General features: G+C 43.7%; 3 protein-coding genes and 1 pseudogene across 5 annotated transcripts; 3 read left to right on the forward strand and 1 right to left on the reverse strand.

The window, feature by feature from the left end:
* Positions 1-11637: 11637 nt before the first annotated feature.
* On the forward strand, positions 11638-22927 carry LOC123419895 (annotated as a pseudogene).
* Positions 22928-23877: 950 nt separating this feature from the next.
* On the forward strand, positions 23878-32265 carry LOC123450562. 3 transcript variants are annotated; one of them, XM_045127745.1, is made up of 16 exons: positions 23878-24072; positions 24164-24393; positions 24668-24794; positions 24900-24940; positions 25625-25718; positions 26192-27561; positions 27656-27787; positions 27911-27980; positions 28187-28226; positions 28416-28488; positions 28563-28625; positions 29400-29477; positions 30481-30653; positions 31137-31183; positions 31267-31492; positions 31572-32265. In XM_045127745.1, exons 2-16 carry the CDS (start codon positions 24203-24205, stop codon positions 31829-31831), a joined length of 2985 nt encoding a protein of 994 aa, XP_044983680.1. In that variant the 5' UTR covers positions 23878-24072; positions 24164-24202; the 3' UTR covers positions 31832-32265. The 3 variants fall into 3 exon arrangements, with proteins under 3 accessions (XP_044983680.1, XP_044983675.1, XP_044983685.1); XM_045127740.1 differs by having other exon boundaries at positions 23980-24072; positions 24160-24393; XM_045127750.1 differs by lacking the exons at positions 23878-24072; positions 24164-24393; positions 25625-25718 and having other exon boundaries at positions 24779-24794.
* Positions 32266-33232: 967 nt separating this feature from the next.
* LOC123450581 lies at positions 33233-37704 on the reverse strand. Its single transcript, XM_045127756.1, has 9 exons — positions 37330-37704; positions 37077-37211; positions 36759-36869; positions 36396-36671; positions 35898-36097; positions 35424-35667; positions 34748-34861; positions 34040-34228; positions 33233-33675 (listed from the first exon to the last, which is right to left on the reverse strand). Exons 1-9 carry the CDS (start codon positions 37669-37671, stop codon positions 33328-33330), a joined length of 1959 nt encoding a protein of 652 aa, XP_044983691.1. The 5' UTR covers positions 37672-37704; the 3' UTR covers positions 33233-33327.
* Positions 37705-43420: 5716 nt separating this feature from the next.
* Positions 43421-46711, forward strand: LOC123450591 (cysteine-rich receptor-like protein kinase 10). The gene is made up of 7 exons (XM_045127764.1): positions 43421-44551; positions 44812-44958; positions 45069-45202; positions 45302-45512; positions 45605-45842; positions 45960-46113; positions 46208-46711. Exons 1-7 carry the CDS (start codon positions 43654-43656, stop codon positions 46529-46531), a joined length of 2106 nt encoding a protein of 701 aa, XP_044983699.1. The 5' UTR covers positions 43421-43653; the 3' UTR covers positions 46532-46711.
* Positions 46712-71919: the final 25208 nt, after the last annotated feature.

Here is a 71919-nt window from a genome sequence, read left to right on the forward strand (position 1 = left end):
AGGTGGTGATACAAGTGCAATATGGATGGTAGATATAGGTTTTTGTAATCTGAAATTACAAAAAAAGCAAGGTAACAAGTAACAAAAGTGAGCACGAACGGTATTGCAATGCGTGGAAACAAGGCCTAGGGTTCATACTTTCACTAGTGAAGTTCTCTCAACAATGATAACATAATTGGATCATATAACTAGCCCTCAACATGCAACAAAGAGTCACTCCAAAGTCACTAATAGCGGGGAACAAACGAAGAGATTATTGTCAGGTACGAAACCACCACAAAGTTATTCTTTCTGATCGATCTATTCAAGAGTCCATAGTAAAATAACACGAAGCTATTCTTTTCGTTCGATCCATCATAGAGTTCGTACTAGAATAACACCTTAAGATACATATCAACCAAGACCCTAATGTCACCTAGATACTTCATTGTCACCTCAAGTATCCGTGGGCATGATTATACGATATGCATCACATAATCTCAGAATCAGCTATTCAACCAACACATAGAACTTCAAAGAGTGCCCCAAAGTTTCTACCGGAGAGTCAAAACGTGTGCCAACCCCTATGCATAGGTTCCCAATGTCACGAACCCGCAAGTTGATCACCAAAACATACATCGAGTACTCACATGAATCAAACGTGTGCCAAACCATATGCATAGGTTCCCAATGTCACAAACCCGCAAGTTGATCACAACAGATAGACACGTGCAAGACATACATCAAGTGTTCTCAAAAACTCAATCCGATAAGATAACTCTGAAGGGAAAACTCAATTCATTACAAGAGGGAGAGGGGGAAGAACATCATAAGATCCAACTATAGTAGCAAAACCAATGGTACATCGAGATCAAGACATCTCAAGAACACGAGAGAGAGAGATCAAACACATAACTACTGGTACATACCCTCAGCCCCGAGGGAGAACTACTCCCTCCTCGTCATGGAGATCGCCGGGATGATGAAGATGGCCATCGGAGATGGATTCCCCCTCCGGCAGGGTGTTGGAACAGGCTCCAGATTGGTTTTTGGTGGCTACAGAGGCTTGCGGCGGTGGAACTCCCGATCTAGGTTTCTTTTTGGAGGTTTCTAAATTTATAGGAATTTATGGCGGTGGAATTACGTCGGTTGGGCCCACAAGGAGGTCACAAGCCTGCTCTGCGCCACCTAGGGGGGTGGTGGCGGCGTCAGGGCTTGTGACTCCCTCGTGGCTCTTCTGGCCTTCTTCCAAAGCTTCGGGGGTCTCTTTTGGTCCAAAAAAATCATCTTGAAGTTTCATTCCATTTGGACCCCGTCTGAAAATGGGCCAAAAACACGGAAAAAACAAAAACTGGCACTTGACACTGAGTTAATAGGTTAGTCCCAAAAAAGATATAAAATAGCATATTCATGCATATAAAACATCCAAAGTTGACAAGATAATAACATCGAACCATAAAAAATTATAGATACTTTGGAGACGTATCAAGCATCCCCAAGCTTAACTCATGCTCGTCCTCGAGTAGGGAAGTGATAAAGAATGAATTTTTGATGCTTTCATGCTACCTAGCATAGATGTCCTTTGTAACTCCTCTTATGTGACATGAATGTTCAGATCCGTTAGATTCAAAACAATAGTTTGCTATTGATGTGGAGACGATAATACTTCAAGCAAACTAGCAAGGTAATCATGAACTTTCAAAATAACAAGGCCAAAAGAAAGTTATCCCTACAAAATCATATAGTCTGGCTATGCTCCATCATCCTTGCACAACAAATTTAAATGATGCACAACCCCGGTATTGGCCAAGTAATTGTTTTCACACTTTTACTTTCTCAAACTTTTTCAACTCTCACGCAATACATGAGCGTGAGCCATGGTTTTAGCATTATAAGTGGAATGGAGTGTGGTGGAGGTTGCAAGACAAACAAGGAGAAGATGATCACATTAACTAGGCATATCAATGAGCTATGGAGATGCTCATCAATAGATATCAATGTGAATGAGTAGGGATTGCCCTATAAATGATGCACTAGAGCTAAGAGTATGTGAAAGCTCTTAAAGAAAACTAGTGGGTGTGCATCCAACTTGCTTGCTCACGAAGACCCAAGGCAATTTTGAGGAAGCCTATCATTGGAATATACAAGCCAAGTTATATAATGGAAATTTCCCACTAGCTATATGGTGGTGACAAAACGAGAGACTCTCAATCATGAACATCATGGTGCTTAATATGCACAAGTGTGTAAAGGTGGTAGCATTGTCCCTTCTCTCTTTTTCTCTCATATTTTTTTGGTGGGCTCTTTGGCCTCTTATTTTATTTTATTTTTATTTTGGTGGGCATCTTTGGCCTCTTTTATTTCCTCACATGGGACAATGCTCCATTAATGATGATCATCACACTTTCAACTCAAAACTTAGAGCAACGATGACTCTATATGGAATGCCTTCGGTAGTGTACCGTGACAATGATCTAGCATGGCATAGACATTAATGGAAACATCATGCTAGCTATCTTACGATCATGCAATGACAATGTAGACGTGGTGGCACATTGTTAGAGCATATATCTCCATATGTGGTTTTGGTAATTTATGACAATTCCTATGGACTAATGGTTGCCTTAAGTTATATTTATAGGATTTGTCCATAGGCACTTCTTGAAGTCCATCTGTTGGGTTCAAGGAGTTTATATGATGACTAAGATGGTATTCAAGGTATTATCCAAAGAATGGTCATAGAGACACAAGGTTGATCAAGATCTCAGACAAAGAGTAAATCAAGATGATCAACACACAAAGCGTACAAGATGTACCGAGAGGGATCAAGTGATCCCATGGTATGGTAAGCATTGTCCATTACGTGTTTGTGTACTAACCCATGGTCTTTGTGAGAGTTCTATGTGGGGGTTAGGTGTGCTTCTATGGGCTTGCATCAAAAGGAACATCTCATACAACCCATGAAGGATGACGTCAAGTGGTGATCGTCATCAAGATTGCGGTGTGCAAGTTCAAGTGGATCAGCACGAATATATCATGCTTGATGCTTGCCATCCATTGTGGTGGCAATGGATTTGTGAAGATATGCTGAAGAGCGGCTCGCCCATAGTGTGTATGGGGGAGCAATCAACTAGTCTTCATCAAGCCAACGCAATCAAGAAAGGTGGTCCATCTTGAGGAAGCCAAGATCATCGTCATCTAGCTCAAGAGGACGAGGTGCAAGGTATAGGCTTGCCCTTGATAGGTTTTCTGTTTTAGGATAGATTGTCGTACTGTCAAGGGGGATCTCAAGTGAGTAGCTTGATCATATCGTTCGTTGAGAGCTAAAACCATTTGCATCCATGCATCATAATTCTTGGCTCTTGTTTGGTGTTTATCTTTGTGAGTTTTAGATCATATGTTCATCTTCATGACAAGCTCGAGTTCATCGAAAACGGAGTCCATATGCATCTTCTATGATGTTTTCGATGTTGGGAGTTTTTACCGGTCTTACTCAAAGAAGGGTTCTCACCATTTTCTTATGGGACTTTTCTCACTTGCTTATTATTGATATTTCTGTCAAGATTGTGTTAGCCCATGTCGTTAGCTTTCCAATAAACTTGGTTTCGTTGAATTTGGAGTCCGTATGCGAAAGTTACAACACTTTCAGTATCGAGCGGTAGTACCGCTCCTGTAGCGGTAGTACCGCCTCCGGAGAGGTAGTACCGCCCCCGGAGCGGTAGTAATTTTTTACTACCACTCCCTAGCGGTAGTACCGCTCCGTCGGACTGTTTTTTGCATACTTTTTGGCCTCGGCATGGTTGGTGAACCTACCGAGCGGTAGTACCGCTGTGTGCGGGCTGTGAGGCTTAACGGTTGGATTTTTCCCCACTTATAAAAGGGGGTCTTCTTCCCCATTGAACCTTATCTCTTGAGCTCGTGTTCTTCCCCCATTGTTGACCTTCTTCGAGCTTGCTAACTCCTAATCCCTCCAATGATTCTTTCTAGTTCTTGAGGGAAAAGAGAGAGGAGATCTAGATCCACATTTCCACCAATCACTTTCTCCTCTAAGTGAGGGGAACCCCTTGGATCTAGGTCTTGGAGTTCTTCGTGTTCTTCCTCTCATTTTCCTCCCTAGCATTAGTTGCTTTGGTGGGATTTGGGAGAGAAGGACTTGGGCACTCCGTGTGCCCTTGCCATTGCATCAATTGCATCGTTTGAGTTCTCCACGGTGATACGTGGAAGTGAAGTTTGAGAAGCTTATTACCTTTGGTACTTAGTACCCTAGATATTGTTTTTCGTGGATGCTTTGGCGTCCTAGAAGCTTGGTGGTGTCTCAGAGCTCAATCATTGTGGTGTAAAGCTCCGGGCAAGCGCCGGGGTCTCCAATTAGGTTGTGGAGATTGCCCCGAGCAATTTGTACGGGTATCGGTGACCGCCCCAAGGTTTGCCATTTGTACGGGTTCGGTGACCGCCCTCAAGGGTCCCTTAGTGGAATCACGGCATCTTGCATTGTGCGAGAGCGTGAGGAGATTACGGTGGCCTTAGTGGCATCTTGGGGAGCATTGTGCCTCCACACCGCTCCAACGGAGATTAGCATCCGCAAGGGTGTGAACTTCGGGATACATCATCGTCTCCGCGTGCCTCGGTTATCTCTTACCCGAACCCTTTACTTATGCACTTTACTTTGTGATAGCCATATTGTTTATTGTCATATATCTTGCTATCACTTAGTTGTTTATCTTGCTTAGCATAAGTTGTTGGTGCACATAGGTGAGCCTAGTTGTTGTAGGTTTTGTGCTTGACAAATTAAACGTTAGTTTTATTCCGCATTTGTTAAAGCCTAAACCGTAATTATTTTAAAGCGCCTATTCACCCCCCCTCTAGGCGACATCCATGTCCTTTCACACATGTCATGGTGGTAGTTGCATGGCAATATATCTCGGAATGACTTTGAAAAAGCCATAATAGGTAGGTATGGTGGCTGTTTTGAGGGAGGCTAATGGTGGGTTTATGCACCGGCGAAAGTTGCACGATACTAAAGAAGATAGTGATGGTGGAAGGTGAAAGTGCATCTAAACCATAGACTCAACATTAGTCATGAAGAACTCATATACTTGTTGCAAAAGTTTTAGTAGTAATCAAAACAAAGCATTCAACTCATACTCCTAGGGGAAGGGTTGGTAGGTATAAACCATCGCGCGATCCCGACCGCCACACAAAGGATGACAATCAATAGACTAATGATGCTCAGACTTCATCACATAGCGGTTCACCATACGTGCATGCTACGGGAATCACTAACTTCAATACAAGTATTTCTAGATCCACAACACCTTACTAGCATGACTTCAATATTACCAAAACCACAACTCAAAACTAATTGAGATGAATCAAACTTCTCTAACTATTCAATGCACATGAAGGTGGAAGTTTTCGTATCCCTTTGGATAACTACCCCTTTTGAGACTACTTTCAAAGCATAGATCAACTACCAAGCCACACACCGATGTGCTCTAAAAGATATAAGTGAAGCACATAGAGCAAAAGTATCTAGCTCAAAAGATATAAGTGAAGCTCGACAAAATCACGGTGAATGCATGTCTCTCTCTCTAGGTGTGCAGCAAGGATGATTGTGACACAGCAAAAATAAAATACTCCTACGATACAAGACACTCCAAGCAAAAACACATAACATGTGGTGAATAAAAATATAGCCCCAAGTAACGTTACCGATGGATTGAAGACGAAAGAGGGGATGCCTTCCCAGGGCATCCCCAAGCTTAGGCTTTTACGGCATCCTTGAATCTCTTGGGGTGCCTTGGGCATCCCCAAGCTTGAGCTCTTGCCACTCTTTATCTCTTTGTCCATAAGAACTTCACCCAAAACTTGAAAACTTCACAACACGAAACTTAAACAGAAACTCGTGATATCATTAGTATAAGAAAGCAAATCACCACTTCCTTAGGTACTGTAGCAAACTTAAATTATACTTATGTTGGTGTTGGGTTGCTGTATTTTCACTTTTCCATGGCTAGTACCCTCCTATACTATCCATAATTTCATCAAAATAAGCAACCAACTCAACAAAAAACAGAATCTGTTAACAACAGACCAGTCTGTAGAAATCTGTATAATTATGGTACTTCAAAAAATCTGAAAATTTACGACAGTCTTAAGAAATTGCATAGAAATCAGCAGCAAAAAGAATCAACTCAAAATCTCTTACAGAATAAAAATGAAAATTCTTTTCGTGAGCAGAAAGTTTCTATCTTTTTCCAGCATGATCAAACAATCATCACCAAGACTAATCATAACGATTTTGCTTGGCACAAACACAAAAAGAAACACAAAAGACACAATCATAACAGAATTATGATGGTGTGGAGAAAACAAAACAGGAAGCAAAAAAGCAAAGAAAATTTTATTCATTGGGTTGCCTCCCAACAAGCGCTATCGTTTAACACCCTTAGCTAGGCATTGATTTCAATGATGCTCACATAAAAGGTAAGGATTGAAACACAACGAGAACATCATGGAGCAAATGGCTAGCACATTTAAGTCTAACCCACTTCCTATGCATAGGGATTTTGTGATCAAACAATTTATTGGAGCAAGAATCAACTAGCATAGGAAGGCAAAACAAGCATATCTTCAAAAATTTCAACAAATGGAGAAAAGCTTGATACTATTGCAATAAGTAGAAGCATATGATCCTCTCTCGTAGTAATTTTCAGTAGCATCATGAATGAATTCAACAATATAACCAGCATCTAAGGCTTTCTTTTCATGATCTACAAGCATAGGAATTTTACTACTCTCCACATAAGGAAATCTATTCTCAAAAATAGTAGTGGGAGTATCGTAAAAGACATGAGCACTACAAATTGTGTCCACAATGAAAAAGCAAGGTTTAGCAAAGGGGTTCTCGAGAGTATGACAAGTTTTATCACCCCTCTTCTTTAAAGCATAAGTATCCTCACAATAATCATCATAGATAGGGGGCATGCTTTCATCAAAATGATTTTGATCATTCAAAGTGGAAGAACTAAAAAGATCATCTTCATCAAATATAGCATCCCCAAGCTTGTGGCTTTGCATATCATTAGCATCATGGGTATTCAAAGAATTCATGCTAAGAACATTGCAATCATGCTCATCATTCACATATTCTATGCCAAGCATTCTATGTAATTCTTCTTTCAGCACTTGAGCACAATTTTCCTTCCCATCATGCTCACGAAAGACATTGAAAAGATGGAGCATATGAGGCATCCTCAATTCCATTTTTTGTAGTTTTCTAGCGAAAGAACAAGAAACAAAAAGATTCGATTCCAAGATCTAAAGATATACCTTCAAGCGCTAACCTCCTCGGCAACGGCGCCAGAAAAGAGCTTGATGTCTACTACGCAACCTTCTCCTTGTAGACGTTGTTGGGCCTCCAAGTGCAGAGGTTTGTAGGACAGTAGAAATTTTCCCTCAAGTGGGTGACCTATGGTTTATCAATCCGTGGGAGGCGTAGGATGAAGATGGTCTCTCTCAAGCAACCCTGCAACCAAATAACAAAGAGTCTCTTGTGTCCCCAACACACCCAATACAATGGTAAGTTATATAGGTGCACTAGTTCGGCGAAGATATGGTGATACAAGTGCAATATGGATGGTAGATATAGGTTTTTGTAACCTGAAATTACAAAAACAGCAAGGTAACAAGTAACAAAAGTGAGCACGAACGGTATTGCAATGCGTGGAAACAAGGACTAGGGTTCATACTTTCACTAGTGAAGTTCTCTCAACAATGATAACATAATTGGATCATATAACTAGCCCTCAACATGCAACAAAGAGTCACTCCAAAGTCACTAATAGCGGGGAACAAATGAAGAGATTATTGTCGGGTATGAAACCACCACAAAGTTATTCTTTCTGATAGATCTATTCAAGAGTCCGTAGTAAAATAACATGAAGCTATTCTTTCCGTTCGATCCATCATAGAGTTCGTACTAGAATAACACCTTAAGATACATATCAACCAAGACCCTAATGTCACCTAGATACTCCATTGTCACCTCAAGTATCTGTGGGCATGATTATACGATATGCATCACATAATCTCAGAATCATCTATTCAACCAACACATAGAACTTCAAAGAGTGCCCCAAAGTTCCTACCGGACAGTCAAAACGTGTGCCAAACCATATGCATAGGTTCCCAATGTCACGAACCCGCAAGTTGATCACCAAAACATACATCGAGTACTTACATGAATCAAACGTGTGCCAACCCATATGCATAGGTTCCCAATGTCACAAACCCGCAAGTTGATCACAGCAGATAGACACGTGCAAGACATACATCAAGTGTTCTAAAAAACTCAATCCGATAAGATAACTCCGAAGGGGAAACTCAATTCATTACAAGAGGGAGAGGCGGAAGAACATCATAAGATCCAACTATAGTAGCAAAGCCCATGGTACATCAAGATCAAGACATCTCAAGAACACGAGAGAGAGAGAGAGAGATCAAACACATAGCTACTGGTACATACCCTCAGCCCCGAGGGAGAACTACTCCCTCCTCGTCATGGAGATCGCCGGGATGATGAAGATGGCCACCGAAGATGGATTCCCCCTCCGGCAAGGTGCTGGAACGGGCTCCAGATTGGTTTTTGGTGGCTACAAAGGCTTGCAGCGGCAGAACTCCCAATCTAGGTTTCTTTTTGGAGGTTTCTGAATTTATAGGAATTTATGGCGGTGGAATTACGTCGGTTGGGCCCACGAGGAGGTCACAAGCCTGCTCTGCGCCACCTAGGGGGTGGTGGCGTTAGGGCTTGTGACTCCCTCGTGGCTCTTCTAGCCTTCTTCCAAAGCTTCGGGGGTCTCTTTTGGTCCCAAAAAATCATCGTAAAGTTTCATTCCATTTGGACTCCGTCTGAAAATGGGCCAAAAACACGGAAAAAACAGAAACTGGCACTTGGCACTGAGTTAATAGGTTAGTCCCAAAAAAGATATTAAATAGCATATTCATGCATATAAAACATCCAAAGTTGACAAGATAATAGCATGGAACCATAAAAAATTATAGATATGTTGGAGGCGTATCAATATACTGAAAATTTACTCAAATATGACTGGATAAAAATTAACTCAAATTTCAGAAGCAACAACAACATAACCCATTAATTCAGCAGCTGGTTCCAACATAACAAATAACTGGTTCCAACATAACAAATAACTGGTTCAAACATAACAAATAACTGGTTCCAACATAAGTCAAACATAAGTCATAAAGCAACAACAACATAAATCAAACAATAACATGACTCATTCATTCATCTTATCACTTCATCTTTTCATTGAGCAGCTGGTTCCAACTTGAACTGCTAGCAACTTCTTCAATGAGCTTTTCATTTGAAAGTGTCATACAAGTAAGTTCATTCTTCAACTTGGTCACTTCATCACTGATTTTTGCTTCTGAATTGGCTAGGACCTCCTGTAGTTGACTGATCTGCAACTGCATTTTCCTCCTCTCTTCAATAAGCCTCTCCTTTTCTTTCAAATGGTTGCACTTCAGATTTTTGATCATTTTCCCTTGAGCTCTTGAAAGGTTCTGAAGAATGACATACCTCTCATTCAACTTCTGGTTCTCTCCCTCTTTCCTTGCTATCTCTGCCTTCTGTTCTTCAAATTCTTTTTTGTACTCACTGACCACATACAAATGCTCTTTTGTCCTAGTTTCTTGGGCCTGAAAAAGGGTGTCCACATGTTTAGCTAGTTCCTGAAATTTATCTTCAAGACTCTTCTTCTCACATGTCAAAGTCTGAATTGTCAGTGCACTATTCAGATTGTCACTCCTCCTGTAAGCTTTGTCATCTTCATACATTTGCCAAAGCTTCAACAGGGCATTCTGCATTGGTATAGGCCAATATGGATCAACCCATTCAACAAATCCACAGTTATCAGCTCCCTGTAAATTAAACAATACACAAAGCATAGTAAGCATAGCATATTTAACTTTCATCAAGGTGATAAATAGAACTGTGGAATAGTTACCTGCTCAGCACATGCCAAGAACCTCCTGCCAGTGTTGGTTCCTTCAAAAGCTACAAATCTTTCTGTTGCTTTGCCATGCTTCTGGCAGAAAACCATAAGATCCAACTCAAGCCCTCTGTAATCCTCATCTTCAATGCTATCAGGAATCTAAAGCAAGAAAAAATCATGACTAAGAAACCATACTAAAACCCTAACCCCTACCAAATTACAACAATAATCAAATCACCAAATCCTAACCAGGCTACCAAACTACAACATAATTCACCAAATCACCAAACCTAACTAAAATCCTAAGCAGCCTAAAACCCTAAACCCTAAACCAGACTAGAACCCTAACCCCTACCAAATTACAACACTAATCACCAAATCCCCAAACCTAAGTAAAACCTTAGCCCCAACACTAAATCCCCAAATGCAGTAGCCTACCCTAATCCTGACCAGACTAGAACCCTAACGCCTACCAGACTAAAACCCTAATCCACAAATCCCTAAACCAGACTACAACCCTAACCCCAAAACAAAAAATCCCCAAATGCACCCGGATAGAACCCTAACCCTAGTTGGGAGCACTCACCTCGTACTTCTCGTCATCCTCACTGTTTTCGCAGAGCATCTGAGAGTAATCCTGGTTGTTGTCGTCGGTGCTTTCATCCTCATACTCCATGGCGGGGCGGAGCTCGGCTGCCGGCAGCGAAGAAGAGCCGGAGAGGGAGTCGGGCTGGGAACAGAGTGCAAGCGGGTTGCCCCCAACCGAAGAAGAACAGAGTGCGAGCGGCATAGAGCCGGTTTTCCCCCAGCCGCAGTGGTCCGGGGTGGTTTTTTCTTTAAGAGGTTGACCGGTGGGACATGTATGTCAGAAAAGGAATCCATCTCTCCCTAATAATAAAGAAAATAGGGTTTCTGGTCGTCCGTCATGGCATTTTTGCAAAAATACCCTTCCTTTTTCTGTTAATAAACATGCAGTCCTTTCTTTAGAGAGGAAAACGTTTCACTTTTATGATTAAGACCCTATATGTTTTCCGAGGCGAGGAGGCATGGCGGCAGCAGATGGCGCGCTCGCCAGATCCAATCGGCGGCTGCGCGGGACGCAGCTCGCGACACACGGCGCGACGGCTGGGCGCGGAGCGGCCATGGCGGAGTGAGGAAGCGCGCGGACGGCACTTGCTCCCGAAGACGCTCGCCGCCGAAGTCTCAAAAAGATGAACCCCGCAACTTCCTCCTCCTGCGGCTGCAGCTGCGGGACGCCGTGGCGTGCCGCCCCATGTCGCGCCTCTTCCGGGAGGCCCTCACGGCGCCGTTCCTCGCGCTGCTGCCGGCGCTCCGCCTGCTGCTACTCCGACACCCGCGCCCGGAGGGCGGGGGATGCCTCCACTCCTTCGACCCCGATCGCCGCTGCTCGCTCCGCCTCCCCTTCACCTCCTTCCTCCCCCACCAGGCCTTCTCCCCCATCGCCTCCTCCGGCTCCCTCCTCTACCACTGGATCGAGACCGGCCCACCCCCCCCCCCCTGCGCCCCTCCCTTCCTCCTCCTCCTCAACGTTGTCGCCCGCAGCCAGCGCAGCCCACCCGCCCAAGGCGCTCGCCGTCTGCAACCCGCTGGCGGGCACCTATCGCCTGCTGACTTCGCCATGGACAGCACTGCCCCGAACTCTTCTTCCGCCGCTGTCGTTGCCGTCGCCGCCGCGGCCGTCGCCGCCGCGGCCGCCGCCGCTTCTGGTAACGGCGTACAAGAGGGAGCGGGAGGGGACCCGTCGAAGCAGAACCTGGCGCAGGTCACGGGCTCGATCCAAAAGACCCTGGGCCTGCTCCACCAGCTCAACCTCAACGTCTCCTCCTTCAGCTCCGCGTCCCAGCTCCCCCTCCTCCAGCGCCTGTAAGCTCCCTCGCTTCCCCGCACCACCCGCGGCAGACCTCCCCAACGACCCCCTTTTAATCCCGCAGCTTTTCTGCGTGCGCGGATCCCTTAGGGTTTGGTGTGTTGTATGGTGCAGGAACACGCTCGTGGCGGAGCTCGACACGATGCAGAAGCTTGCCGACGGTGCAACATCCAGGTGCCCATGGAGGTCGTCAAGTGAGATCCTTTAGTCTCTTCTCTTGCTCTATCGCTCATTGTTGTTGACCCTCCCGCCTGAACTGTGTGTGTTCCTGATTGTTGCTTGCGTTGTTAGTTTGATTGATGATGGGAAGAACCCCGATGAGTTCACCAGGGACGTGCTCAATAGCTGCATCACCAAGAACCAGATCACCAAGGGCAAGATAGATGCTTTCAAGGTAAGTATGGCTTGCATCATTGTTAAGTGTGGACAAGTTCTTCTGTGAACCAATCGTACCCATAGATATGCTCGATACAGTTTGTAGTATTTTAGGACACAGTGGATGAAGATTAGCGACACTGACAAAGCTTGTTGATCTATTTCGAGTGGAACTTTTTTATGAAAACATAACTGGTACTACTGCCACGGAAGTCTGCTTTTCATATAAGTCGACATTGTGTAGTTTGAAGGGGATACATTGTGTTGGCCATCTGAAAAGGAACTAGCATAGCCCTGTCACTCGATATACTTGCATCCAAACTACAATCACGGGAATCCATCTCTGTTTTCATGAATTAAATTCCATTATGCAATTCAGTTGCACTATGACGACTTATTCTCAGGAAGAATAAAATCACCCCCTTCCTATCCACCTTAAATTGGTAATGTTGGAATTATGCCCTAGAGGCAATAATAAATATAGTTATTATTATAATTCCTGTATCAAGATTATCGTTTATTATCCATGCTATAATTGTATTGAATGAAGACTTATATACATGTGTGGATACATAGCCAAAACACTGTCCCTAGCAAGCCTCTAGTTGACTAGCCAGTTGATCAAAGATAGTCAAGGTCTTATGACTATGTACAAGGTGTTGTTGCTTGATAACTGGATCACGTCATTAGGAGAATCACGTGATGGACTAGACCCAAACTAATAGACGTAGCATGTTGATCGTGTCATTTTGTTGCTACTGTTTTCTGCGTGTCAAGTATTTGTTCCTATGACCATGAGATCATATAACTCACTGACACCGGAGGAATGCTTTGTGTGTATCAAACGTCGCAACGTAATTGGGTGACTATAAAGATGCTCTACAGGTATCTCCGAAGGTGTTCGTTGAGTTAGTATGGATCGAGACTGGGATTTGTCACTCCGTGTGACGGAGAGGTATCTTGGGGCCCACTCGGTAATACAACATCACACACAAGCCTTGCAAGCAATGTAACTTAGTGTAAGTTGCGGGATCTTGTATTACGGAACGAGTAAAGAGACTTGCCGGTAAACGAGATTGAAATAGGTATGCGGATACTGACGATCGAATCTCGGGCAAGTAACATACCGAAGGACAAAGGGAATGACATACGGGATTATATGAATCCCTGGCACTGAGGTTCAAACGATAAGATCTTCGTAGAATATGTGGGATCCAATATGGGCATCCAGGTCCTCCTATTGGATATTGACCGAGGAGTCACTCGGGTCATGTCTACATAGTTCTCGAACCCGCAGGGTCTGCACACTTAAGGTTCAACGTTGTTTTATGCGTATTTGAGTTATATGGTTGGTTACCGAATGTTGTTCGGAGTCTCGGATGAGATCACGGACGTCACGAGGGTTTCCGGAATAGTCCAGAAACGAAGATTGATATATAGGATGACCTCATTTGATTACCGGAAGGTTTTCGGAGTTACCGGGAATGACGAATGGGTTCTGGGTGTTCACTTGGGGGGTGGCAGCCCACCCCAGGGAAGCCCATAGGCCTTGGGGCTGGCGCACCAGCCCTTGGTGGGCTGGTGGGACAGCCCAAGAAGGCCCTATGCGCCATAGATAGAAAATCAAAGAGAAAAGAAAAAAAAAGGAGGTGGGAAAGGAGAGAAGGACTCCACCTTCCAATCCTAGTTGGACTAGGATTGGAGGAGGACTCCTCCTCCCTTGGTGGCGCAGCCCTTGGGGCTCCTTGAGCCTCAAGGCAAGCCTCCCCTCCCCTCCTCCTATATATATGGACCTATTAGGGCTGATTTGAGACAACTTTTGCCACGGCAGCCCGACCACATACCTCCACGGTTTTACCTCTAGATCGCGTTTCTGCGGAGCTCGGGCGGAGCCCTGCTGAGATTAGATCACCACCAACCTCCGGTGCGCCGTCACGCTGCCGGAGAACTCATCTACCTCTCCGTCTCTCTTGCTGGATCAAGAAGGCCGAGATCATCGTCGAGCTGTACGTGTGCTGAACGCGGAGGTGCCGTCCGTTCGGCACTAGATCGTGGGACGGATCGCGGGACGGTTCATGGGACGGTTTGCGGGGCGGATCGAGGGACGTGAGGACGTTCCACTACATCAACCGCGTTCACTAACGCTTCTGCTGTGCGATCTACAAGGGTACGTAGATCGGAAATCCCCTCTCCTAGATGGACATCACCATGATAGGTCTTCGTGCGCGTAGGAAAATTTTTGTTTCCCATGCGACGTTCCCCAACAGTGTCATCATGAGCTAGGTTCATGCGTAGATGTAATCTCGAGTAGAACACAAAAGTTTTTGTAGGCGGTGATGTGCGTCTTGCTGCCCTCCTTAGTATTTTCTTGATTCCGCGGTATTGTTGGATTGAAGCGGCTTGGACCAACATTACTCGTACACTTACGAGAGACTGGTTTCATTGCTACGTGTAACTCCGTTGCTCAAAGATGACTGGCAAGTGTCGGTTTCTGCAACTTTAGTTGAATCGGATTTGACCGAGGAGGTCCTTGGATAAGGTTAAATAGCAATTCATATATCTCCGTTGTGGTGTTTGCGTAAGTAAGATGCGATCCTACTAGATACCCATGGTCACCACGTAAAACATGCAACAACAAATTAGAGGATGTCTAACTTGTTTTTGCAGGGTATGCTTGTGATGTGATATGGCCAACGATGTGATGTGATATATTGGATGTATGAGATGATCATGTTGTAATAGATAATATCGACTTGCACGTCGATGGTACGGCAACCGGCAGGAGCCATAGGGTTGTCTTTAAACTAACGTTTGTGCTTGCAGATGCGTTTACTATTTTGCTAGGATGTAGCTTTAGTAGTAATAGCATGAGTAGCACGACAACCCCGATGGCGACACGTTGATGGAGATCATGGTGTGGCGCCGGTGACAAGAAGATCGTGTCCGTGCTTTGGTGATGGAGATCAAGGAGCACGTGATCATGGCCATATCATGTCACTTATGAATTGCATGTGATGTTAATCCTTTTATGCACCTTATTTTGCTTAGAACGATGGTAGCATTATGAGGTGATCTCTCACTAAAATTTCAAGACGAAATTGTGTTCTCTCCGATTGTGCACCGTTGCTACAGTTCGTCGTTTCGAGACACCACGTGATGATCGGGTGTGATAGACTCAACGTTCACATACAACGGGTGCAAAACAGTTGCACACGCGGAACACTCGGGTTAAGCTTGACGAGCCTAGCATGTGCACACATGGCCTCGGAACACATGAGACCGAAAGGTCGATCATGAATCATATAGTTGATATGATTAGCATAGGGATGCTTACCACTGGAACTATACTCAACTCACGTGATGATCGGACTTGAGCTGGTGTAAGTGGGTCATGAACCACTCAAATGACTAGAGAGATGTACTTTTTGAGTGGGAGTTTAGCAAGTAATTTGATTAAGTTAAACTCTAATTATCTGGAACATAGTCTAAGTCCACTTTGAATATGTTTGTGTTGTAGATCATGGCTCACGCAACAGTCACCCTGAATTTTAATAAGTTCCTAGAGAAAGCTAAGTTGAAAGATGATGAAAGTAACTTTGTAGACTGGGCTCGTAATCTTAAGTTGATCCTACAAGCTGGGAAGAAGGATTATGTCCTTAATGCTGCGCTAGGAGATGAACCACCCGCTACGGCTGACCAAGATGTTAAGAACGCTTGGTTAACACGTAAGGAGGACTACTCAGTAGTTCAATGTGCAGTCTTGTATGGCTTAGAGTCGGGACTTCAACGTCGCTTTGAGCATCATGGAGCATATGAGATGTTCCAGGAGTTGAAGTTTATCTTTAAGAAGAACGCCCGGATCAAGAGGTATGAGACCTCCGATAAATTCTATGCTTGCAAGATGGAGGAGAATTCGTCTGTCAGTGAACATGTGCTCAAAATGTCTGGGTACTCAAACCGTCTAGTTGAGCTGGGGATTGAACTCCCGCAAGAGGCTATCACTGATAGAATTCTTCAATCACTGCCGCCAAGCTATAAGGGCTTTGTGTTGAACTACAACATGCAAGGGATGAACAAGTCACCCGGCGAGTTGTTTGCGATGCTGAAAGTCGCAGAGTCTGAACTCCGTAAAGAGCATCAAGTGTTGATGGTGAATAAGACCACTAGTTTCAAGAGAAACGGCAAAAGGAAGAAGGGTAATTCAAAGAAGAGCGGCAAGCCTGTTGCCAGTCCGACGAAGAAACCCAAAGCTGGACCTAAGCCTAAAACAGGGTGCTACTATTGCAAGGGTATGGGTCACTGGAAGCGCAACTGCCCCAAGTATCTGGCTGATAAGAAGGCGGCCAAAGAAAAATCAGGTATATTTGATATACATGTTATTGATGTGTACTTAACCGGCTCTCGTAGTAGTGCCTGGGTATTCGATACCGGTTCTGTTGCTCATATTTGCAACTCGAAACAGGAACTACGGAATAGGCGAAGGCTGGCAAAAGATGAAGTGACGATGCGCGTAGGAAATGGTTCCAAGGTTGATGCAATCGCCGTCGGCACAGTTTCACTTCAGTTACCATCAGGATTAGTTATGAACTTGAATAATTGTTATTTAGTGCCTGCGTTGAGCATGAACATTATATCTGGATCTTGTTTATTGCGAGACGGTTACTCTTTTAAGTCAGAGAATAATGGTTGTTCTATTTCTATGAGTAACATCTTTTATGGTCATGCACCCAATGTGAGAGGATTGTTCATATTGAATCTTGATAGTGATGATACACATATACATAACACTGAGACCAAAAGAGTTAGAGTTAACAATGATAGCGCCATGTTTTTGTGGCACTGCCGCTTAGGTCATATTGGTGTAAAGCGCATGAAGAAACTCCATACCGATGGACTCTTGGAGTCACTTGACTTTGATTCACTTGACACGTGCGAACCATGCCTCATGGGCAAGATGACTAAAACTCCGTTCTCCGGAACAATGGAGCGTGCCAGTGACTTGTTGGAAATCATACATACCGATGTGTGCGGTCCGATGAGCGTGGAGGCACGCGGTGGATATCGTTATTTTCTCACCTTCACTGACGATTTGAGTAGATATGGTTATGTATACTTAATGAAGCACAAGTCTGAAACATTTGAAAAGTTCAAGCAATTTCAGAGTGAAGTTGAAAATCATCATAACAAGAAGGTCAAGTTCCTACGGTCTAATCGTGAGGGTGAATATCTGAGTTTCGAGTTTGGTGCTCACTTAAGACAATGTGGAATTGTTTCACAGTTGACACCGCCTGGAACACCACAGCGTAATGGTGTGTCCGAACGTCGTAATCGTACTTTATTAGAGATGGTGCGATCTATGATGTCTCTTACCGATTTGCCGTTATCGTTTTGGGGTTATGCATTAGAAACAACTGCATTCACTTTAAATAGGGCACCATCAAAATCCGTTGAGACGACACCATACGAACTGTGGTATGGCAAAAGGCCAAAGTTGTCGTTTCTTAAAGTTTGGGGATGTGATGCTTATGTCAAAAAGCTTCAGCCTGAAAAGCTGGAACCCAAAGCGGAAAGGTGCATCTTCATAGGTTACCCAAAAGAGACAGTTGGGTACACTTTCTATCTCAAATCCGAGGGCAAAGTGTTTGCTGCTAAAAACGGAGCTTTTCTCGAGAAGGAGTTTCTCTCGAGAGAACTGAGTGGGAGGAAGATAGAACTTGATGAGGATGTCGAACCTCTCATCCCTCTGGATGGTGGCGCAGGGCAAGGCGAAACCCCTGTCGTTGCGACGCCGGTTGAGGAGGAAGTTAATGATGATGATCATGAAACTCCGGTTCAAGTTCCTATCGAACCACGCAGGTCGACGAGACCATGTGCTGCTCCAGAGTGGTACGGTAATCCCGTCTTATCAATCATGTTGTTAGACAACAATGAACCTGCAAGTTATGAAGAAGCAATGGTGGGCCCAGATTCCAACAAATGGCTAGAAGCCATGAAATCCGAGATAGGATCCATGTATGAGAACAAAGTGTGGACTTTGGAGATACTACCTGAGGGCCGCAAGGCTATTCAGAACAAATGGATCTTTAAGAAGAAGACGGACGCTGACGGCAATGTGACCGTTTATAAAGCTCGACTTGTGGCAAAGGGTTTTTCACAAGTTCAAGGAGTTGACTACGATGAGACATTCTCACCCGTAACGATGCTTAAGTCCGTCAGAATCATGTTAGCAATAGCTGCATTTTTCGATTATGAAATCTGGCAGATGGATGTCAAAACGGCGTTCCTTAACGAAGAGTTGTATATGATGCAACCCGAAGGTTTTGTCGATCCTAAAAATGCTGACAAGGTGTGCAAGCTCCAGCGATCCATTTATGGACTGGTGCAAGCATCTCGGAGTTGGAATAAACGCTTTGATGAGGTGATCAAAGCATTTGGGTTTATACAAGTGGTTGGAGAATCTTGTATTTACAAGAAAGTGAGTGGGAGCTCTGTGGCGTTTCTAATATTATATGTGGATGACATATTGCTGATTGGAAACAACGTAGAGTTTTTGGAGAGCATAAAGGATTACTTGAATAAAAGTTTCTCTATGAAGGACCTAGGAGAAGCTGCTTACATTCTAGGCATTAAGATCTACAGGGATAGATCGAAACGTCTGATAGGACTTTGACAAAGCACATACCTTGATAAAGTTTTGAAGAGGTTCAAAATGGAACAGTCCAAGAAAGGGTTCTTGCCAGTTTTACAAGGTACGAGATTGAGTAAGACTCAGTGCCCAGCAACTGATAAAGATAGAGAGCATATGAGCACCGTCCCCTATGCTTCAGCCATAGGATCTATCATGTATGCAATGTTGTGCACTAGACCGGACGTTAGCCTGGCCATAAGTATGGCAGGCAGGTTCCAGAGTAATCCAGGAGTGGATCACTGGACGGTGGTCAAGAATATCCTGAAGTACCTGAAAAGGACTAAGGAGATGTTTCTCGTCTATGCAGGTGACGAAGAGCTCGCCGTAAAGGGTTACGTCGATGCAAGCTTTGACACAGATCCGAACGACTCTAAGTCGCAGACCGGATACGTATTTATTCTTAATGGGGGTGCGGTAAGCTGGTGCAGTTCCAAGCAAAGCGTCGTAGCTGATTCTACATGTGAAGCGGAGTACATGGCTGCCTCGGAGGCGGCTAAGGAGGGTGTCTGGATGAAGCAGTTCATGACGGATCTTGGAGTGGTGCCAAGCGCACTGAATCCAATAACCTTGTTTTGTGACAACACGTGTGCCATTGCCTTAGCAAAGGAACCACGGTTTCACAAGAAGACCAGACGCATCAAACGACGCTTCAACCTCATCCGCGACTACGTCGAGGGGGAGGACGTAAATATATGCAAAGTGCACACGGATCTGAATGTAGCAGACCCGCTGACTAAACCTCTTCCACGGGCAAAGCATGATCAACACTAGAACTGTATGGGTGTTAGATTTATTACAATGTAATTCGCATGCTGATGTGAGGGCTAGATTATTGACTCTAGTGCAAGTGGGAGACTGTTGGAATTATGCCCTAGAGGCAATAATAAATATAGTTATTATTATAATTCCTGTATCAAGATAATCGTTTATTATCCATGCTATAATTATATTGAATGAAGACTTATATACATGTGTGGATACATAGACAAAACACTGTCCCTAGCAAGCCTCTAGTTGACTAGCCAGTTGATCAAAGATAGTCAGGGTATTCTGACTATGTACAAGGTGTTGTTGCTTGATAACTGGATCACGTCATTAGGAGATTCACGTGATGGACTAGACCCAAACTAATAGACGTAGCATGTTGATCGTGTCATTTTGTTGCTACTGTTTTCTGCGTGCCAAGTATTTGTTCCTATGACCATGAGATCATATAACTCACTGACACCGGAGGAATGCTTTGTGTGTATCAAACGTTGCAACGTAACTGGGTGACTATAAAGATGCTCTACAGGTATCTCCGAAGGTGTTCGTTGAGTTAGTATGGATCGAGACTGGGATTTGTCACTCCGTGTGACGGAGAGGTATCTTGGGGCCCACTCGGTAATACAACATCACACACAAGCCTTGCAAGCAATGTAACTTAGTGTAAGTTGCGGGATCTTGTATTACGGAACGAGTAAAGAGACTTGCTGGTAAACGAGATTGAAATAGGTATGCGGATACTGACGATCGAATCTCGGGCAAGTAACATACCGAAGGACAAAGGGAATGACATACGGGATTATATGAATCCCTGGCACTGAGGTTCAAACGATAAGATCTTCGTAGAATATGTGGGATCCAATATGGGCATTCAGGTCCCGCTATTGGATATTGACCGAGGAGTCACTCGGGTCATGTCTACATAGTTCTCGAACCCGCAGGGTCTGCACACTTAAGGTTCAACGTTGTTTTATGCGTATTTGAGTTATATGGTTGGTTACCAAATGTTGTTCGGACTCCCGGATGAGATCACGGACGTCACGAGGGTTTCCGGAATAGTTCGGAAATGAAGATTGATATATAGGATGACCTCATTTGATTACCGGAAGGTTTTCGGAGTTACCGGGAATGTACCGGGAATGACGAATGGGTTCCGGGTGTTCACTGGGGGGGGTAGCCCACCCTGGGGAAGCCCATAGGCCTTGGGGGTGGCGCACCAGCCCTTGGTGGGCTGGTGGGACAGCCCAAGAAGGCCCTATGCGCCATAGATAGAAAATCAAAGAGAAAAGAAAAAAAAGGAGGTGGGAAAGGAGAGAAGGACTCCACCTTCCAATCCTAGTTGGACTAGGATTGGAGGAGGACTCCTCCTCCCTTGGTGGCGTAGCCCTTGGGGCTCCTTGAGCCTCAAGGCAAGCCTCCCCTCCCCTCCTCCTATATATATGGAGCTATTAGGGCTGATCTGAGACAACTTTTGCCACGGCAGACCGACCACATACCTCCACGGTTTTACCTCTAGATCGCGTTTCTGCGGAGCTCGGGCGGAGCCCTGCTGAGATTAGATCACCACCAACCTCCGGAGCGCCGTCACGCTGCCAGAGAACTCATCTACCTCTCCGTCTCTCTTGCTGGATCAAGAAGGCCGAGATCATCGTCGAGGTGTACGTGTGCTGAACGCGGAGGTGCCGTCCATTCGGCACTAGATCGTGGGACGGATCGCGGGACGGTTCGTGGGACGGTTCGCGGGGCGGATCGAGGGACGTGAGGATGTTCCACTACATCAACCGCGTTCACTAACGCTTCTGTTGTGCGATCTACAAGGGTACGTAGATCGGAAATCCCCTCTCGTAGATGGACATCACCATGATAGGTCTTCGTGCGCGTAGGAAATTTTTTGTTTCCCATGCGACGTTGCCCAACAGGTAATGGTGTACAAACTACTGTCAATCAGTTCTTAAGGAGACTTTCCATATTCGAAGCTTTCTGGTGTTCCATGTTACCCCCATTTACTGCCAGTAATCTGCCCTAACTGAATGTGGAATTGTAGGACCAATGTTCATTGTGTTGTTGATGCAGATTCCTGTCACTGTATTATCGAGCTTTATAAGAAGGTAGATGCAATTTTATATCCCATACGTGTATAGAATTTATGAAACTGATGTATACCTCAAACTCTAAGGCCTACCATTTTGTAGTGTTCTATATGATATATTGGTGCACGGATAACCGTGAGTTCAGTTTGTGACAAGACTATCTTGGCCGTGATTAGGAGGGGCTACTTTTCATTTCACTGCCTCGTATCCTCATAGCTACGTTTGTACTACTTCTGATTATGATTCAAGCTGTGCATTCATTTCGCCAAGTTTACCCTGCCATTTTTCTTCTGTGATGTTTTGCTTCCAACTTTAGGCGTTGAGTTCGTATGACTTTTGTACACTCATATATGTCCTGAACTCTTGATCAAAATAGACGCAAGAAGCTCGTATAATTGTTTCCTCTACGATTATGATACTTTTTGTCTGTGTTTTATACGATCTTCAAGAGGAGCTAGTTCACGATTACAATTGTGAAATAATATTGTCAATATGTTTGTCTCAGAGCCTAAGGAAGCATCTTCTTGAGGAGCTGAAAGAAGCTTTTCCAGACGACGTTGAAGCGTACAGGCAGATACGTGCTACTTCTGCTGTTGTAAGTGAAAATACGCGTGCATTCTTAGGATCGGCTGTTCCTTCACATGTTTATCTTCACTGAAAATTTTGTTTAACGCTCATCTTCCAGTCGACCAGTAACAGTGTAGTGATCATATTTTACTACTTTAGCAATCATATGCAGCTCCATGTTTTAGTTATCACATCGCTCAATGCATCTTTCGCCCCCTTCCGGAAGTTGTGAGAGCAAGACTTGTATATATCTATGTTCTGTTGGAACCTGCTACTTAAGCCGATTTTGGTGTCAGGACTTAATCTAGGTGAAGTCAGAATTTACTTTTGTGTTGGTGATACATTCTTTGTAGATTTACACAACTACGGTTTCGTCCTGCTAATTTTTAGCTTTCAGATTGGACTGTTAAAGAGCGTAAAATAATTCTTATTCATTCATTTGTATTTTGCTGCTTTAGCTTCTCATTGACTCATTTTTATCCAGGAGTTAAAGAGGTTGGCTCAGTCCCAAAGTACTCTTCCTAATGGAGATGCCAAAGTGAAACCTGAGCATTGACAGAAGGACCCAAGTGCAAAGAGCAAGATCTTTCTTTATATTTGCTATAGTTTTTCTTAGAAAGGTTTTGTGAACCAACAACTGATATAACCTTGTATTCTCTGCTGCCCCCTCATAGGAGTGATCAATATTTGCTGTGAATTACCTGTATTGAAGTGAATAATTTGTGCCTATGAAACTAGCTACTCAGCTAGATTTGCATGGAATCTCATTTTGAAGGTCTCATCGAGACGAACCTAACGATGAAGACGAATCTTCAATCAAATTATTAATCTGTGAGATAAATCATTTTTAAAATTTAAAAAACATTTAATACGATGATTTAATCATGAGGTAGAAGATTCTTGCAAGTGCATGAACTGCCGCATGGGAGAGCTGTTATGCGGTGCTTCTCCTTAGATTTTCCCTTTTTTGATATTGTGTGTGTTGTGTAAAACAGATCATTATGTTTGTTCCAAGCACAAACAGTGCACAAAATTGCAAATGAAACTGTTAATCATAGAAAATTAATTAATTATGATAATAATAATACAAGGACCGACTTTTATTAAATTTATAGTCCATTGCAACGCACGGGCATTTGTACTAGTATGTATAAATACAAGGTTTGCAACATACGACCTGTATCTTGATACGTATTTGCAAATAAAATGAAAGATGACACCAACTTGTGAATATGGTCTAAATTATGACACTCTCTTCAATTAACTCCAGCCGTCGAGAGGGGGACCCAAGGGAAGAGGCGAGGATCGCCGTCCGTTAACTGAACCCGATCCTGTCTCGTTTTCTTTCGCTTAAGAATTCGACACTTCGTCAGGGGATAGCGTCCTGCGGCCGGCCTGAGATCAGGTCGCGCCTCCGCCGCCGCTCGCCGCTCGCCGCGCGCGTGCTAGCGACGCCGCTGGTCCGCCCGCTCGACGGGAGCCTCCTTCTCCCCGCGCTGACGAACGCCGCTCGCCCGGTCCCCGACTAGGAGTCGCGCGCCTCTGGTTGCCGCCGCTCTCCCTCCCCTCCCCTTTCCAGCACTCCGCCGTCGCCTCGCATCGCCTCGCTCCTTCCCTGACCCGGACGCCCCTGAGCCGCATCGCCCCTCTCCTGGCCAGGACACCGCCGCCTCGCGTCGCCCCTCCTCGGTCCTCGCGAAGGTTGGTTCTTCCTTTGACAGCGGACAGTTCTTGGCTTCTTGGCTTCTTGCAGATGAATGTCGATTGCTGATCTTTGAGATGCCCTAGGTAGAGACCGCTCGCCGGTTGCCTGCCGCTCCCCTCTCCGGCGATGGCCGCGCATCCGCTCCGGCCGGAGGCGGAAGAGGGCAGCAAGGGCGCCGAGGTCTGCCTGTTCGACCAGTCGCCGGAGGATTTCTCCAGGGCGGTACGCGCCATCTCGGAGCTCGCCACCGGCGATCCCCAGCCGGGGTTCCCCGACGCCGAAGTAGAAAGGCTAGCCTCCTCAGTAACGTTCCTCAGGTGAAAACCGCTCTCCTTTGCTCCCGCAATGCCGCTGCCCGATTACCCCGATAAAATTGGCAAGTTTCAGTTTTGGGTTCGTGGCCAGAATGAACTTCTGAGTAATCCAAGAACCATTAAAATGCGAAATTTGGAAAGTATAGAGTAAACTAGTACTGTACAATGTAACTGCAATGTGCTAAGATTATAGTTCAACAGAGCCATCAAGTGTTTTCTGGATTCCATTCTGCCAGGCATTTAATCAATTGTTAATGATAATTTGCTATCTTCCCAGAGAATGGAGGCATTTCTCTTATGAGCCAAAAGGTGTTAGTTTTGTTTATGGTGCTGGATCAGCTTCATCCGGAGATGACGCTCACGAGATAACCTTACCACAGTTCTCATCTGCATCTTTTCCTCGGGTTAGTGGAATTAAAACTGATTGTTGGCGTTAATTGGTGAGTCTAAATTTCCTGGTTTAGGCTTTTAATTGATTTCTTGGATCATATAAGTGCAAATCAATGCAGGTCACACACTTGGAAGATGGGAGGGATAAGAATGCAGACAGGTATTATTTTTGTATAATCTAGACTTCCTCACCTTTCTAGAATCTACTTAGGTTGTTAGAAGATCTTCCCCAACTACTTACTCAAGGTAGTATACAATAATGTCCTTGTTGTTTCACACATAACATAACATGATTTCAAATACATCTTCTATCAGTACCCTTTCTAATTATATACGTACTTGTAAAATTACTTAAATAGAGTTAGTGATACAAATACCATTTTGTGCATATTAGTGGTCAAAGCTTTAAATCATTGACTGCACACTGTAAAAAGTATATTTATTTGAGAATCAAAACAGTATTCTCTTGGTCCAGGAGTGAGTTGGGTCATCAAGTGCTGTCAACCCAATGCAAAATTCTGCTTCTTTCACTTTTCTTTGTTATCCATATGACTGTTGTGAGCCATAGGCAATCCACATGATAGCTTGTGTTGTTTCATTAATTGAAAGAATAGTAGTGTCATAAATTAATGAGACGTGGATACACTACTAAATTTGACCTCCGTATTTCTACCTTCTTTCACTTTTATCTGTTACTCCCTCCGTCCCAAAATAAGTGTCTCAACTTTGTACTAGCTTAGCTTGAGACAGTTATTTTGGGACGGAGGGAGTATTACATTATTATCCATATGACTGTGGTGAGCCATCTCGAGTGAGCTGTGATTAAATATCTTAATTGTTGCAGTTCTGATTTCATTTTGTTTGCTGGGGGAAGTGTTTGGTCGTTGGACTGGTGCCCAAAGTTGTGCGACAAGCCTTGTTCTCCTGTAAATTGTGAGGTTGTGATCAACTGACTGATGGCCATGAACTAGTAGCTCTTTTGTTGTGAGTCGTGATTTCGAAAAAGTTCATTTTTCATCTTATTATCCAATGTCTGCCTTGTACGACTATCTGGAGAAATGTTTTGTTCACAGCCCAGATTTAGCAATGAGAAAAATGCCATCATGGTGGCTCTCAAGCCCACATGTCAATGACATATTCATTTGTTTTACTTAACTGTATACTTTATGTTGGCATATAGAAATATGTCTAAGAAAACCTCATAACAACCATTGAAGTACTTTTCTCAAATGCATATTTGCATGCAGGCTCATTGAATGGTTGCACTTGTTTTTCAGAGTCTATGAATAGCTAAGATGAATAGTAATTTTTTTATTTTGTTTTTAGTTGCAAGAATTTACTTGGATATAGAAGAAGATAAGCAGAACATATGAGGTACTTAGAGCTGATCATGATTTTCTATCTGTTGCAGTATCTTGCTGTTGCTGCTCATCCTCCTGGTTCTTCTTACCATAAGCTTGGCATGCCATTGATTGGCAGAGGTATCATTCAAGTTTGGTGTCTCGTAGCACCCTTTGAAGAGGCAGATCCTCACCAGTATAGTAAGAGCAATCGTAGAGGAAGGCCTAGAAAAATACCAGATGAGAATAATTCCATTGAGAGTTCATCAGTTCCTCGAAAACCTATAGGGAGGCCAAGAAAGATGAAAGTGACAACTACTGATGATCACACAGAACCAAGTCTGAAAAAACCAAGGGGCAGACCAAGAAAGATAGAACCTGCAACTACTGATGATCACACAGAACCAAGTTGGAAAAAACCAAGGGGGAGACCAAGAAAGATAAAATCTGCAGCTGCTGATGATTACACAGAGCCAAGTCTGAAAAAACCAAGGGGCAGACCAAGAAAGATAGAACCTTCAACTACTGATGATCATGCAGAACCAAGTCTGAAAAAACCAAGGGGGAGACCAAGAAAGATAAAACCTGCAACTACTGATGATCACGCAGAACCAAGTCTGAAAAAACCAAGGGGCAGACCAAGAAAAACCAAGTGCAATGTACATTTGAGTGCTGCATCATCTGATGCCACATCACCAGCACATGGCTTGTGCAATGCAAATTACAAGGAAGAATCAAGTGCCCAACATAGAAAGAAGCCTGTTTCAACAGAGTGTAGTTCTTCAACCACATTCAGCGGCGAAGAACAAAACAATCAGCCAACTCCCAAACCAAGTGACAGTGTGGCCTCAGTTGAAAATTGCAAGAAAGAATTACTTGTCTACACCAGAAGGCGTGTACGTCCTCCTACAAAGAAATCTGCTCCGAACGAGACTTGCTCACTGGTTCTTAGTGGTGACGTACAGAAGATGGAGACATCCTACACGTCCATCATGCCAAATAATCATTTGTCTTCTGTTGAGAATCCCCAACTATTGGGTTCATCTATAAGTGAAGACATGGCTAATGAGGCTGGTTTGGTTGTACGTAAGAGCGCAGTTGTTAACCACGAGGTCATGGAAATGAATGATAGTGATGCTGCCAATCAAGTTGTGCATGCTCCTTTTGAAGACAGTGCCCAGATGATCGTTGAAGTGGAAAATACAGAAGTAGCTCCAATAGAAAAATCAAGTAAAAATGATAATATAATTACTTGTGCAGAAAACTCAAACCTTTCTGCAATCCCTGAAGGCATTCATCTACCAAGGGTCGTCTTGTGTTTAGCTCATAACGGAAAAGTTGCTTGGGACATCAAATGGAAGCCTCCTCTACCAAATCAGTCAGAACGGAAATCACGTTTGGGTTTTCTTGCAGTACTGTTGGGAAATGGCTCACTGGAAGTGTGAGTATATCCTATGCTAAATCATCATTTTGAATTGTTTTGCCATCACTTTTTAAATATCATCATTTATGTACTTATTCATTATTGTGAACAGATGGGAAGTTCCATCGCCAAGCATAATCCAGAAAATATATCCATCTTCTTTAATGAAGGGTACCGACCCTCGCTTTCTAAAGCTGCGACCTGTATTTAGATGTGCTAAAGTGAAATGCGGGAACATACAGAGGTATCCAACTTCTACTTTCATCATTTTGCTATTAAACTAGGTGTCAGATTTAAAATTTCTGTTAAATTTGTCAGCATGAATTTTCATTTTGAATCCATTGTCTCTTTGTAATGGTATAAACAGCATTCCCTTGACAGTTGATTGGTCGCCTTCTCCTCATGATATGATACTGGCAGGATGTCATGATGGAACGGTATCTTTTCTGTCTGTAGTAAATTATTTTCTTAGTTTATACTCCCTCTGTCTCAAAATAACTGTCTCAAACTTAGTACAAGTTTGTACTAAAGCTAGTACAAAGTTAAGACACTTATTTTAGGACGGAGGGAGTATATGATAACCACACTGTTTGGTTAGAAGGTGCTGTGCTGAGAGTTTCATGGTTGTATTTTGATGTTCCAGGTTGCTTTATGGAAGTTCTCTACAGACTTGCCGGCACAAGGTATTTTAATGGTTTATTACCTCCCTTTTCATAGGATTTCTATCACTTATGTCATTCAGATGACATGTCTGACTCAGGAACTGCTTACTTTCACATTTTGAAGAGCAAGTTATTGGATTTCCTGAACTGCATATCTCTTATTTTATTTCGTTTGTGTTATATTAACCGGGTGTTCTGGTTAATCTATAGATTCGAAACCTTTTATGTGTGTCACAGCTGAATCTGTTCCCATCAGAGCCCTCTCGTGGGCACCATGTGTAAGGTACTAAGTTGGGTTATACTTCTATTCCATTCCAAAAGGTAAAGACTGAGTCTGACTCCATATCATTTTGTCAGTGAGGAAAACACAAACACCTTTGTCACTGCTGGAGAGGATGGTCTAAAATTCTGGGATTTAAGGTAGCTTAAACTCTACTAGGAACCGTAATCAGTAATTCAGATCTTTGTTGTGAATGAAACTGTTATGACCGGTACAACGTACCAACGGAGGAGGCCCAATGGGCAGGGTTAATTACGGGCTTAGCCCAAGTTATCTTACCTATCTTAGAGTCCAAGTTATATTAGAGTCCAAGTTATCTAGGGTTTAGTGGAGGTTGTCCTCCTATATAAACACATGTACCCCTTCGATATTAAGCAGACAATAAACAGTATATTCTGTTGTCGTCTCCCTCAGGAGACGGGAGCCCCAAACCCTAGCCGCCTCTCTCTCTCTTTCTCATGCCGCGACGGCGTCCCCAACCTCGCAGCCCGCACTTCCACCCCTACAACCTACGTCCGAGACCTGGTAGAACCCTAGCCTCTACCAGAAACTGCTATTTGCCACCCCATTTTTGATATTGCATACATGGAGCCGTACTAAGGCTTATCTCAATAGTCTGTAAAATTTCTTTCTTTCTCTTTTTGGTTATATATAATATTCCACCCAGGAAAGTTTTTCCAGACTATTTGACTGCACTTTGCAATTTTTAGCACGATGCATCTTTATTCTGTTGTTTTGTAATGATAACATTGCATCTTTATTGTGTTGTTTTGTAATGATAACATTTTGATCAATAAACGAAGGAGCGTTTAATCTGCAAAACCTGTTATCCTCGAATGAACATATTGGAACACCTTTCAACAAAACAAAAAACATAACTTTTAGTTGCATCTCATAAAACTCGTTTGTTGCAGAGATCCATACCGCCCTCTGTGGGAACTAACTACTGCCCCAAAGGCTGTTATAAGTCTTCATTGGTTAAATGATGCAAGGTAATATTTTGTCCCATTTGTAGCGAATAAATCTCATTCCATTTGTAGTAATATGTCCCATTCCTTCCATAGTAAACAAAACCTGCAAACATTAGATAGGAACTTGGTTTACCTAGTATTCAATTTTCCCCTGTCAGTTAGAAATTAGGTAACTTCAGATGCAAATTGTTTCTCACTGAAGTTGAAACGCAAATCACAGTTGCAAGAAAATAAGAAAAATGATTATTTATGTTCTTATGCAATCCATGGCTCATCTGATCTCTGATATGTCAGCATGCTTAACTTGCTAATGCTTGTATGTCCTTTAAACCTTTCAATTCGTATTTATTTTGTATGGCTTCTTAAAAACGTAAATGATTCTCCATTAGTTCTCTTTTGCTTTGCTATTGGTGCTCTACCTTTGTGTTGATCTAGGCCCTGCTGTAGCTTGTACTTCGAACTCTTCTACCTTTTTAATCTAGGCCCTGCTGCATCATCTGGTTAATTTTACCGTCGTGTTTTCCCCTTTTTTTTAATCAAGCATCAGAGAGCTTAGTTACCATGTTTGCCTTGGTGGGGCAAGTAAATTGATGGCTAGTCACATCCATTTTTGTCAAAACTGCTGGGTCTATAAAGTGGGTAGGCTGTTAGTTTCCACTTTTCAGGTATATAAATTCCTGAGGAACATGACATAGATCCAGGCCTATCCTTTCGCTTGTCCTAAACATAGTAAAGACGTAGGACTCGGGTGGCTTGTAATGTTTGGTTGGAATTAATTGACATTGAAGAATGGCAAATAAAAACTTTCTTATTCCACTATTTTTTTTCTGTGTTTTTTGTCCATGATTAGGGTTCCTTGTTTATAACGGTGTGGTCTAGCTTACTAAAATAGAGTGGTAAAATCTCTATGGGTGAAAGCTCTACCTAGTTCCCAACGTGGCCTTACTGTGTATATATGCAGGTTATAAAGGAAAAACCGTCTACTAGGTTAATAATGCTAACTGTTACTATCTTTCATGTCCAGAGGTATTGTCATCTCATTGGAAGATGGTACATTGAAGTTCCTCAGCTTACCTACAATAGCCAATGATGTACCTGTCACCGGAAGGCCATTTGCTGGGACTAAAACTCAGGGCGTTCATACTTATCAACTATCAGAATATTTGATATGGGATGTCCATGTCTCAGAGATTACTGGTACATTTCCAGACCATGCCTAATCGTAGTCAATATCCGGCCTAAGCAGAGTGCAGTTACCAGTTTCCTAGTAAGAAGCCTTGGGTGGTACCTTTTCTTAGACTGTCGTCTCAAAGAAATGAACATAGACATTATGTTATCTCCCATATATACTAATACTTGAATTGTTTATTATTTTAGTAATATTCACCTCTCATAAGATTCTGATTTGGACACTTGATTTTATTTTTTGTGATATTTATGACTTTAACAATGCTTTCCTATATTTTGGACACTTGATTTTCTTTTTTGTGATATTTATGACTTTAACAATGTTCTCCTATATTTTGGACACTTGATATCAAAGTTCTTAAAATGAATCTCTATACAGAAGTAAGGGGAATTAATAACTTCTCATAAATATATCAAACTGAAGCACATATGGGTGGAATCTAATCTTCGCTATGATCCTTGAATTGGCAATAATTCTTTGCCTCTATACAGGTCATGCAGCTTATTGTGTGGCAGATGGCACTGCTGTGCACTTCCAGGTGAACTCGCTAGCCTGTATTCATTATCTACTTGTGCTTGTCATCCAGAATCTCTGTGCTAAATGAATATTGCACACGTGTAGCTTACTTCGAGATTCTGGGAGAAGAAACCTAGGAGGAACCGTGTACCTTATTTCCTCTGTGGTTCACTGGCAGAGGAGGGGACAGCCATTAAGATCGGTAGCTCGTTGCAAAGCTCTCCTTTATCGAATGTTCCTATGGTCATGAGAAAGGGCCCAGAATCATGCCAAGATGTAGATCAAGCGGACAACATGCGAGAAGAGGAACTACTGACTCTTGCTAACTCAGGTAAAAGTAAAACCCTCTCCATTTTGCTGCAAGTCATCATTGGCTTACTGCCTGACATGCCTGCTGAACTACACTGCAGAACATGTAGATTCAGAACTCGGAGATGGTGAACTAGATGAAGGCCAAGAAACTGGTGCTCTAGTTTTAGCTGATGCTCTAATGCAAGAGAATGATGGCATGCACAACGGCCCAGTTGATGAAAAGGCTAAAGACGACTTTGAGGTCTTCCCTCCCAAAGCTGTAGCGCTGCATCGGTTGAGATGGAATACAAACAGAGGCAGCGAGAGATGGTTATGCTATGGAGGCGCCGCAGGCATTGTTCGTTGTCAGAGGATCTAAGAGACAAGCATATATAATTGGGCCGCAAACCAGGAGAATCTGTGGGTGTCCACCCACCTAGAAAATAAGCTGTTGCAGCAGCCAACAGCAATATATGGTAGATTTGCCCGGTTCTTTCGTCGGCCTTACCGAGTTCCACAGTTATGCCTGAGCTACTACTCATTCTGCAACAGCAACAGATCCTTGTAGTTTAGGAACTCAGGTTGAGGCAATATGAGCTTCATATCTTGGGCTAAGAAAACAATAGGAAATACCTGTGAGAAGTCAGCTCAGCAACTGACTGATGTTTTTCTTAGGCTGTAACATGTGTACATGTATTGATTGACACAATCAGACAAATTGCGCCGATTTGTAAGTAATATTGACAAACTGAACAATGTTCCGCCAAATATGTAAGTAATAGATGAATAATAATGGAAATCATGATTGGTCCAGAGCTGCATGCCATTTTCCCTCTCAATATATAAGCTGTGTTTGATTTCTTTTACGGTCTTCAGTATGTTATTTTAACTACGACTTTCATATATAATATGCCCAGAAAATTAGTAAAAAAACATACGACAAAACAATTAGTACACACAGGACAAATACCCGACATTAAACTTACTTTCAAATCCATATACTGTTGATGTATTAGTGGTAAAGTTTTAAGATATCACCGAATGTATAATAATGAAATTTCATTTTCTTTGAGACACGGTACAAATGCACACACTTACATACACGTGTCCCTATGAACGCACACCTTGCCTCTATGAGGAAGCCGTCACATTTTGAGATTGACAAAGTCATGATAGAACGCCTCATAGTTGATGGGAATGTCTCCTTCCACTAAATGAACATCGCTAGAAAATCTGAAAGAACTCCAGAAACGTCTTCTTTCACTAAACGAATATCACTAGAAAACCTGAATAAAATCAAGGAAAATACGAGCAACCGAGCACCAACGCCAAGTCTATGACTTAACCCTGGTGGGGCTACGCTCAGTTTGCAATGAGATCTACATTTTCAGAAAGAGGGAATATTAATTGGTTTCGAAGTCAGTTTTCGACGAAGCTCTCTTGGATTTTAATCCAACAGCTCACACGAATTGAGTAACAGATAGTTGGCCCCAAACCCAACCATCAACGTCTAGGTGTAGTCATCGATTATGGTTGATTGCATGTTTCCATTCGCATCGACAAGACTTTCAGAGGCGTGTGTGGCTGTGTGCATCATGATCATGACACATGTATTCTCTTGATGCAACATTATGAGCCAATAAAAGACACCATATATGTTTTTTTTTAAAATCTATCACCTATATAGACGAACACTTTACTTTGATAAAATGTTGCAACAATAACTTGGTAACTATATTGCGTTGTTACTGCTGCATTTATCTGGAGTGAAGGCAATGAATTTTCACCAAAAATCATCACACATATGTATTAGTACTTAGTTGTGGCTGGCTATGTACAGTCCTACAGTACATTAGCAAAAGGATTCACTAGCCGCTACTCAACAATCTCCATGACACACAGCTTGTCAGGAGGGCAAGAATCCAAAACGCTTGTAACATCGGTACTCAACCGGTGAGAGTTCGGCGCCTCCGGCTGGACGGTGACCCACTGGCCGTCGACATGCTCCATGTGTTCATGCTGCTCAGGGTGGGCAGAGAACCTGGCCTTGGCGACGTCTCGGCACATCTTGTTCAAGTGGTCGATGGAAAGGATCAAATCGAAACCATCTTCCGTCTTGTAGCTGGTCTTGCGGATCTTGATGCCGACATCCACGCTGCGGGAACTTGCAGCACCGAAGAGCAGAGGATGCCCTAGGACTAGTTCGTCGGAGAGGCTGCATATCTGTCGGAAAGTAAAGTTCGTTTCAGGTACCAGTTCCAGACAAAGAAAGATAGCAGTTCTTAGAAGAGCAGAAAATATAACTTATACATGAAAGAATTTTGAAGCTGCGATGTTTAGGTCCCCTATCTTTAAGTTCACATATTGAAACCACAACGATTTGAAATGCTGGAATGCTTCTCGCTGATGTTATTTTAGCAGGCTAAATGTTCAGTTGCAGATTGCAGAGCAAGACGAGCTTAGGTAGCCGGAAGTTTTAAAGAAGATCTATATTTCGTACAACGAATAAGTCAACGCAACAGAAAGTAAAAAGTGAGGAGAAATGCAAGATGAGGGGAAACGCGGGGCGAATGGCCCATGATCATACCTGTACATACTCTATGCCCATTGCATTGAACGATTCCAAAATTTTATTTGATGATAATGAGCTGAAAATCGCCCCAGTTCCAGCTGGCCTTTGAAGTATCTCCCATGGGGACTTCAGCATAATTTTTTTGCTCTTTAGCTCAGAGGACAGACTGACAACTGGTAGTTTCATCTCTTCAAGGACCCATACCTGCAAATGGATTCAGCGGAACATTAAAAAAGTAGAGGAGCTTGGCTATTTTGAGATCCAAAGTTACAAACAAATTAGAGATTAATGCTGGCGAAGAAAGATTTCTATATTCATAACTGAATATGACGGGAATCTCTCCCCATTTGCCACTCAACTCTCTTAAGACTGAAAACCAAAAGAGAGTCGAGCACTGCACTCTACATGTACAACTGAACTGATGTACATATGCTGGTAACACAAGACCAAATTTTAGGTTCTCCATACATTTCAAAACGCAATACCAAATTTTAGGTTCTCCATACATTTCAAAACGCAATCTTTAAGTAATTGCTTCTCTGGACTGGAATGTACAATAACACAAATGTGAGGTGTGGGCAGTTCCACCAAGAATGTGAACACTAATGAAACTGCCAAACTATTAAATGGGAAAATGGAAACGAATAGTCACATTAACACACCTATTTTTTTGGAAAAACAGAAAGCACCTACGTAAACTCGTAGTAGGACAATGTACTGTACCTTCTGAGTGTCAAAACTAAAATAGTCATTCTCTATCAAGTAGTTCCGAACTGAATCCACATGATCACCAGGAGAAATAATAACAAAAGGGGGAGATATATGATTTTCTTCTACCTGCATCAACAAAAATGAATAAGATTTGTCCACGCATTAGTCGCTTTTTCAGGTGGGAACCGTAGCAAACAAGCAGCAAACTAACTGATAACCACTGTAAATTCAATCCTTAGTAAATACAACCTCCTTCCCGAACTAACTGTTGCTGAAATGAGTGTATCTAGACGCGTTTCAGTGTGTAGATACACTCATTTCAGCGACAGTTAATTCCGGACGGAGGGAGTAGTAGATTAGAATTCAAATGATATTTGCACCAAAGCATATTCCTTAATAATAGACCACAGCACAAAAACTTCAGCAGTAAAGGACATTGATCAACCTTGAACGTAAGGAAGAGTGAACTTAACAGTTCTCAACCTTTCCTACGATTATTATGTTCTTCATGCAACTTCAGGCAACATATGAAACAATCAAAAACTGTGCCGGTCTGTCCTTATGGCAGCATGGTCATAAAATTTAATGACATTCAAAATAAATTATGGAGAAAGTGCATTTGATTGGTGCTACTATATTCAGTTCCAATACAGGAAACAATGCAGTGGCCATCATGAATAGTGCATACCTTCATTAACTCACTAAAAGAGTTAAGCAATCTCTGAAACTCGGCATCCACAATATCAGAGTCAGAGCCATTTGTAAAAAGTATGATTGCTGCTTTTGACTTTTGAAGGATCTCACGACCTTTGCTAAATTCACTACTGAAGACATTCTTCTCTTTCTCTCCATGGTTCATGAGGGTCTCGCGAGGTATCCTCATCACGTTTTTTCTTGATGAAGTGGAATTGGCAAGAACATTCTTTGACATGCTGAAAATGACAAAAGTTTCAAAGAGTAAGCTGCAGGCTAGATTAAAAACTCAGGAACAGACAACAAATACATATTGTTTGACCAAAATAACACAAAGACTGATATTGTTACATATGAGGAGCATTCTGGAATATATAGAAAACATTTAGTGAAGGTGATGATGAGCAAATCAGCTTCTTTTGAAAATACTTTGGCAAGACAGGGAATAACGGGAATCCACAGTTCGTACCTGTCAACCTGCTTGCTGACACTATGCATTGCATGTTTGAATAATTGAAAGTCAATGCTCGCAATTTGTTCAGCAAGTGAATCCTTTTCGAGCTTGTCCCCTGATAGCAAACCTTCTAGAATATGACCCTGTTCCATTTCATGTAGTACCTTTTTTGCTGCAGTTATGCGACGCTGTAGTTTCTTCTTTTCCTTCCAATCCTGTAACAATTTAAAACAGAAACGCTTTATTTGAAAGAACACAACAAACAACAAAAAATAGCTCAGCCATTGCATCAATCTTGGTTAGAACCTAAAGCATGACATTTCAATGACATATGCTCGTTGAAAGAACTGTTACATGAGATGCATCCATCATCTACAACAGTCAGGAGAACTGCTGCTATCAACATTATAGCTCTTCAGATCAGACGTGTTCTTTTTTGTAAGCGCAAGTTATTTATGTACTACTGTATAAAAGGGATCATGGCATGCAACAAAAGGATGGCGCGGACCTAACCATCGCACGCCTTTCTTTCTTTGATTTCTCAGGCCGTGTGTTGACCTCAAGAAGACCCTTTGGTGGTGTAATCCACATCTCTCTACTCTCCATATCAATATCAGGCACAATATCTTGAGCAAATGGAATCCACACATGCTTCCGGGATGGAGTTGAATCCTGATTTTCTGAATCAGTCTGCACAACATTCTCAGCAGAGCCGACCATAACCTGGAGAAGATCGCCACCTCCAAAATTGAAGACCTGTGCAACAGTGCCTACAAGCTTGCCTGTATCCTAGGAAGGGAAACAAAAGGGCCAACTTCGATTATCAAAACTGTGAAGAAAACCATCTATGGAGGAAACAACCAGCATAATATGTACCTTGACAATAACACTCATGCCAACGAGATCGAGCGAATAGATCTCACCCTCCTCCAGTTCCGGCCTATCCTCGGCCTTGACGAGAAGGGCCGAGCCAACTATCTGCCTGGCCTAAGAAGAGAAGAGTCACAAACAAGATCGCATCAGAAGCTAACCAAATAGGTATATCAACTGATACGACAGCACAGCTAGAGTGTCTACCTACGAATGCTCGTTCCATAAATTAAACTTCTTGCTACTAACACTGTGACTAGTTCTTCAGACCCACGGATTCAGAGATACCGAGTGGCCTGGGCACAGAAATGCAAAGAAGCAGACCTCGTCCAAGGAGTCGACGCCGTCGAAGCGCACGATCCAGCCCTTCTTCCCGGTGTGGGCTTTTCCACGAACGAGGTCCAGCTCCCTGACCTGCATCTTCCCGGCGGCGCGGGCCCTCAGCCACCTCTTCCCCGGCTGCCAGAATCGAATTCCGACGTACGGACGGACGGGAAATGTTCGGTTCGACCGCCGGTTAGCGTCAACCAACCAAGGTGTTGTACGTAGAAGGAGGGAGGGGGGGAGATAGTGGTACCGTGGCGAAGCGGAGGTCGGGGAAGTCGGTGCGGGGCGAGACGAGGACGTCGCCGCGCACCCCGTGCGCGCCGCTCACGTACCCCACCTCGACCAACTCATCCTCCTCCGCGAGCTCCCGCTCGTCTTCATACTCCCCTGCTTCCTCGTGCTCGTGCTCTTGCTGCGCGTGGCTGGGGGTGGAGAGCAGCGCGGCGGCGGGGCGGGGCGGCGCGAGGGCGAGGGCGAGGGCGAGGCGGCGGGGAGGGAGGCGGGAGAAGGGCGCGGGGATGCGGCGGCACGGGGAAGGGCGGAGCGGGAGGGGGAGGGAGACCGGCGCGGATGTGGAGGCCGGAGACGCCATTTGCAGTGCAGCGAGGGAGGGGAGAGGATAGACCCCGAGCTCGAGGCTGGGGGAGAAGCGAGGAAGGTGGTTCTGGCTCGGCTCGGCTCGGGGTTTTAGCCCCGGCCCGTGGGCTCCCAACATGCATGTGGTTGGGCCGTGTCTGCATTGCAAAATCACAAAAAAACAGTGCAAGACGGAGGTAACGAACAAGAGACCCCCTGTTCCTTACGCGAGCGCCTAGCCAACTGAGCTAACTACTACCTTTGTTCGTTTCAGATAACGCGCGAAGCTAATATCCTTCTCTAAAAGGTTACTGATTTGATATTTTTTTCTTAAATTTCTGAAACTTAAACAGCTTTTGTATTTACGGGAAAAAAATTATAAATCATTTTTTTTAATTTTTGAAGAATTTATAAAAACACAAACATTATTTGAATATGTGAACAATACTTGAAACTATGACTTTTGTTTGTAAACAGGTGCGTCTTTTTCAAATTCTGATACTCTTTTTGTGAACGGTTTTTGAAGTGGGAACATTTTTTTTAACTTATGCTCACTTTTTAAAACGGGAACAGTTTTTGAACTTACGTACTTTTTATGAAATGGCAAATATTTTTTAGAAAATAAGGAACATTTTTTAAACTTCCCGACCATTTTAAAATCATGAATTTTTCTAGAACCGGAGAACAAAATTTGAACAAGTTTTTGATTTTTTAACGAATTTTGAAAAAGAGAAACTTTCTTTTATGAAAAATGTGCAAACAAGAACCTTTTTGAAAACTGTGACCAATTTTTGAAAAAGGGAACATTTTTTAAAAGATCATGCAGTTTTTTTAATAGGAGAATTTTTTTTGAATATTGTGACCAATTTATGAAAAATGGAACATTTTTTTGAAAAATCATGCAGTTTTTTGAATAGGAGAACATTTTTTGAAATACAAACATTTTTTGAAAATATGAACACATTTTGGAAGGCGGGACATTTTTTGAAGCACGAACATTTAAACATAAATTGCGAACACAATATTGAACACGAAAATATTTTCTGAAACACAAAACAAAAATTCGAAAATGTCAATCAAAAAATGAGAAAAGGAAAAAAGGAACAAAAGTGAAGTAAAAAAATGAAAAATGAGACAATAACATTTTTTGAAATGGGGACATTTTTTTTCAAACAGAAATAGTTTCTCAAATTTCGGAACATTTTTTTGAAAATACAAAACATTTTGATAAAAATTCACAATTTTTTTAAAAATTCCAAAACATTTTTGAAATTTCGGAACATTTTCTCAAAATCAGGAATATGTTTTTCAAATTCTGGAACATTTTTTCAAATTTCGGAATATTTTTTCAAATTCCGCAACATTTATTCAAAATCCAGAATGTTTTTCAAATTCTGTTTTTCCAAATTTCGGAACATTTTTTCAAAAATCCGAAACATTTTGATAAAAATTCCAGAACATTTTTTCAAATTCTGGAACATTTTTCAAACTCCGAAACATTTTTCAAATTTCCGAATATTTTTTCAAATTCCAAGAAACGGTGAAAGGCCAGAATCTGAAAACACGAAAACAGGAGGAAACAGAGAGAGAGATTCAATCTCGAAGGGGCTCTCACGCCTCCACCCATCATGGAGACCAAGGACCAGAGGGGAAACCCTCCTCCCATCTAGGGAGGAGGTCAAGGAAGAAGAAGAAGGAGGGGGAGCTCTCTCACCCTCTCTCCCGGTGGCATCGGAACATCACCGGGGCCATCATCGTGACGGCGATCCACTCTAGTAACTCCGTCATCTTCACCAACACCTCCATCACCTTCCCCATCTATCTACAGCGGTCCACTCTCCCGCAACCCGCTGTACCCTCTACTTGAACATGGTGCTTTATGCTTCATATTATTATCCAATGATGTGTTGCCATCCTATAATGTCTGAGTAGATCTATTTTGTCCTATTGGTAGATTGATGATCATTATTCGTTTGAGTTGCATGTTTTATTATTGGTGTTGTCCTACGATGCTCTCCATGTCGCGCAAGTGTGAGGGATCCTCGTTGTAGGGTGTTGTAATGTGTTCATGATTTGCCTATGGTGGGTTGTTTGAGTAGTTGAGTGACACAACCATAAACCCGAGTAGGTGGGTTGTTGCATATGGGAGTAAAGAGGACTTGATACCTTATAATGCTATGGTTGAGTTTTACCTTAATGATCTGCAGTAGTTGCAGATGCTTTCTAGAGTCCCAATCATAAGTGCATATGATCCAAGTAGAGAAAGTATATTAGCTTATGCCTCTCCCTCATATAAAATTGCAGTAATGATTACCGGTCTATTTATCAATTGCCTAGGGACAATTCCACAACTCCTACCGCCATTTTTCCACACTCGTTAAACTAACTTAGTTGTTCCTTTATCTAAGCAGCCCCTAGTTTTTATTTACGTGTTCTTTATTATCTTGCAAACCTATCCTATCACACCTAGAAAGTACTTCTAGTTTCATACTTGTTTTAGGCAAAGCGAACGTTAAGCGTGCGTAAGGTTGTATGAGTGGTCGATGAAACTTAAGGGAATATTTGTTCTACCTTTATCTCCTCGTTGGGTTCGACATTCTTACTTATTGAGAAACGCTACAATTGATCCCCTATACTTGTGGGTTATCAAGACCTTTTTTTGGCACCATTGCCGGGGAGCAATAGCGTGGGGTGAATATTCTCGTGTGTGCTTGTTTGCTTTATCACTAAGTAGATTTTAGTTGCTGTTCTAAGTTGTTCTCTATCCTTAGTTATTGATATGGAACACAAAATACCAAAAAAATTAGGTGTACTTGCTACTCATGGAGATGAGGAACCTCCTAAAACCCTCGATGCTCGTTATGTGAAAGATATTATGCACTACTTTGATAATCCTGAGAAAACCCCATTCAACTTGATAATGGGAGACACGTTGGATCAACGTGAATACTTTAGGGATTATCGCCTGACTCAAAATGGGAGACGCGTTCTGTGTGAAATTGCTTTGCTTTCGGATAGAGGCGCGTCCTTCATGGTCTTTGTGGGCCGCGCACATTTCCTTGATAGCACGGGCGTTTCTGCCGTTTCGAACTGTTTCTAGCGCATGAAGTGTTTTTGCTGTTTCCTCTCTGTTTCGAAGCGTTTATTCTGTTTCTGTTGTTTTGTCTGTATCAGGTGTATTTGTAGAGATAAATTTCAGGTGTTTGAACATTCTTTACAACGCAAAACTTAGACCTTCCTTACAAACTGTTTCTGTTATTTGAACCTTCTTTCGTCGAGCTAAATTTTAGGTGTTTGAACATGCTTTGAAAATGAAGAACATTTTTTTGAATTGTTGAACAAAACTTGAAAACGGGGACAAATGTTTTAGATTCAGAACAAATTTTTTAGACAGAGAGCAATTGGAAAATCCTGAATGCTTTTGGAAATGTGAACATTTTCTGTATAAGTGAACAAAAAATTGAAACCATTTTTTTTTCAAAACCTTCAAACATTTTTTGAATTGATTAACAAAATTTAGAAACAGAAACAACTTTTGAAACATGATTTTTTTTTTGAAAACAAGAACATTTTTTGAAATTTGTGGATAATTTACGAAAATAGGAACATTTTTTGAAATCCCGCTCATTATTTGAAAATTTCTGAAAATATTGAAAAAAAAACTTCTGAACATTTCTTAAAAATAAAGAACAATTTTCAAAATGCCCAACCATTTTTTTAAATGCAAACATTATTTCAATTCATTAAGAGTTTTTGATAACACGACCATTTAAAAAAGAATAGAAATTTTTTGAAAGAACATTTTTCTAAAATTTCTGAATTTTTTTCGAAAAATACGAACACATATCGTAAACACAAACATATTTCTAATTCGCATATGTTTACTTATTTATAAATGTTTGAAAAAAAGAGAAGAGAAAGAAAAAAGAAACAGAAACAAAAAATAACAAAAGGAAAAGAAATAGAAATAGCAGAAAAATAATCGGTTTAGGAAATCCTCTAGAAGGTTTGGAAAACCGATAGTAACCGGTTTGAAACTTTAGGAGGTTGCCAAAATCAGAAATCTGCTTAGCGCTTTAAATGGGCTGACCCACACGGTCACTCGCTCGCACCTCTCTTATGCGAAGCATCAACAGTTGAACGCAATATCCATCGTATAGAATTTTCCTAGAAATAGAGCCTGACGGACAGATCGGGCGTTGTCGCGGTTGGGCCGATTTATTAGGTCTGACTGTCGATCCGTTCTCGGGCCTGGGTTTTCACCATCGATTTTTTTGGGCCAACATATGCCTAGTTATACCGTGGACCACCAATGCCCAAGAGGGCAGTACAGCCGCCGGCTCGCGCCGCCAGGTATAACATTTATGTCTGAGTTTTTAGTAGGACGAAGGTTAAATGATGCAAACGATGTTGCATACTCCTTCGTTTTTAAATATAAGTTTTTCTAAAAATTTTATAAAAAAACTATACATGAAATAAAATAAATGAATCTACGTTTTAAAATATGCTTATATATATGTATATTCGTATATAGTTTTCTAATGAAAATTTTAAAAAAACTTATCTATACCTAATAATAAAAGGGCTATTGCTTCCGTCGAAAAACCCACCGCGTCATTTTTATAAAAAAACCTCTGTAATTTTTGTTATTCAACCCGCGCTTCATCATTTATCTGCAACGTAAAAGGAAAAAAACTATTCGTTACAAAATTATACCCGTACGCATCGCCTCCTCCCATCGACCCTGGGGCCACCCTGGCCTGTGCCCAGGCCGCCACCACACCACTCGCCGCCGTGGCCGACCTCAACCGCCACCGCTGCCGATCTCAACCCACCCGCCTCTGCGGCCGTAGCTCTCCCCGCTCACTGCCCCCGTTGCGGCGCTCGAGCGCATCGCGTCGACCCTGGCCCATCCTGACGTGTGCCCAGACCGCTGCCACACCACACGCCGCCGCGGCCGACCTCAACCATCATTGTTGTCGATCTCAACCCACCCGCTTCCGCGGCCGTACCTCTGCCCGCTTGCTGCCCCCGTTTCGGCGCTCGAGCACAACTTCTGGATCAAATCAACGCGACAGCTACAGTGACTGGGGATGATGCGTCTGCTCGATGCAGAACGGCGGCGGCGCGGCGGAGCGAAGTATTTGCAGGTGGAGACGAGCTTCCATGACTCACACGGGGAACTCCGAGGTTATGGCGCGGCAACGACGACTCCTTATGACCAGATAGAGGCGCCTAACCCTTGCTCCCCTCATCGTATCCCCTTCTCTGGCAGGAACTCATCATCTGGTGAGATCCCCTCCCCATGCCTCCAACCGTGTGTCAAGCACCGACAAGAAATTTTGTTTTGTGGGGATTTGTTTGCCGATGAATGAATGTATTGAATGTAAGACTGTATTGTTGTAGAGACAGAGAATGAAACACCACCTTTAGTTTGTCATCTGATCCCACATTCTCTACCCATGAGTGAAATAAGATAATATACCATTGATCAATTCAAGTAGCCTCTTTGTTTTGCTGTGCTTGTCCCGCTCAATTTCTTATCATGATGGAATTAACAATGGACGTGTTGATTTCTCAACAAAATAGGATAGGGCTGACTTCATTAGTTAGTTAGCTTATTATTTTAATAAATCAAAATGATTATAAATAAATTAAAAGCGTATGATATTTTTTTCTCCCGTTGCAACGCACGGGTCCTTTTGCTAGTATTTAAAAATGAAGGAAGTACATTCTCCGAAAAAAAAAAACAAAAAAAAAAAAAACCGAAGGAAGTAGATGTTAAAAGTGTTGCATGCGGAAGTTCGACGCTGAGGTATCGAAGATGTTAAAAGTATTTGGCAGGAAATATTCGGTGAGACGTTTCAGCCCGAATTTCTCAAAAAAGAAAAAAGAAAAAAAAAAGAGAGAAAGAAAGTCTCAGTCTCCCGTGCGAGGACTAGTCATGCATGCATGGTCCACGGCTCAATCTAGCGTCCTTTAATTTGTGCACCGCCATATGCATCCATGTCCATGCACCCAATTGCAAATTGCTTTCTTCGCTTGCCGTACGAACCCAACAATGGCGCCCTCCCCACGAGCGATTCGTAGCCTGAGCCTCCTCTACTCTCTCCTCCTCCGTATTGCTGCAGGTGCAGCCAACGCCGGCGCGGACAGTTTGTTGCACACCTACTGCCCGAGCAACGCAAACTACACCCGCGGCGGCGTCTTCCAGGCCAACCTCGACGCCCTCCTCCTCTCCTTCCTCCCCGCCGCCGCGTCCGGGTTCGCCGAGAACGCCACAGGCGCGGCGCCCGACGAGGCGTACGGGCTCGCGCAGTGCCGCGCCGACGTCAGCGCGTCCGACTGCCGCACCTGCCTCGACGCCTCGGCGCAGGACGCGGCGACCAAGTGCCCCGGCCAGAAGACCTCCGTGGTCATCCGCGACAGCTGCCTCCTGCGCTACTCCAACGCGAGCTTCTCCGGCGCCGCCGACACCTCGCCGGTGGTCCGCCTCTGCAACACGGGGAACGTGACGGCGCAGCCCGAGCTGTTCAGGACGCAGCTGGGCGCGCTGATGAGCAACCTCACCCGCATGGCGGCCTACTCGTCCCCGCGCATGTTCGCGGCCGGCGCGGCGGACACCACGTCCTTCCCCAAGGTCTACGGCATGGCCCAGTGCACGCGCGACCTCGCCGGCGATGACTGCAACCTCTGCCTCGCCGGACCCGTCTCGTCCATCCTGTCCATCTGCGACGGGAAGCAGGGGGGCCAGAGCATCTCCCGGAGCTGCTCCATCCGGTACGAGGTGTACCTTTTCTACAACGCCCAGGCCGCCGAGGCCGCCATGTCTCCGCCGCCACCAGCAGTAAACGGCAGCGATCACTCCGGCCCTGCAGCTGGACGCGCCGGCGCCGGTGAGTCAACTTTGTGTGGTGGTCCCTGCGCTCACGCGCTTCTACTATCGTGGATTCGTGGCCATATACGCTGTTTCTTGTTTGTTTGGAATCGTCGTTTCAATCTTGCGTGCGGATTTCTAGTCGTTAATTTGGCGGGTTGAAAGTTCAGAGCAGACAGCGACTGAACTACGAGTAGAAGATATGGTAAACTATTCTGAATTTCCTTGTGAGCGACAGCAGTGGTGACGACGACGAACGAACCTTGGCTGTGGGTGCAGGAAACGACGACGCCACAGCCAAGATGGCTCTCTTTGTCTCCATTCCTGTTGCTGTGGTGCTGTTGGTGCTGTTGACGGTTGCTTTCTACTATCTCTGTAAGAGGAAGAGCAAGAAACCATACGAACATGTGCAGATATCCAGCGCCGGTGAGTGCTTCTCGATCAGAGTCAGACATGCATAGCTAGCAAATCTCTCAACAAGAAAAGCCAGCAGGCTTAATGCAGTATAATATACTATTGTTTACTTTTGGGAGCAGACAGTGAGGATGGATCATCAGACATGAGAAGCTCCGAGTCTCTCCTCTACGACCTGAGCACTCTAAGAGCTGCCACTGACAACTTCTCTGAGGAAAATAAGCTCGGTGAAGGCGGGTTTGGGCCGGTCTACAAAGTAACGCACACTGAACCATGAACTTGGAACATGAGCATCCACTATCCAACTAATTTTGATTCTCCATATCTGAACTCAACAATCGACTTGCTCTGTCAGGGCATTCTGCGGGATGGGCAGGAGATGGCGGTGAAGAGGTTGTCCAAGACCTCCCAGCAAGGGCTCGTGGAGATGAGGAACGAGGTTGTGCTGGTGGCCAAGCTTCAGCACAAGAATCTGGTGCGCCTGCTCGGCTGCTGCATCCAGGAGCAGGAGATGCTCCTCGTCTACGAGTTCCTCCCCAACAGAAGCCTCGACAAGATTCTATTCGGTTCGCACCTGGAGTAGTTTAATTTGAGATCCCCAACTGTTTTATACGTACATCCAACTGACATGCATGACATACAATGGGACTGCATGCAGATCCTGCGAGGCGGCAGGAGCTTACCTGGGGGCACAGGTTCAGGATCATCCAGGGGATCGGTCGAGGCCTTCTTTACCTCCACGAAGATTCGAGGCTGACCATCATCCACCGTGACCTCAAGGCCAGCAACATCCTGCTAGACCCCGACATGAACCCCAAGATCTCCGACTTCGGCCTCGCTAAGCTCTTCAGCCTGGACGCCAGCGTCGGGAACACCAGCCACATCGCCGGAACCTAGTGAGTCGTCTGTTATGACTTATGACTAGTCATGGTGGCGTACGTACGTCAACGGTGAACTTTTCACGAGCTAGCTAATAATGCGCGCGGTGCACGTCCGGCCGGCTTGAAATGCAGCGGCTACATGGCGCCGGAGTACGCCCTGCACGGCATCTTCTCAGCAAAATCGGACGTGTACAGCTACGGCGTCCTTGTACTGGAGATAATCGCCGGTCGCCGCAACAATTTCAGCCAGCATCCGGGCACTAATGCCGAAGATCTTCTGACCACGGTACGACTACGAGTGTGTGGCCTTGCTCATGCCGGATCAGTCAATGTAACTGGCTATAATTAGTTATGCCCCTGCGTGTGCCGTGCGTGTACAGGTCTGGAGGCACTGGAGCCGTGGGAGCGTGTCGGGGTTGCTCGATGGCTGCTCGGCGGAAGGACTCCAGCCGACGGAGATGCTGCGGTGCATCCACGTGGGGCTGCTCTGCGTCCAGGAAGACGCGCACCTCCGGCCAGCCATGGCGACGGTCGTCGTCATGCTCAGCACCCGCTCGATCACGCTCCCTGTGCCCACGCCACCGGCCTACGTCGTTTCAGGCCGCGCGGGTACCTTCACGACGCGCGAGGCACAGGCTCCGGCGGGACCTGTTCATGGCCCGTATGTCAACGATGCCTCCGTTTCTGGCCTGGAGCCCCGGTGAATGGACGCTTCTGGGCTACTGGTGGCATGGTTGTCCAAATTTTAGCAGAGTGTAGGCTTCAAGAAAATACTGCATATAATTTCACTATTACTTTTTATTTTAAAACAATAAATGTAGGTGCTTGTGTTAAGTCGTTTGATTTTTCAACGGAAACGTTAATTTTGAGTCAACCGACAACAATTCGAATTGAGTTTAATTTTTGGTGCCATAATGATATGGTCACTGGTTTGCAGCTATTATTAACCCCCTCTTGTTAGGGTTTTTATCTCCTTTCGGACGATGGCGGCGTTCGTCAACACCGTAGAGGAATCTCCTCCCCTTCAACCCTCTTGCCGGCAATCCGGTCCAAGAGGAGGCTGGCTATGGAAACCCCCCTGCCTGCGGAACAGTTTCTCTCGGGCAAGAGATTTATGGATGAAAACGCATCTGGGCCGGGGTCGGCCACGACCGATTTGGAAGCAATGATGGCTGAGTTAGGTCTGAAAGAGGAAGATTTTCAGGATGTTATGGTGGACGAACATGAACTACCACCGAAAGCAACAAGATGGATGGCAGTCGCTCGTGTGCACACCGACAAACCCTATAGCTAGTATTGGTTCTATAGGAACATGAGGATAGTATGGGATTTGTCGCAGAAGTTAAGATTCGTCCGCTCAATGAGAATTTGTATACTCTGAAGTTCTCGTGCCTCGATGACTGGGAACGGGTCATGGAGGAAGGACCTTGGACCTTGAAGGGCAAATCGGTTGTGATGGCTCCATATGATGGTTTCACAAGGCCGACGTCAATTGTGCTGAACAAGATAAAGATTTGGCGCAGATTCATGACCTATCGGATGCATATTTTCCACTAATCAAGTCTTTATCTGCAAGCGTGGGTGATTATATTTATACCATGGTTTTTAATTTCAGTTTAGAAAAAAATTCAGCATCAACCGAAATCACTGAAATTCAGTGAAATTCAGTAATTTCAGTTTATGTTTCGGCCAAAGGACCGAAATATTCACTTGGATTTAATTAAATATTTAAAATTTTAGAAAAATATTTTGTTTTTTTAATTTCCAGTGTACTACTGAAATTGCTGAAATATTTTGGCTGAAACATAATATTTCAGTGTCTACTGAAATTAATGAAATTCAAAATCTCACTGAAAATGAAAACCATGATTTATACCGAGCCCAAGTCCCACGATTTTGAAGGCAACTTGTATAGAGTTCGTGTAAGCATAGATGTCACGAAACCTCTCACGAATGCAGTTTCTCTGGTCAAACAATCTTCTATTTGTTGATGACAACTTGTTGTTCTTCAAGGCAAACGGTATGGGTGCTACTAAGGTGAACCTAGTACTAGACATGTAGTGTCAAGCAACTAGGCCGTGAATTAATTACTCAAAGTCTTCTATATTCTTCAGTAAATGAGTCCCAAATGCAATTAGGCACGAGATCAGAACTATACTTAATGTGCCGAATGAAACATTAAATGAGAGGTAACTTGGTATGCCGTCAGATATTGGGGGCTCGAAGAATGGGGCTTTAAAGTACCTCAAGGACCGGTTATGGAGTAAAATTCAGGGTTGGGTTGCAAACACCATGCCCTCGGCAGGTAAAGAAGTCCTAGTGAAAGCAATGGCGTAGGCGGTACCTGTATACTTCATGTCTCGCCTTAAACTCCAGAGAGGTTTATGCAAACATGTGAACATCCTCACGAGGAAGTTTTGGTGGGGATATAAAGATGGGAGGCGCAAGCCACACCGGGTCTCATGGAAGGCTATGACACAGCCGAAAGCCATGACATGCCTAGGTTTTAAAGATTTCGAGTTATTCAATCTGGCAATGCCAGCCAAAATCATCAATCTCTATGTGACCGACTCCTGAAGAGTATATACTATCCTAACACATGCATATTGGATGTTCCTATCGGCGGCCATCCTAGGAAGATTTGGGGAGCAATAATCAAAGGAAGGGACATTTTGAAACAAGGCTTTATGAGACGAATAGGCAATGGTGCATCAACAAGCATATGGAATGACAAATGGCTCTTGAGGTTGGAAATGATGCAATGGCTGCCGGGTCCCTAACCCACCAAACTACATTTCTGAATTGACTGATAGTACTTCTGCGACTTGGAACAGATAGTGAGTTGAAGAAGTTTTCATGACCATGGATGCTCGAGTTATTTTGGGCATAATCTGCACAAGTAACGTGGAAGTAAAATCAGCATATAGAATGCTCGTGGTGACACGCGAGAGGAGAGAAGCTTGGTTGGATAGTTCCTCGGGCTCGTCCACTTCGAGTAAGGAGGAAAGCCGTTGGAAGGAACTTTGGAAGACTAAAGTACCAGGCAAGGTCACACAATTTTTGAGACAGTTATCAAAACAGTCGATTCCAACAAATGATATCCAGGCTCATAGGCACAGTCGATTCCAACAAATGATAGCAGTGCATGTGGATTTTGTGGCTCTCCGGACTCATGAAAACACTCCCTCCTCGAGTGTGCACTATTGATGCACATGGGCATTAGTCGATGAGGAGCTAGGTCAAACCCTAGTGTAGACATCTGAATCAAAAATGCAAAGAGTTGGTTGTTTACATTCTTGGAGTCATTATCACATGCACAGTTTGTCAAGGTTTCTGTTACTTTGTGGGCTATGTGGTCTTCACGGCGTAAAGCGATACACGAAGGAATTTTCCAAAGCCCTCAAGGAACAAACTCTTTAATTACCAGGTATATCATGAAACTGGATATAATACATGAGGGACAAGGGATGCGCCATGATGGAGGCCCCATCCAGCCCTCCTCAACAAATAGACCCAAAGCACCACCATACGGGTATGCAAAGATCCATGTCGACACGGGAATCAGGAATGGGAGAGGTGGAGCAGCAGCAACTGTATGCAGAGATACAAATGGATCGTTCTTGAGAAGCTCGATCCTTGTCATTGGGGGTGTGGACGATCCAGCCACAGTGGAGGTAATAGCATGCTAAGAGGCTTTGGCTCCAGCCTATTGAAACTCGCCCATGGACCGATCACATCAAATCAGGACGAACACGCATACACAAAATCTTATGGACAAGGGCCCTTGTTGTGCCCTAATTTTCCCTCTTTTTATTTCTCCTTTTTCTCTCAGCTCACAGTACAAAATTTTTGCACGACCTGATGCATATATATGCAGAGCAGCCGCCGACCTGTACAACCTAAACCTATTCGGAGCCCAACTCCAACTCTACTAGGACTCACGTACACAACTGGCAATACCTCCTCCGGTACAACTATGACCAGAGCTCAGCTTTAAACATCACGTGTACATGACCAATCCCTATACTAATCCTAGCCGGACTAATGCAAAGCTAATACACGTTTTGAACCTCTAAATAAAAACTAACTAATCTACTACTAGACAAGATTATCACTAACATTCTCTTCCTAATCTTGACATGTCATCTCCTTGTGCTCTCTTTAGAATTGACTCATTGTTGACTCATGACTTCAACACATCGACTAAACCGTCGTATCCATACATTGAGTATGACCCGTCTGGAAACATGTAGAACCTCCTTGCTCTACAGTATTGTGCCACCGCCATTGCTTGGCCGCTGCCTTGCACTCGGTCCGCACCATACTCCTTGTACTTTCTTGCAGTAGATCCACTCTCCACTGCTTGCACATCTCCTCGCTTTACGATGGCATAGCCTACCATCGTCCGCCTTCGGCATCACACCGAATCCACACTGGCCGCAACCAGGGCGCTCCACGAGGACATGGACATGACTCACGGAACACCGTGCACACCACTTCAACTTCAACGAATCATCACCAAGACGAGCACTTGGACATGACAACGCCCGAACATACGACTCGCATGACTCCTTGACTGGTCCAACTCCCCTGGACGACGATCTTGATGAGCTCCAGCGCCGCACCTCGGCACCACCTCTTCCATCAATGATCTCCTTCCATATCGCTCCGCCGAACAACGATCTTCTGAACCTCCTCATCCATCGCTCCACGAACGACTATTGCCCGATCCTCGCCGTCGCTGCAGCACTCAGCGACTATCACCCGCTCCTCCTCGTCGCTACACCAGCGACTATATTGCCAGCTCTTCTCGTCGTTGCACCACCCAACGACTATATTGCCCGCCCCGAGGCACTAGTGGGCTTGTCACCCCGGGGCAAGCGCAGCCTCACCTCGACCTTGCTCTAGATACCAATTGTTGGAACTCGCCCATGGATCAATCACATCAAATCAGGACGAACACGCACACACAAAATCTTATGGACAAGGGCCCTTGTCGTGCCCTAATTTTCCCTCTTTTTATTTCTCCTTTTTCTCTCAACTCACAGTACAAAATTTTTGCATGACCTGATGCATATATATGCAGAGCAGCCGCCGACCTGTACAACCTAAACCTATTCGGAGCCCAACTTCAACTCTACTAGGACTCACGTACACAACTGGCAATACCTCCTCCGGTACAACTATGACCAGAGCTCAGCCTTTAAACATCACGTGTACATGACCAATCCCTATACTAACCCTAGCTGGACTAATGCAAAGCTAATACACGTTTTGAACCTCTAAATAAAAACTAACTAATCTACTACTAGACAAGATTATCACTAACACAGCCGAGGATCTACATATACACAATTTCACCGTCGTGTCGGACACGAAACAAGTTATAGCAAATATCAACAACAATGGTCGTGGGAAGTATGGAGCTATCATTAGTGAGATATCATCTAGAACATCTTTATTTCAATGTAAATTTACTTTAGAGAAATGTGTTGTTAATTATGAAGCACATAGTTTAGCTAAGCATGCACTATCTTTGGGTCTGAGACTCCATGTCTGGTTTGGCCAATCCCATAATCCCAACTGTATCCACAACGTGTGGCTTTTGATGAATAAAGTTTTGGTTTCCCCCCTACAAAAACTTGTTCGCCGCTATTCTTTTTTCCTTGTCTTTTCCAAGTTATCATATCCGTATGCCGGGGAATGAGGATTATCATGTCCTCCTTGCCATACAACATGATATTTTGGGTATATTTTCAGTATTTTGTCCATTCATGTTAGTTTCAACAACCAACATTCATTTATGTTTCTAGCCTTTTCTTTGAACATGAACTCTAGTGTTTGGCAAACGACGGCCTACGTACTAACGCCCCCCTTACCGCTCATGTCGCTGTCGTGGGTGGCATGCGATCCCTAGCCATTGCCGGCCAACACTCCCCCCATCTGCCCTCCCCCTTGCCATCGTCGGAGGGCATCGTCGGGCGAAGCTCGGTGGCATGGATGGCGGCGGGGCCTCTTTCTCTCCGTATCTGGTGAGCTCTGGCGCGAGACACGGGTCCCGAGCGAGGAGCGCGCCATTCACGTGGGACAGCGTGGCGGTGGCCCGGGCAGCGTGCAGTTGTGCTGATGTGTGATGGAGCAGCGGCGTCTAGGTGGATTATGGTGGTCCGGGCTTGTACGTGGGGAGAACAAGGTTGCAGGCTGCGACAACGCTCCCACGTCAGATCCCGCCGACAGGGGCCATGGGCTGCAGCAACGTGGGCTTGGGGCGTCCGGCTAGGCTGGGACGTCCTCCAGTGTGGTGGCCTACCAGCAGGTGCGCTGTTGTCGGGGGCTGTCCTCATCGCCCGCAGGGCTATAGGGCCGGGAGCGGGATGCGAGCGGGCCTCAGCTTCATTCGAAGGGGGTGTGGTTGTTGTCATGTTGTGCCTAGGTGCCTCGGTCCCGTGGGCAAGCCCCGCCCGAATCCGGAGTTGCCACATCTGGCGGGTGGTAGCGTCTGCCCTCGGTCGACGGTGATAGGCAAGTGTGAAGATGGTCACCGAAGAACTCACGCTTTGCATGGCAGTTCCCTCGTACGCCATGTCACTACATCCTCATCTCCTCTGTCCGGGTCGACGTGAGGTTTGGTGGGTGGCACTGTCCTCGGGTTTTTGTTGCTCTAAGATGACGTTCCGTCGGTTGCCGGCCCATATGTTTCTGCCCGTTGACGAGTTCCAGAATGGTCCACCGAAGATCTTCATTGGTTGCTTGATGCTTGTAGATTGCTGGATCAGATGGGATTCGATCATGTGCACCTCTATTTCAGCCCGAGTGGCTTCAAGAGAGTGTGACACGAAGCTTCAATTTCTGTTGACATTATGGAGCACGTCGGTATTTCGATTTTCATGGTGAAGTTAGTGACGGAGAACGCCATGGCGGATGAGTTCCGAGGCCTTATACTGGCGGATCGAGTCTTCATGGCGATGAGGACTTTTCTTGGTGATTCGTGATTCGTAGCAGCGGTACCGGCAAGTGGGGGAGGAGCACAAGCGGAGTACCGAGTCTTAGTTTTGTGGGTGAAAACTCGAGGTCTGCCCTTAAATAGTGGTTCCTAGTAGTGACCTTGTTGAAGGCATTGTTTTGAGAGTGCAGATTTTTTACATGGTGAAAACCTAAGATTAACGATCAACGACGGTGCTTGTGCATTGTTTCTTTCTTGCAGGTGTCATTTTTGGAGAATTTGGACTTCGGGTGGTGTCTATGTGGTGGTTTCTTCTGTAGCTATAAGGAATTGATCACTGTAGTAGGATCCTTTTTTTCTCTTTTTTGTTTGTACGCATTTGTAATGTCTTTATGATATTGTGTTGTTATAGAGACCGGATGTAATTGATATCTTCGTGGTATTAATATATTCCTCATTTCAAAAGAATTCGAGTGTCTAGCTTTATATATTTGTAGCGACCGATGCATAGCAATGAACTTGGTTCTGCCTTGTTATCTTAGGAGGCTGGTATTAAATAATTTACAGTCGGACTCGACAAATTCAACCCCCCTATACATTTGCGGGCATGTCTGGATGCATTCGTGGACAGTGTACATCGGCCCTTTATATATTATGTTGTACATTCACATATCTCAAATGCAATTCTTAAATCCATGCAATTGATGCATGTCCATCATCTGATACAAAATGTACGAATTCAACAGTTTGAAATAAAGCAAATCAAGCCACAGTTCAACAAACCAGATATGCCAAAATAAAATTAATGTCCGAACGACAAAGGGTGCTTGTTGGATCACCGGACGGACGCGTCAATTCATGCCTCATGCTCGTCCAATTTGTCTTGTAACGCCTAAGCAGCCATCTCCACCTGCATCTGGGTTGCGTGCTCTGCTTGCATCCGGGCGATCTGATCTGCTGCCGCAGCCTCCCTCGCCGCCTCGAGCGCCCTACAGTCGTTGATCTCCTCCATCTTCTTCTTCTTCTCTGCAAGCCACTTCTTGGCATGCTCATCCAAGACGGTTTCGTCTGCCAATATGATCTTTGCATCCTTCACGTCTCATGCGAGTTGCAACATCTCCTTCTCGAGCTCAATCTTTCCAAATGTCTTGGCCATCTCGAGTTCCCATTCGATCGCCGCCTCTTGCTTCTTCAACTCGATCTTTTCCTTCTCAATTTCGAGCTTCCTACCTGCCCTCATCCTGTCCCACCCCATTCTCTCATTTTGCGCATTCAATATGAGCTTGTACCTCTCCTCTTTCTTGTTCTCCCTTGTCGAAAAAATACCTGCCCATGTGGACGACATTTTTGCAGCCGCGGCTCACGGGAGATCCTTGCCTTCTAGGGCCGGACCTGAGGTTTCAGGGCCCCGGGGCGCAATGATAATCGAGGCCTCTAATATACACATCAAAATAATATTTTTCAACTTTAAAAGGTTCTCCTGACATAAACTTTGTGCAAGTTTTAGTTCTTTTTTGCTTGTACAACATACCATTGCAATCGATAATATTTTCTATAAGAATTTTTTTGGGCATTGCCTTCCATTGATCCATAATCCATCTGCATTTCTTTACAACATTATCCTCTTCTTTTCTTACTTTATTATGGTCCCAATTAATCCACTAAAATTAACCATAAACTCTGCCCAGAGATTTAATTGCATAGGGTACTCCCTCTGTAAAGAAATATAAGATCATCTAGATCACTACTTACGCTCTTATATTTCTTTACGGATGAAGTAGTTATTTATTTTTTTCCTTTTCACAGTAAGTACCTTTTCTGGCATGGTACAAGATAACAGATGGTTCTTTTACGGTGAAAAAGGACAGTTTTAAACTGGCCCTGCACATGCATGTGTATGTAAAACAAGCATACACCGTGTTAATTAGTCAGATGCGCCTCAAGTCAATGGATCTAAGCGGTTTCTTGGATCCATCGATCTATCCTTATTGGATGGTACAAGGTATCGTGTGAACTCCAGCTTTTCAACTTTTCCAGCCTCCAAGGAGAGTAAAGGAATAATCTCACGTCATCGCCATCAACCCGATCGAGCTCTTGTGCTTTCAGTTTATATATAAACCGCAAGCAGCCCATGTTCTTTCCATGGTGAGAAGACCATGCATGTTAGTGGGACGTTCACGTTAGCTAGTTGCTCAAGTAGGGAGGTAGGAGGTTCGTTGTAGTTTTAATATGCCTTGCCACTTGCGGGATCAACAGCCAACCTCTAATAAGCAGCCCAAGTGATGCACAGAAGTGACGGGATTATAGTTATAATAACAATAATAAAATATTTGATTCGTTTTGAGTGGCCAGCTCCGGATTGACAACATAACTCAGTGTTGTAAACCAAGTTAATCATTTTATGCATTAAAGTGCAGGCGAAAGTCAGTGGCAGAGCTAGGACAATAGAACGAGTAATCTTTGTGTGCTACGTTGTTTGCGGTGCGGACTTTGTTAGACCTTGTGGATGATGGTTGCTGTATATATAAAACAGAGTGAAAGCCTTTTTTAATAAAATAGAACGAGCAGGGCCGAGTGTCGTAAATCCTTCTTAGAGAGGGCCAACTCATAAGAATACACCACTGAAAGCAATTAAACATCAATTAACATACATATTAAATTTAACACAGTATTGTTAGGGGGGTTGGCCCCCTGCTAGTCCCCCCACTGGCGATGAGCATTGGGGTGCGCCCTCAATCTATTATCGCATGTCATTGCCATGGGATGAAACAGCAAGTGGAGGATTTAGTGAAGCATTGTTTAGTTTGACAACAAGCAAAGCACGAAAATACAGTATCTATCAATCTTGTTCAACCTCTGCCCGAGCCCGCGCGTCACTAAAAGGATATCACAATAAATTTTCTAGACAGGTTGTCCAAAAGCGAAGGATTCAAAGTTATCTTAGTGCTGGTCGGCCCCAGACAATGTACTCACACTTCCTTTGAAATATCCATACACCGCTTAATCCGCCACCTCCGTCTTTGTGTGCCATATGGTGCGCATGCATGGTGTCCCAACGTCCATCTTTTCAGCTCGAGACCGCGTATTTATCAACTATGTATGGTAAGCGTTATTCAAAGAGCCAAAGAGGTCGGGACGAGTTTTCTACTCGACGACCTACCACCCACGGACGGACTACTAGTGGGAGCGCGTGAATCAACGCCTGGAGTAGTATCGGCGCTTTGCCATGCATGCATATATAGTCCGATAATGGGAGCGGTGGCTTCCTATGGTGGAGTTTGATACGATTCGTCCTATGATACTTCACTCGAATGCAGACTCTTGAAGGCCTTGTACTGTGTCGACCCCAACTTTTGTACAATACCAAATGATAGCTCATGGTCTGCCTACCTCACTTGTTGAACATACCACATATCATATGTCGGGGAACGTAGTAATTCTAAAAAAATTCCTATGTCACACAAGGATCTATCTAGAAGAAACCAGCAACGAGCAAAGAGGTAGAACATCTTCATACCTTTGAAGATCGCTAATCGGAAGTGTTACTAGAACGCGTTTGATGGAGTCGTGCTCGTAGCGATTCAGATCGCGGTGGACTCCGATCTAAGCACCGAACAACGGTGCCTCCGCGTTCAACACACGTGCAACCCGGTGACGTGTCCAACGCCTTGATCCAGCAAGGATGGAGTAGATGTTGAGGGAGAGCTCCGGCAGCACGACGGCGTGATGATGGTGGAGCTGCGTGGCATTCCGACAGGGCTTTGCCAAACACTAGGAGGACGAGGACGAGGAGGAGGAGTAGGGCTGCGCCGAGAGAGAGAGAGAGAGAAATTGTGTTGTTTGCAGCCCCAAAACCCTCTCTATATATAGGAGGGAGGGAGGAGGGTGCTCCACCCATAGGGTTTCCACCCTAGGTGGTGCGACAACCCTAGATGTGGAGAGGGGCGGCGCCCAAGGGTGGGCTTGGAGCCCAAGGCTGCCCCTCCATGCCCTAGGGTTGGCCCCCTTAGCCCTTTTGCGCCTTGGGCCTTAGGTGGGTGACGCACCAGCCCACCTAGGGGCTGGTTCCCATCCACCTTTTGGTCCATGTAGCACTTTGGGGCTGGTGGCCCTTCCCAATGGACCCCCGGAACCCTTTCGGTGTTCCCGGTACATTACCAGTGATGACCGAAGCATTTTGGGAGATCAAATCTCCACTTCCTATATATGAATCTTTACCTCCGGACCATTTCGGAAGTCCTATGACATCCGAATCTCATCCGGGACTCCGAACAACCTTCGATAACCACGCATACTATTCCCATAACAACCCTAGCGTCATAGAACCTTAAGTGTGTAGACCCTACGGGTTCGGGAACCATGCAGACATGACCGAGACAACTCTCTGGTCAATAACCAACAACGGGGTCTAGATATCCATGTTGGTTCCCACATGTTCCACGATGATCTCATCGGATGAACCACGATATCGGGGATTCAATCAATCCAGTATACAATTCCCTTTGTCTACCGGTATGATACTTGCCCGAGATTCGATCGTCGATATCCCTATACCTTGTTCAATCTCGTTACCGGCAAGTTTCTTTACTCGTTCCGTAACACATCATCTCGTGGCTAACTCCTTAGTCACATTGAGCTCAGTATGATGATGTATTACCGAGTGGGCCCAGAGATACTTCTCCGTCACACGGAGTGACAAATCCCAGTCTCGATTCGTACAACCCAACAGACACTTTCAGAGATACATGTAGTGCACCTTCATAATCACCCAGTTACGTTGTGATGTTTGATACACCCAAAGCACTCCTACGGTATCCGGGAGTTGCACAATCTCATGGCCTAAGGAAATGATACTTGACATTAGAAAAGCTTTAGTAGACGAACAATACGATCTAGTGCTATGCTTAGGATTGGGTATTGTCCATCACATCATTCTCCTAATGATGTGATCCCGTTATCAATGACATCCAATGTTCATGAGCAGGAAACCATGACCGTCTATTGATCAACGAGCTAGCCAACTAGAGGCTCACTATGGACACATTGTGATCTATATATTCACACATGTATTACTGTTTCCGGTTAATACAATTATAGCATGAATAATAGACAATTATCATGAACTAGGAAATATAATAATAACCACTTTGTTATTGCCTCTAGGGCATATTTCCAACACATACATGTTTTCCGTCAATGCTAATTGGTCCCGAATTTGATATCGAACTAAGAAGAAAGATGAAACAAAGAAAACAACTAGACACATTTTAATGCAGTTTTAATTGAATGATGTAATCTGGGACTAAGTAGCTGATTGTATTTTGCCTTTAAAGAACTTACAAATAAACTATGCAAAAATTTGAGGAGAAATGCATCATAGATTATTGTATATTCTAGAACTTTGTATTTTGAACAATCATATTTATCCAATTTATTTACTTATACCTATAACATAGACAACGTTGCCTCTAGAAAAAGACATAAACATGTAAATATATTTGAAGTTCATCAAAATGTCACAAAATAACTCTTTAAGATATGTGATTTTGTTTGAATTTTATTTTTCTCTACTCTACTGTCCTAGGACTAAAAAACTAGGTTGAACCATTTGCAATTCATGATTTAAACTCAAATCAATTAGTATCCATGCGCCAAATAATAATGATAATAGTTAAGACCTGTGATTTTGTTTGAATTTTATTTTTCTCTACTCTATTGTCCTAGAACTAAAAAACTAGGTTGAACCATTTGCATTTCATGATTTAAACTGAAATCAATTAGTATCCATGCGCCAAATAATAATGATAATAGTTAAAATAGAAATTACATAGTAAAATATTTTATTTGTATATTAAGAATTATTGGTTAAAATAAAATTTTGAAAGAATGAGTTATATAAAATTTTAAATAAGTAAAAATATTTAGTATAAATACATAATAATTGCATGTTATTAACTATAGACTGGGGTGAAAGAGTTGTCATTGATGGATCTCAATCGATGAAAGTGCAAAGAGCTTGAGAATGGGCAAGTATATCGAGACTCGAATAAAAATATAATAAAAAAATCTTTGATTCATTTGAGTGGCAAGCTCTAGATTGGCAACATAATGTAGAGTTATAGACCAAGGGCGTGTTTGGATGAGTGGCCCGCACCTACATCGCACCCACCATGTAAATTTCAGAATGGGCAAGTTGATCATTGTCTGCATTCAAGTCCAGGCGATGGCAAGTGGCGGAATTAGGAAAAATAGAATGTGGAGGGCTGAGTGTTGTGAACCCTAGTTAGGGAGGACTTGCTCACAAGAATACACCACTTTAGTAGCAATTATGCATCTATTAACATGCATATTAGGCTTAGCACAATAATGTTAAGGGGACCAGGGCCCCTTCTCTGCCCCCCTGTTTCCGCCACTCGCGATGGGCATTCCGGTGTGCGCAACATATCATTGGCATGGGACTAAAATCCAAGTGGGGGATTTGGTTAAGTAATGTTTAGTTTTAAACAAGTAAAGCACGCAAATACAAATATCTATATCAGTCTTCTTCAACCTTTGCCCGAGCCCACGCGTCACTAAAAGTATATCATAATAGATTTTATATACGGGTAGTCCAAATCCTAAGATTTCAAAGTTATCTTAGTATTTGTCAACCGCTAGACGATGTTCTCAAGCTTCCTTTGAAACATCCTTACACCGCTCAATCCGCCACCTCCGTCTTTGTGGACCATGTGGTGCGCAAGCATGGTGTCCCGACGTCCATCATTTCAGCTCGAGACCGTGTATTTATGAACAATATATATGGTAAAAGCTATTCAAAGAGGTTGGGACGAGCCTTTCTACTTGAGGGGCTACCACCCGCGAACGTACTACTAGTGAGAAGTTGGCATGGTATCATCATTTCACCCACATAACATGTGCTAAAAGTTGTGAGGGTTGCGGCAAAAACTGGATGCACTTCGTGTACAAAACGGACAATCTCTTCCGAAGTATCAGGGTTTCATACGAAAACTCATCAATTACAAAGGGATTTAATTTTTTGAACTTATTTGAGCTCCAGACTTTTTGTGTGTTCAAAATGCACCATTCGAAGACACATCATCAATTTTTAACTATTTATGACTTCATTTGGTATTTTTCATGCATTTAGTGATTTTTTGAGCTAAATGATCCTTAAATTGAAAAGCACTACAAATGAACTCTGAAAAGGTTGAAAGTTGGCATGATATCATCATTTCACCCACATAACATGTGCTAAAAAGTTGAGAGGGTTACGGCAAAAACTGGATGCATCTCTTTCGAAGTATGAGGATTTCATACGAAAACTCATCTCTTACAAAGGGATTACATATTTTTGAACTTATTTAAACTCCAGACATTTATGTGTTCAAAATGCACCATTCAAAGACACGTCATCAATTTTTAACTATTTCCAACTTTATTTGGTATTTTTCATGCATTTAGTGATTTTTTTGAGCTAAATGACCCTTAAATTGAAAAGCACTACAAATGAACTCTGAAAAGGTTGAAAGTTGGCATGGTATCATCATTTCACCCACATAACATGTGCTATAAAGTTGAGAGAATTGTAGCAAAAACTGGATGCACTTCATGTACAAAACGGACAATCTCTTTCGAAGTATGATGATTTCATACGAAAACTCATCTCTTACAAAGGGCAGTTCATTTCTTCACTTTTTCTTCGCTTGTGTTCCTTGGTTATTGCACCGTAACCATGGATAATATTCATCGTTTACCAGGGTCTTGGGTCAGCCTTGACTTTGAAGGGAGGGATTTCATGAAATTTTTCATAACCTTCACACATGTTTGTCTTGCCCTCCAATCCCTTGGTGTCCCTTTTTCCTGAAAGAACTATGTGGCGCTTTGGCTCATTATATGATGTATTTGCTTTCTTATATTTTTTTTTCTCGGTTTGGTAGACATGTCCTTCATATAGAAAACCTGCGCCACATCATTGGCTAGGACGAATGGTTCCTCTGCGTGTGCAAGATTGTTCAGCTCCACTGTTGTCATTCCGTATTGTGGGTCTATCTGTACCCCGCCTCCTGATAGATTGACCCATTTGCAATGAAACAAAGGGACCTTCAAATCATGTCCATAGTCAAGTTCCCATATGTCCACTATGTAACCGTAATATGTGTCCTTTCCCCTCTCGGTTGCTGCATCAAAGCGGACACCACTCTTTTGGTTGGTGCTCTTTTGATCTTGGGTGATCGTGTAAAATGTATTCCCATTTATCTTGTACCCTTGGTAAGTCAATACAGTGGAAGATGGTCCCCTCGCCAACGAGTATAGCTCATCAGAAACAGTGTTGTCACACATGAGACGCTTTTGCAACCAACTCCTGAAATCCTGATGTGTTCAAATGTAATCCAATCGTCACACTGCTCTAGGTGTATGGAGCTCAGAATATTCTTGTGTTCATCGACATACGGGGTCACCAAGGTAGAATTCTATAGAACTGTGTAGTGTGCTTGAGACCAAGAATGCCCGTCCGTACACATTATTGACTCCGCTCCTAGTGTGCCTTTTCCGGTCAGTCTCCCCTCATACCGCGATTGAGGGAGACCAATCTTCTTAAGGTCAGGAATGAAGTCAACAAAAAATCCAATGGCATCCTCTGTTTGATGACCCATGGAGATGCTTCCTTCTAGCTTAGCGTGGTTACGAACATATATCTTTAAGACTCCCATGAACCTCTCAAAGGGGAACATATTGTGGGCCCGGAACGACAATCTCGTCGACTAGATGGACTAGGACATGCGTCATGATATTGAAGAAGGATGGTGAGAACATGATATGTCTCCAACGTATCTATAATTTTTGTTGGTTCCATGCTATTATCTTGTCAAATTTTGAATGTTTTGTATGCCTTTTATATCTTTTTTGGGACTAACTTATTAACTCAGTGCCAAGTGCCAGTTCCTGTTTTTTCCGTGTTTTTGACCCTTTTCAGAGGAGAATATTAAACAGAGTCCAAACGGAATAAAACCTCCGAAAAGATTTTTTCCGGAATAGAAGATACGCAGGGGGCGTGAGAACCAAGGCAGAGGACACCAGGGGAGGCCAGAAGCCCCCTAGGCGCGGCCAAGGGGGCCACACCTAGCAGGCTTGTGGGACCCCTGTGGCTCGTCAGCCCTACTTTTCCCGCCTATAAATCCCCGAAAAATCCAAAACCACGGGAGAGATCCACGAAAATACTTTTCCGCCGCCACAAGCTTCTTTCTTCGCAAGATCCCATCTGGGGCACTGATAACCCACAAGTGTAGGGGATCGCAACAATTTTCGAGGGTAGAGTATTCAACCCAAATTTATTGATTCGACACAAAGGGAAGCAAAATAATATTCTCAAGTATTAGCAGCTGAGTTTGTCAATTTCAACCACACCTGAAAGATTAGTGTGTGCAAGCAAAGTATCAGTAGCAAAGTGGTATGACAGCAGCGATGCCAGAAAAAGATCTGTTGACGGCAGACTATTCCTAACTGTTGTATCAATGGCGCCAGTAAGTAGCATGTTGACGGGGGACTATTCTTCCCTAGCAACGGCTCCAGAAAAGTCTTGCAACAAGTAAAAACAAAGTAGCAAGTAACATCAGTAGTGACAGCAGCAAGGAACAGCAGTAACCAGTAGCAGCAAGTAACAACAGTAGCAACAGTAGTAGCGACAAAGTAACGTAGCAAGGACCAGTGGTAAAATACTCGTAGGCAGTGGATCGGTGATGGATGAGTATGACGGATGTGATTCATCATGTAACAGCTATAACACGGAGAGATAAGTAACTAGCACCCGTTCGTCAATCTAATGTAGGCATGTATTCCGTATGTAGTCATACGTGCTTAGGGAAAAGAACTTGCATGACATCTATTGTCCATCCCTCCCATGGTAGCGGGGTCCTAATGGAAACTACGGGATATTAAGGTTCTCCTTTTAATAAAGAACCAGACCAACACATTAACACTTGGTGAATACATGAACTCCTCATACTATGGTCATCTCCGGGAGTGGTTCCGGCTATTGTCACTCCGGGGTTGCCGGGTCATAACACATAGTAGGTGACTACAACTTGTAAGATAGGATCTAAAACACACATATATTGGCGACAACATAATAGGTTCAGATCTGAAATCATGGCACACGGGCCCTAGTGACAAGCATTAAGCATGACAAAGTAGTAGCAACATCAATCTCAGAACATAGTGGATACTAGGGATCAATCCCCGTCAAAACTAACTCGATTACATGATAGATCTCATCCAACTCATCACCGTCCAGCAAGTTTATGATGAGATTACTCACGAACGATGAAGAGCATCATGGAATTGGCGATGGAGGAAGGTTGATGATGACGATGGTGACGATTTCCCCTCTCCGGAGCCCAAAACGGACTCCAGATCTGCCCTCCAGATGAAGAATAGGGGGTGGCGGCGCCTCCGTATCGTAAAACGCAATGAATCCTTCTCTCTGATTTTTTTTCCGGGCGAGACGAAATAAATAGAGCTGAGTTTGGAGGCGGTGGTGCCACGTGGGCCCCACAAGCCCTCACGACGCAGCTAGGGGGTGTGGCCGCGGCCCAGGGGCTTGTGGCCCACTGGCACACCTCCTCCGGTGGATCTTTGCGCAGGTATTTTTCATTTATTCCAGAAAAATTCTCCGTAAATTTTCAGGACATTCCGAGAACTTTTATTTCTGCACAAAAACAACACCATGGCAATTCTGCTGAAAACACCGTCAGTCCGGGTTAGTTCCATTCAAATCATGCAAATTAGAGTCCAAAACAAGGGCAAAAGAGTTAAAAAAAGTAGATACGACGGAGACGTATCAACTCCCCCAAGCTTAAAGCCTTGCTTGTCCTCAAGCAATTCAGTTGACAAACTGAAAGAGACAAAAGAAAAACTTTGACGAACTCTGTTTGATCTTGTTGTTGCAACTATGTCTAACTCATATCCAGAGTTTCAGCAAGATCACAAGCAAACCACAAAAGCAAATGACATCTAGGTCTCACGGTAAACTCATATCAATGGCATAATCAACTAGGGAGCAAACAATAATAAGCCTCAAATGTCAACACTTCAATCAAAACAACATGAAGCAGTACGAATAGATGGTATCTCGCTAGCTCTTTTTGAGACCGCAAAACATAAATGCAGAGCACCTTCAAAGACCAAGGGCTGAGTAAACATTGTAATTCATGGCAAAGAAGATCCAGTCACAGTCATAGTCAACACAGTTAAAAGCAAAGCATAAAATTGATAGAGGTGCTCTCTAATTGATGCTTTTGTAAGAGGAGGATGACTCAACAGGAACATAAATAGACAGGCCCTTCCCAGAGGGAAGCATTGATTTGCAGAGGTGCCAGAGCTCAAGCTTTGAAAACAGAGATAATAATTTTGGGTGGCATGCTTTCATTGTCAACGCAATGACTAAGAGTTCTCAACATTTTTCCACGCTACACATGCTATAGGCGGTTCCCAAACAGAAAAGTGAAGTTTTGACTCCCCCACTACCAATCAATCACACTCCACGGCTAACCGAATCCTCGGGTACCGTCCATACCAACATCAATCCTGGGGGAGTTTTGTTTGTAATTATCTTTTCGATTTGAGTATGGAACTGGGAATTCCAATTACCGACCCCTTTCTCGTGAATGATAGTGAATAAACACATATCGAGGATAACACGCCTAGCATGGAAGATACCAATAGCCCCCTGTCACCACATGAGCGGTTCGGGCATGCAAAACAGATTATTTCTTGAAGGTTTAGAGAATGGCACATGCAAATTTACTTGGAACGACAGGTAGATACCGCACATAGGTAGGTATGGTGGACTCATATGGAACAACTTTGGGTTTATGGAGGTGGATGCACAAGTAGTATTCCCGCTTAGTACAAGTAAAGGCTAGCAAAAGACTGGGAAGCGACCAACTAGAGAGCGACAACAGTCATCAAAATGCATTGAGATTAACTAACATTGAGTGCAAGCATGACTAGGACATAAATCACCATGAACATGAATATCATAGAGGCTATGTTGATTTTGTTTCAACTACATGGACAAACATGCGCCAAGTCAAGCCACTTGAATCATTCAAAGGAGGATACCATCCTATCATACTACATCATAGTCATCTCAACATTCATTTTGGCAACCAAGACAAACCATTATAAACTCCTAGCTAAGTAAGCATGGCATAAGCAACTATGATATCTAAGTTGTCATTGCAAACATGTTTCTCTCACAACAAAGTTGAACTAGGAACAGTGAGCTAGTCATATTTACAAAAAACAAAATAGATCGAGTTCATACCAACTTTTCCAGGCTCAGTCACTTCATCATATATCGTCATTATTGCCTTTCACTTGCACGACCGAACAATGTGAACAATAATAAGAGTGCTCGTGCATTGGACTAAAGCTGGAATCTGCAGGCAAACACAAAGGAGAAGACAAAGTAATATGGCTCTATGAAAGCTAAACATGTATGCATGCAAGAGCTACTAAACATTGTAACCAATATCTTCTACCTTGACCCAAAGAAAAAGAAAACTATCTACACGGGAAAGCTCCCAACAAGCAAAAGAAGAAAAATAAAATCTTTTTGTTTTTTCTCGAACTAGACAGACATACGAAAAGAAAACGAGAAAAATAAAAATAAACTAGCATGGATGATACAGTGGCAAAGTGTGAACACCGGCTAACAAAGTGAAAGCATAAGCAAGAATGTAAAGTCGGTGAGAACACGTACTCCCCCAAGCTTAGGCTTTTGGCCTAAGTTGGTCTACTCCCAAGGATGGTCCGGGCGATACCCAAAATCATAATGAGGGTTGTACGGGAGCGCTGCAGCCACTGCATGAATAGCTGCCTCACGGAGGCGAGCAGCCTTTGCCTCCCTCTCATATCCCTCTGCCTCTCCTCTGGTTATGTAATATATCCGTTTTACCTGAAAGTCAAAGAAGGCAGGAGCAGGAAGGATAATATGAAAAACACGCTGCCGGTTAAATATCAAACGGTATAGGAGGGATTCATCATCCCTCTCAAGGAACTGATAGCGTGTCAAGGCGGTGCGATCAAGGAAAGGTGTATGGAGCGGGGGATCTCCTTCGCGGATGGGTACTCCAAGAAAATTTGCTATGCGAGTGGCATAGATCCCACCAAAGAAATCCCCTTCATTAGCATTCTTATTCAGCCTCCTTGCTATTGTAGCTCCCATGTTGAAGCTTTTGTCACCCGTCACTGCGCTCTTAAGGATACTAAGGTCGGGTGCGCAGAGGTGACAATGCTCAATCTTGCCATTAACGCATCTGCCTATGAAGAGGGCAAAGTAATGCAAGGCAGGAAAATGAATACTCCCCATGGTAGCTTGCGTAATGTCTCTAGTTTCTCCAACTGTAATACGAGAGCAAAAATCTCTAATCGAAGATTTAGGAGGATCATTGAGGCTAGCCCAAATAGGTATTTTGCAAATTCTATTGAAATCCTCTAAATCCATGGTATACGACTTACCATAGAGATCAAACAGTACCGATGTATCACAGCCAGCTGAAAATTTGAATCTACGAACAAAAGAGGCAGTGAGAGCAACATACTGTTCACATTTATCAGAGATGAATTTTTCGAGTCCGACGTTGTGAACCAGTGCATCAAAATCATTTTTGAAACCCGCCTCAATCATAAATTCATCAGAAGGCCATTCACATGGTTGTACCTGCGCGTCCCTTGGTTGGTAAGGATCAGGCTCCCGAATTGCAAGACGGGGACCTCTCTTGCTGGAGGAACCACCATGGAAGTTTCTCCTGAACATCTTCCTTTTCTGAAATTTTCAGTGACCCAAAGGAAAAGTGAACAAGGCTCAACTAAACTAGTAGCAACTACTCCCACAAGTGCCTAGAGGCCATATTACGCATCAAAACTACTTGGGACCGACTAAAATTAGCATGCAAAGCTCAAGAACAGGGTCACCAAGGTAGCAGAAATACGAGGAGTATAAGGCACTAGAGCAAAAACTAATTGGACCAATGGAGGAGTCACTTACCAAGGAGTAATTTCCCCAAAATAGTTTGGAGAATGGTGATTTGAGCAAAGAGATCGAAAATCCCAACAAGAGGAGCAAGAACACGGGTTTGAGCTGCGAAACGATTTTTTTCTCGAGGTAGGAGAACCAGATGAGAGCAAGAATGAGTGGAGGGGGTGCCTGTGGGCCCCACAAGCCTGGGTGGCGCGGCCAGGGGGTGCCCACGCCGTTAGGGCTTGTGGCCCACTGGTACAGCCTCCAGACAAACTCTTTGTCCCAATATTTTTCAAAAAATCCAGAAAAAATCATACTTGATTTTCAGGACGTTCGGAGAACTTTTATTTTCGGGGTATTTTTCTACCGAACGCTAAAACAGAAAACAGGGAAAACTAAACTAAATCTAACATTTTTCTTCTAAGCAATCGAAGGTGAAAACTTGGAACAGAGGTTTTGTGACTCCTTGATAACCCACAAGTATAGGGGAACAATTGTAGCCTTTCTCGATAAGTAAGAGTGTCGAACCCAACGAGGAGCTAAAGGTAGGACAAATATTCCCTCAAGTTCTATCGACCACCGATACAACTCTAATTACACTTTATGTTCGCTTTACCTAGAACAAGTATGAAACTAGAAGTACTTTGTAGGTGTGATAGGAGAAGCTTGCAAGAAAATAAAGAACACGTAAATAAAAACTAGGGGCTACTAAGAAACAATTACGTTAGTTTAACGAGTGTGGAAAAGTGGTGGTAGGAGTTGCGGAATTGTCCCTAAGCAATTGACTAAGTTACTAGACCGATAGCAAGTTTTATGTGGGAGAGGCCACTGCTAGCATGTCATCCCTTACTTGGAATTCTATGCACTTATGATTGAAAATATTAGCAAGCATCCGCAACTAATAACGTTCATTAAGGTAAAACCCAACCATAGCAATAAGATATATTGGTCCCCCTTCAATCCCGCGTATGCATCAATTTCTATGCTAGGCTGAAGTTTCTGTCACCCTTGCCCTCCAATACATAGTCCTATCAACATACTACTAACCCTATGGTGTGATCTACGCGCGCGCTCATATGATGGGCACCAAAGGACAACAACATAACCACAAGCAAATTAAACCAATCATAGCAATTCATCAACCACTGATAGGACAACGAAAATCTACTCAAACATCATAGGATGGCAACACATCATTGAATAATAATATGAAGCATAAAGCACCATGTTCAAGTAGAGGGTACAGCGGGTTGCGGGAGAGTGGACCGCTGAATATAGATGGGGGAAGGTGATGGAGGTGTTGGTGAAGATGAAGGAGGTGTTGGTGTAGATCTCCATCACACGATGATGTCCCGGGCGGCGTTCCAGCGCCGCCGGGAGAGAGGGGGAGAGAGCCCCCCTTGTTCTTATTCTTCTTCCTTGACCTCCTCCCTAGATGGGAGAAGGGTTTCCCCTCTGGTCCATGGTCTCCATGGCGGCGGAGGGGCGAGATCCCCTCCGAGATTGGATCTCTCTCTGTGTGTCCTTCTGTTTCTGCGCTCCCACATTCTGCCTTTCACCGTTTCTTAAATTACCGGAGATCTGTAACTCTGATTGGGCTGAAATTTTAACACGATTTTCTTCCGGATATTATCTTTATTGCGGCGAAAGAAGGGCACCAACCGCCTTAGGGACTGATCACAAGTCTACCAGGCGCGGCCGCACCCCCAAGCCGCGGCTAGGGGGCTTGTGACCCCCTCGGGAATCGTTTCGCATTGATTCTTTTTCCCAAAAATCATAAATATTCAAAAAAAATCACCGTAGGTTTTTATTGCGTTTGGACTTCATTTGGTATGGATAATCTGTGAAACAAAAAACATGCAACAAACAGGAACTGACACTAGGCATCGGATCAATATGTTAGTCCCAAAAATAGTATAAAAAGTTGCCAAAACTATATGAAAGTTGTAGAATATTGGCATGAAACAATAAAAAATTATAGATATGATGGAGACGTATCACTCCTCGATTCATCCATCTCATGGTCATCGAAAGAAAATCCGTCAATGAGGTTGATCAAGTCTCCTCGACAAAACTTTTCGAATCACAAAAGAGAATGTCGAATTTTCAAATAGTCACTAGGTCACCTCAATGGGGATGTGAATCTCCCCAACAAGCAAATCATACTTCATCTTGACATGAGGAATAGGGCATTCAAAGGTCCCAATAAGAATCGATGAAGTTTTTTTGATAGCATTGATGCAATGTACTCGATATTTTTTCTTCGGAAAGTGCACCGTATGCTCATTACCGTTGACATGAAAAGTGACATTGCCTTTGTTGCAATCTATAACAGTACCTGCAATGTTTAAAAAGGGTCTTCCGAGGATGACAGCCATGGCATCGTCCTCGGGAATATCCAAGATAACAAAGTCTGTTAAGATAGTGACGTTAGCAACCACAACAGGCACATCCTCGCAAATGTTGATAGGGAAAGCAGTTGATTTGTCGGCCATTTGCAGAGAGATTTCAGTGGCTGTCAACTTATCCAGTTCAAGTCTATGATAAAGAGAGAGAGGCATAACACTAACACCGGCTCCAAGATCGCATAAAGCAGTTCTAACATAGTTGCCTTTAATGGAGCAAGGTATAGTGGGCACACCGGGATCCCCTAGTTTCTTGGTAGTTCCACCCTTGAAGATATAATTAGCGAGCATGGTGGAAATCTCAACCTCACGTATCCCCCTCTTATTAGTCACAATATCTTTCATGTACTTAGCATATGGAGACATTTTGAGCATATCCGTCAAACGCATTTGCAGAAAGACGGGTCTCATCATCTCAACGAATCACTCAAAATCCTCATCATCCTTTTTCTTGGATGGTTTGGGAGGAAAGGGCATAGGTTTTTGAACCCATGGTTCCCTTTCTTTACCATGCTTCCTAGCAACAAAGTCATTCTTATCGTATCTTCTAATCTTAGGCTGTGGGTTATCAAGATCAAGTTCAATCTCCACATCCTTTTCATTGCTAGGTTGAGCATCTTCATGAACATCACTATTGATATCGTCATTAGGCTCATGTTCATCACCAGATTGTGTTTCAGCATCAGAGACAGAGGCATCGTTTGGACTCTCAGGTGTAGCAGCAACATGGTTGCTAGCGTGCAGGTTCCTATCATCTTTCTTCTTCTTTCTAGGATGACTAGGTGCATCAGCGCTAACTCCTTGAGAATCTTGTTCAATTCTCTTTGGATGACCCTCAGGATACAGAGGTTCCTGGGTCATTCTACCGCCTCTAGTGACGACTCTAACAGAATTGTCATTCAACTCATTGAGCAAGTCATTTTGAGCTTTAAGTACTTGTTCTACCTCAGTAGTAACCATAGAGGCATGTTTACTCACAAGCTTAAGATCATTGACGTTTCTGTCCACACAAGCACTTAAATGACTAAGCATACGAGCATTCTGTTCCAATTGTCTGCTAACATAATTATTGAAACTCTGTTGTTTGGCAACAAAGTTATCAAATTCATCCAGGCATAAGCTAGCAGGTTTATCAAAAGGAATATCACTCTCATCGAATCTACGCAGAGAATTTACTTCTACTACCTGTATCGGGTTATCAAGACCATGGATCTCTTTGATAGGTGGTAGATTTTTGACATCTTCAGATTTAATGCCTTCCTCTCGCATAGATTTCTTGGCTTCTTGCATATCTTCAGGACTGAGGAATATAATACCTCTTTTCTTTGGAGTTGGCTTAGGAGGTGGTTCGGGAATAGTCCAAGCATTCTCATTGCACAAGATGTTATTCAATAGAATCTCAGCTTGTTCTATAGTTCGTTCCCTAAAAACACTACCGGCACAACTATCTAGGTGGTCTTTGGAAGCATCGGTAAGTCCATTATAGAAGATATCAAGTATTTCATTCTTCTCAAGAGGGTGATCATGCAAAGCATTCAGTAGCTGGATAAGCCTCCCCCAAGCTTGTGGGAGACTCTCTTCTTCAGCTTGAGCAAAGTTGTATATTTCCTGCAAGGCAACTTGCTTCTTATGGGCAGGGAAATATTTTTCAGAGAAGTAGTAGACCATATCCTGGGGGCTACGCACACAACCAGGAGCAAGAGAAGTGAACCAGGTCTTAGCATCATCCTTTAGCGATAAAGGAAACATCATGAGGATATAGTAGTGGCGGATCTTTTCCTCACTAGTGAATAGGGTGGCTATATCGTGCAGTTTGGTAAGATGGGCTACAACCGTTTCAGACTCATAACCGTGAAAAGGATCAGATTCGACCAGATTGATAACTCAGGGTCGACAGAGAATTCATAATCCTTATCGGTCACAAAGATAGGCGAAGTGGCAAACTTCGGGTCGTATTTCATCCTAGCGTTCAGAGATTTTTCTTTCCACTTGCGCAGTAATTTCTCAACATCATAGCTAGCCTTACATGCAAGAAAGTCCTCATCTATCTCTCCCTCCATAACATAACGCGTATCAGCCATATCAGGCAATTCAGGCATAGGAGAGCTAGTTCTAGCAGGCAAAATAACAGGTTCTACTTCAATAGTATCAGCAGTTTCAGAAGTATCATCACGTCTAGCAGCAACTCTAGCAATATGTGCATCAAGGAATGCACCAAGTGGCAAAGCAGTATCAAGCATAACATCATCAGGCATAGTATCAACCATAGCATCGTCAGGCATAGTATCAAGCATAGCATCATCATAAGCATCATGGGCAGCAGAAGTAGCATCATCAAGCACATGCGATATATCAAGATTTTTAGCAGGAGGTGATGTCGCAAACTTACTCATAACTGAAGGTGAATCAAGTGCAGAGCTAGATGGCAGTTCCTTACCTGTCCTCGTAGTTGAGGGCAAGATTTCAGTTCTTGGATCTTTCGGATTCTTCATAGTGACCAGCAGACGAAAATCCCAAGTGACTCAGAGAATATAGTTGTGCTTCCCCGGCAACGGCGCCAGAAAATGGTCTTGATAACCCACAAGTGTAGGGGATGGCAATAGTTTTCGAGGGTAGAGTATTCAACCCAAATTTATTGATTCGACACAATGGGAAGCGAAAGAATATTCTCAAGTATTAGCAGATGAGTTTGTCAATTTCAACCACACCTGAAAGATTAGT

The sequence above is a fragment of the Hordeum vulgare genome, chromosome 1H, assembly GCF_904849725.1.
Source record: "Hordeum vulgare subsp. vulgare chromosome 1H, MorexV3_pseudomolecules_assembly, whole genome shotgun sequence".
In the NCBI taxonomy this organism is placed as follows: Eukaryota; Viridiplantae; Streptophyta; class Magnoliopsida; order Poales; family Poaceae; genus Hordeum; species Hordeum vulgare.

Excerpts from the sequence above, each read along its gene's own strand:
- LOC123450562 (XM_045127745.1), top strand. The coding sequence starts at position 24,203 with ATGGCCGCGCATCCGCTCCGGCCGGAGGCGGAAGAGGGCAGCAAGGGC. Across the intron at positions 29,478-30,480 it reads CATTGGTTAAATGATGCAAG|AGGTATTGTCATCTCATTGG; the intron begins GTAATATTTTGT and ends TTTCATGTCCAG. Across the intron at positions 30,654-31,136 it reads CCATGTCTCAGAGATTACTG|GTCATGCAGCTTATTGTGTG; the intron begins GTACATTTCCAG and ends GCCTCTATACAG.
- LOC123450581 (XM_045127756.1), bottom strand. The coding sequence starts at position 37,671 with ATGGCGTCTCCGGCCTCCACATCCGCGCCGGTCTCCCTCCCCCTCCCG. Across the intron at positions 35,668-35,897 it reads GTCAGCAAGCAGGTTGACAG|CATGTCAAAGAATGTTCTTG; the intron begins GTACGAACTGTG and ends TGTCATTTTCAG. Across the intron at positions 34,862-35,423 it reads CTTTTAGTGAGTTAATGAAG|GTAGAAGAAAATCATATATC; the intron begins GTATGCACTATT and ends TTGTTGATGCAG.
- LOC123450591 (XM_045127764.1), top strand. The coding sequence starts at position 43,654 with ATGCATCCATGTCCATGCACCCAATTGCAAATTGCTTTCTTCGCTTGC. Across the intron at positions 45,203-45,301 it reads GGTTTGGGCCGGTCTACAAA|GGCATTCTGCGGGATGGGCA; the intron begins GTAACGCACACT and ends TTGCTCTGTCAG. Across the intron at positions 45,843-45,959 it reads AGCCACATCGCCGGAACCTA|CGGCTACATGGCGCCGGAGT; the intron begins GTGAGTCGTCTG and ends CTTGAAATGCAG.